At 43.6% G+C, this 72089-nt stretch overlaps 2 protein-coding genes across 3 annotated transcripts; one reads left to right on the top strand and one right to left on the bottom strand.

Moving 5' to 3' along the window:
* The first annotated feature begins 12700 nt into the window (after window positions 1-12700).
* Window positions 12701-35287, top strand: LOC147629776 (serine/arginine-rich splicing factor RSZ21-like). 2 transcript variants are annotated; one of them, XR_015267748.1, is made up of 6 exons: window positions 12701-12879; window positions 33157-33245; window positions 33480-33723; window positions 33886-34047; window positions 34157-34889; window positions 35053-35287. XR_015267748.1 is itself a non-coding variant. In XM_086811284.1 (5 exons), the coding sequence occupies exons 1-5, from the start codon at window positions 12791-12793 to the stop codon at window positions 34203-34205; spliced, it is 633 nt and encodes a 210-aa protein (XP_086667410.1). In that variant the 5' UTR covers window positions 12701-12790; the 3' UTR covers window positions 34206-35287. The 2 variants fall into 2 exon arrangements, 1 of the variants encoding a protein (XP_086667410.1); XM_086811284.1 differs by having other exon boundaries at window positions 34157-35287.
* A 6360-nt stretch (window positions 35288-41647) lies between these two features.
* On the bottom strand, window positions 41648-55880 carry LOC147629775 (NADH dehydrogenase ubiquinone 1 beta subcomplex subunit). Its single transcript, XM_086811283.1, has 4 exons — window positions 55703-55880; window positions 55362-55448; window positions 42016-42111; window positions 41648-41915 (listed from the first exon to the last, which is right to left on the bottom strand). Exons 1-4 carry the CDS (start codon window positions 55817-55819, stop codon window positions 41859-41861), a joined length of 357 nt encoding a protein of 118 aa, XP_086667409.1. The 5' UTR covers window positions 55820-55880; the 3' UTR covers window positions 41648-41858.
* Between the last annotated feature and the right edge of the window lie 16209 nt (window positions 55881-72089).

The following is a 72089-nucleotide window of genomic DNA, read 5'->3' as shown; positions in this document are numbered from 1 at the left end:
TCACATCACATCCTTTCACATATCATTACATCGTATTCACATCTCATCACATTCACATCCACATCCATTTACATCACATCGCATCTCATCCACATCTCATCACATTCACATCCACATCCATTTACATCACATCACATCTCATCCACATCTCATCACATCCACTCACATCTTATCACATCTTATTCACATCTTATTCACATTTAGTATCGTTTTCTACTTTCGATTCCGATAGGACTTTTCTAAGTTCCTGCCAATTGCTTGGCCTAGTTAAAGGTACTTTTTCTCGATGGATATTTTCATATTCTTTCTCAAATTTCTCAAGTGAAATATATTCAATATTCTTCTTTTGAGTAAAAGATTCATGGGATTTACAAAAATCAATTCTACCCATATTTCCCAATAAAATTAATAATGCTCAAAATTTCACTTTTGATAAATACTCATAATTTGAATTATGTCAAAAATTCCTCTTTTACCATTTAATTACTTGGATCTCAAATATCATGGGAATTCACCAAAATTTACTCTTTTCTCATAATCAATTAATTATGCATAATTACAAAAAAAATTCTCATGAATATGATGAAAATCATTCTTTTTGCATAGGATGTCCAATCCTAGAATATGGTAGGAAGTCCTCTTTTAGCATTATGCATAAAAATAAGATATATATTATTCTCTGAAAATTTTGCCATAGCTTTGCTGCTATTAACTGATAATTCTTAATTTTTTTCTAAAGAATAAAAGCTTGTAATGAAAATATGATAGTAGTTTCTCTTTTATGCTTAAAATCAAACTATGAATTTAAATCATAATTTTAACCATAATCATAAACTTAATTATGATTATCTCATTAGATTAAGCTAATTCCATTATTTCTCTTTTTCCAAATTGATAGGATAATCTATTTCTCATTTAGAATCAATCAAAGTAGTTACCATTAAATACCATTTTCTTAATCTCTAGCTTATCAAGCCTAGAGTTTAGCTTTGAATTAAGAGACTGTCATTGAGAAGCATCCTTTTTCAAGGGATTTAGCCATAAAGATGGCTATTCTTTTAGAGAGAGAGATTTACTTAAAGAAAGCATTACAAATAAGCATATAGATTAACTTTCTCTTAATTAAGCATTAAGACTTTAAGGGAAAGCTTGATTTGAATTAAAACAATCATTTAGAAATCTTCTCAAGCTTGGGAGGGGTTGAGAAGAAGAAAGTTATTGAGAAAATTGGAAAAAAACCACAAAATTTAATTTTACCTCCAAGTTTGGCTTGATTCTCTAATTGCAGTGAAGCCCCCGACTAATCAATTGGTCCACCAATAGGAGAAGAGCAACTCGAAGAGTTGTTGTAGAGAGAGAGAGAGCTCCAAGCTCCCAAGAGAGGAATGTAGCAGGCGAGGCACAGCATCCAAAGAGACTTACCAACCAGCATTTGTACCAAATATGATACTAGTCTCATAGAAAGATGTGACGAAGAGCTTGCACATGGGAAAGCCATCGTTTGGATCAATACATGATTTCAAAGGGCTTCCAAAACCTTATATCTAGCATGTCTTCAAAGGTGGACCACTCTATGGCCATGAAAGTATTTGACCATGCCATAAAGATCGAGCTGCTGATGGAAGTTAGGACCTTCATTGAGATTGAAGAGACCATCAACCAGATTGGTGCATGATTTCAAAGGGTTTCCAAATCCCCATGTCTTCAAAAGGTGGACGAATCTGTGGCCATGGAAGAATCTTACCATGCCATAAAGGTCAAGCTGCTATGACGAAAGTTGGGACCACTCACTATTTGGAGAAGGTGAGGACTTGGCAGGGAAGTGAAAGATGGTGAGGGCTCAGTAAAGGAGATGGTGTTTTGGAGGAAAAGTGTTACCATATTATAGTAGTGATGTGTGTGAACACACTTAGGACCGCCGGGGCACTTTTTCCCTCACTAGGAGGTTTTTTCCCCCGTGCATTGTATATACGCCCATTATCTTTTAGGGTTGGTTATCTTTCATTTTTGGCACTCATAATACACTACTGTGTTGTGCTCAAGCTTCCTCATCTTCTTGAAGTTGTGTGTGCATTCCTGCAACCCTAATTCCAACAATTGGTATCAGAGCAGGCTTCCTCCTCCCGGGCAGCATCACCGGCACCTGCCGCTTCATCTCCTCCGATTGCGACGAGGTTTCACGAGCGTCTGCAGGTTAGTATATGCCGTGGGAGAACCCGTAGGGCTCGTTTGTTTCAGAATTTTGATCTGAAGTCATTTCGCCCTCCGTTTTTGCATTCCAAGTACTGCGCAGGCAAAATCGACCTACTGTGCAGATTTTCTGTCAAGATTAAAATCTGCAGGACAGGTGCCCATTCGTCTGTTTTGGGCTGTGCTACATAGCACAGGTCGATTTTATACAGGTTTACCTCTTACAGACAGCATTTACATCTAGTAGTACAGTCATTGGCCATGGCTGACAACAATGATGTATTCCGCATGTTGGCTGCTGAGGATAAGTTGGATGGCACCAACTATCCATTGTGGGCATATATGATGCGACATGTATTGGTAGCAAAGGGGTTATGGAACATTGTGCAGGGTATTGATGCACGTCCTATTGTGGCTGGGAATGCTGCAAACACATCAGAAACAGGTACTGTTGATGATGGTGCAGGCACAAGTGCTGTAGCAGCTGTTCGAGAACCACCACTTTCAGCAGAGCAGATTCGTTGGGATGGTAGAGATGCGCAGGCTCATGCCTTGATTGCGCTGTCTGTCAAACGTACCATTATCCCACATATTCGCTCCTGCAGGACTTCTAAGGATGCTTGGGATGTACTTGCCACATTGTATCAGGCAAGAAATGAGGCTCGTGTTGCTTATCTCCGAAAACAGTTGGAGAGTGAGCATATGAACGAAGGTGATTCTATGGATAGCTTTTTGACAAAGATCAAGGATTTCAAAGAGCAGCTCATTTCTGCAGATGAAATCCTGTCAGACAGTTCACTTGTGCAGACTGTTTTGAATGGTCTACCAGATTCTTATCAGGGTTTTGCTTCCACTCTTCGCTTGATGATGAAAGGCAATCCCAATGCCTTATCATTTGAGGAGTTAGTTTCTGTTTTGCTGCAAGAAGACCAGTCAAGGCAAAACAGGAATATTATGCGTGTCGCAGATCAAGCTTTCGTTGCTAGTCAGAGAAGCGGGAAAGGTAAAGCTGGCTTTTCTTCTAGTAAGCAGAAATCTGCAAATGCTGCGCAACCAAAGAAGGAAGACAAAGATGAGAAGAAGGGTGACAAACAGAAGACATTTTGCAAGTACTGTAAGGGAAATGATCATGTCATCAAAGCGTGTCCTAAGCTGGCTGCGAAAGAGGCTAAGAAGAAAGAGGCTGGTATGGCTGTTGCAGATGCCTCTCCTTCTAACAATGAATCTGCTAATGCTGTGCTAGATACAGAATGGGCATTCAATGCGCAGTGCAGTTATGACCCATCTTTGCATGACACATGTATGTCTGCAGTAGATTCAGATGTATGGTACTTTGACAGTGGTGCCACTAAGCATATCACCTCGCAGCGCAGTTTATTCACTTTCCTTGAGTCTGCTCCCACAGGGAATACTGTCACTTGTGCCAATAACTCCTCTTATCCCGTTGAAGGAGTTGGACAGATTGTGCTGAATGTTGCAAATGGCAACACCTTTACACTTTTTGATGCATTGTATGTGCCAGGGATCAAAAAGAATCTGCTGTCAGTCTCCGCATTTGCCAAAACAGGTTTGGTTGTAAAATTTGTGGATGACAGATGTACTGTTCATGATCTCTCTTGTGGTGACATCATTGTAGCATCTGGTTCACTATGTCGAGGGCTGTATAAGCTCAATATGGATGGCAAATGTGTAGAGGATTCAGCATGTGCTATTATGGATACGCAGGCTATTTCAGATGCAAAACTGTGGCATGCACGTTTTGGTCATCTGAATTTTGCAAGTTTGCTGCGCCTGCAGAAATCTGAAATGGTGTCTTCTTTGCCTAAGCTTGAGGCACCTGTCAAGCATGTTTGTGAGGGCTGCATATTGGGTAAAATGCAGCGTGCTTCCTTTCCCAAAGATGGATCAGTGAGAGCTGAACGCAGATTGCAGCTTGTTCACAGTGATGTTTGTGGTCCCATGCAAACTCCATCATTTGGAAACTACCTTTACTTCGTGACTTTCATTGATGATTTTACCAGGCATGCATGGGTATATCCTTTGAAGGCAAAGTCCGAAGTGTTTTTGTGCTTCAAACAGTTTTTGGTTATGGCTGAAAATGTGTCAAAAAGTAAGATGGGCACCCTCCGTTCAGATCGAGGGGGGGAGTATATGTCTTCAGAATTTAATGCATTTCTGGCTGAGCGTGGGATAAAACACCAATGTACAGTGCCGTATACACCACAGCAAAATGGTGTGGCTGAGAGAAAAAACAGGTCTCTCATGGAAATGGCAAGATGTATGGTTAAGAGTCAAAGTCTACCACATGGTTTTTGACTTGAGGCTGTCATGTGTGCCACTTATGTACTAAACAGGTGTCCCACCAAAGCATTACAGGTTGTCACTCCATATGAGGCTTGGCATAGCCGCAAGCCATCTGTTGGCCATTTACGTGTTTTTGGTTGCCTGGCATATGCATTAGTGCCTGTGCAACATCGCAGAAAATTGGATGACAAAGCTGTCAAATGTATTTTTGTTGGATATAGTGCTGAGAGCAAAGGCTATCGTTTGTATCATCCACAGACAAAGCGCATTTTGGTTAGCCGTGATGTTGTATTTGTGGAAGATGCAGTTCAGCCCTTGGTTTCATGTACTAAGGAGACAGATATCAGCTCACGTGATGTCTATGATACATTATTGCCTCTTTTCAGTGGTGCACAGTCAAGTGCAATACCTCATGAGGCAGTTTTTCAGCCTATGCAGGTTTTAAATGATGGCACAGATCAGCCTATATCTGATGCAGATGTGCATGATGCACTTGAGGATGAGAGACAAGAGATTGAGGGCTCTAGGAATATGCCTAGATGGCTGGTGCAGACTTTGCGTGACAGCAAGTTGGATGCCCCTTTGTCTAGTCGCACTCGTTCTGGCTCTCATGGTGCCTCTTATGCGTCAGATTGTTATGCATTGGCTGTTTCTAGTATGTGCGATGAAAGTGAGCCTGTTTCATTTGATGAGGCACAAAGTTCAGAAAATTGGATGGCTGCTATGCAAGCAGAATACGATGCTATTATGAAGAATGGTACATGGTCTTTATGTGACTTGCCCCCTGGCAAGAAGGCCATTGGCACTAAGTGGGTATACAAATTGAAGCGTAAGCCTGATGGCACAGTGGATCGCCATAAGGCTAGGCTTGTTGCAGAAGGTTATGCTCAAGAGAAGGGCATTGATTTTGATGAGACTTTTGCTCCCACATGTCGTATGACCACTGTTCGTAGCATCTGTGCATTAGCAGCTCATAATGGTTGGAATGTACATCAGCTGGACATAAAGACTGCGTTCTTAAATGGAGATTTGCATGAGGAGGTGTATGTATTGCAGCCTCGTGGTTTTGTTCAAAGAGGGCAGGAAAACAAAGTGTGCAGGTTAAAAAAGGCTTTATATGGTTTAAAGCAAGCTCCACGAGCTTGGTATGAAAAAATACATGCATATTTGACTGCACATGGGTTTCAGAATAGTCCAACAGAAAGCACTTTGTATGTTAAACGTGTGGATGGTGTACATCTAATCATTGCTCTCTATGTCGATGACATGCTGCTCACAGGACCAAATGAGAGTCATATTGCTGATTTTAAGGCTGATTTGAATGCCTCTTTTGAGATGTCAGATTTGGGGCATTTGCATCATTATTTGGGGATACAATTTAAGCAGTGTGATGGAGGTATTGCTTTGTGTCAGACAAAGTATATTGAAACATTGTTGCGGAGATTTGGCCTTAAAGACTGCAAGCCTATTGCTACTCCAATGGAGACAGGTTTGAAGTTGAGTCTTCATGATGCTGGAGATCACTTTGATGTCACACTCTATCAGACAGCTGTTGGTCGCCTCATTTATGTATGCATTACGAGGCCAGACATTCAGTTTGCAGTCTCACAGGTGAGCAGATTTATGCATAGCCCAGGCATTAAGCATTGGCAGGCAGTGAAGCGTATCTTTCGCTATTTGAGTGGTACTCGGCATCTTGGGTTGTTTTATCCCAAGGGGGGATCATTGCCGCCAGATTTACATGCTTTTTCAGATTCTGACTGGGCTGGTTGTTATGACACACGCGTGTCCACGAGTGGTTTTTGCTTCATGCTTGGAAGCTCATGCATATCATGGTTGAGCAAGAAGCAGCCTACTGTGGCCACTTCTAGTTGTGAAGCTGAGTACAGGGCAGCTTTCACAGCTACGGTTGAGTGTGTGTGGCTCAGACGCCTTATGGCTGATTTGGGTGTTGGGCAGCCATCTGCCACCACCATCTTCACTGACAGTCAGAGCGCATTGGCAGTTGCGCGGAACCCAGTGTTCCATGCTCGTACGAAGCACATTGAGGTGCACTACCATTATGTCAAGGAGAGACTCTCTGCAGGAGAGATCAGTTTGGCTTATGTGCCAACACAGGATAACCTTGCAGACCTTTTCACAAAGGCTCTGCCTCGTGAAAAGTTCGAAGCTTTTCGCAAAGCTTTGGGCTTACTCCCTTTTGTGGATTCGTCCACATAGCTAGACACTTCCCTATACATGAGTGCTAGCTCTTGTTCACCGCATCACTCCAGGGGGGATTTGTTACCATATTATAGTAGTGATGTGTGTGAACACACTTAGGACCGCCGGGGCACTTTTTCCCTCACTAGGAGGTTTTTTCCCCCGTGCATTGTATATACGCCCATTATCTTTTAGGGTTGGTTATCTTTCATTTTTGGCACTCATAATACACTACTGTGTTGTGCTCAAGCTTCCTCATCTTCTTGAAGTTGTGTGTGCATTCCTGCAACCCTAATTCCAACAAAAAGCACGGCGAGCGTGTTGTGGGAGGTATAAGGGATTTTGGACAGGATTGTGGAAAAGGTGGTGGTGGGAAAATCTCATCAATGAAGATGTTGTGTTGGAGGAGGTTGAGCTAGAGGGTTCAGTGCTGCACTTTGAGGAGGTAGAGGGTGGTTGGGGAGGGATGGCAAGGTTGGGTAGGTCCGTAGGCTGCATCCATCAGGTTGTCCACCTTCCTTTCAGTTGTTGCAGAGGTGAACTACTCTTGTTCGGGCCTAGCCTTCAACTCTATAAATTATTGTTTGAGTTAAATAAATATCAGGTCCTTTATGTTGATGTTCCTTCGAAAATCCTTGCGGTGGTTAGACATTTAGTTGTGGACCTTAGACGTCTTGTTGTGGACTTCGAACATCTGGTTGTGATGCTCAAACATTTTGTTTTGGACCTCGAACATTTGGTCTGGTTGTGGACAAGTTGCTGCCGGCTGCGTGCCATGTTCTTAGCTCTCCGTAGTATTGCAGTAGTAGCTAGGGTAAGTTCCTCTTTTGTTTGTGCTTTGGTTGTTTTAGCCCTTTTAACTTTGGCCAGGCATGCGCTTGCCATCATGGTCCCCCCATTCAAACATGTACCTAGAGGGTTGGTGTTGACAAGGTTCGTTGCAGGTGCATGTGTATGTACGTGCCGTGAGATGCAAGAAGTGAATCATGTCCTACCATGGACACTCTTCAACTGAAGATTGGGACAAGGTTTACACTGTTATTATCAAAATCACATATATTTGTGCTAGAGGTGGTTAAAATAAAGAATTGACAATGGAACATGCTCGCCTTGAGCTAGAGTTCCCCCAGAAAAAGATTACATAGCTATGTGTGGCCAATCTTAGTTGACATCACGTCTAGTCACATCATATTCTCTTAGTGAAATCTACAGGTGACCTGCATGGGCAATGGGCAGAAGGTGTGCCCATGTGGGTGCACTTCTCCAACTCAACTGCTTTCTTCGACTCTCTTTGCTGCTTTTTTGACCTGCATGGGCAATGGGCAGAAGGTGTGCCCATGTGGGTGCACTTCTCCAACTCAACTGCTTTCTTCGACTCTCTTTGCTGCTTTTTTGACATTTTCTTGATATCCCTTTTCTAAGGGAGTCAAGATTAGTACTTTGTTTGAGGCATGGCAGCGAACTATATGCAAGGCTATGTCCATAGCTATAATGGAGCTGGGCATTGTTGAGAACTTGGGATAGATGCATGGTTGATTGAATGTGGTAAAAGACAAGGCCATGAAAGGTTCATGTTGATTTGGGGAAGATCTAGGCGATGTTTGTATACCATGCTCTATGCCATGGTCCCCCCATTCAGAAATGTACCTCGAGGGTTATCAATGATCAGGTTGGATGTAGGTTCGTGAAAGAATAGTGCCTATGTGTCTAATATATGCAGAGCTCATGTAGATATTGGAAATGGCGTGCATGGGCAAAAGGTGGGCCCCCCATGTAGAAGCTTCTTCCAATGATAACTCACACTCTGCTCTCCTCAACACGTTCCATTTTGCTTTCTTCGACTCTCTTCTCTTATCTCTATTCTTTTCTTAGTGAACCCGTAAAGGATTGGAAATGTAGCAGGCGAGGCCTGGCATCGAAAGAGACTTACCAACCAGCATTTGAACCAAATATGATGCTGGTCTCATAGAAAGATGTGACGAAGAGCTTGCACATGGGAAAGCCATCGTTTGGATCAATACATGATTTCAAAGGGCTTCCAAAACCTTATATCTAGCATGTCTTCAAAGGTGGACCACTCTATGGCCCCATGAAAGTATTTGACCATGCCATAGAGGTCGAGCTGCTGGTGGAAGTTGGGACCTTTATTGAGATTGAAGAGACCATCAACCAGATTGGTGCATGATTTCAAAGGGTTTCCAAATCCCCATGTCTTCAAAAGGTGGACGAATTTGTGGCCATGGAAGAATTTTACCATGCCGTAAAGGTCGAGCTGCTATGACGGAAGTTGGGACCACTCACTATTTGGAGGGAAGGTAAGGACTTGGAAGGGAAGTGAAAGATGGTGAGGGCTCAGTAAAGGAGATGGTGTTTTGGAGGAAAAGCACAGTGAGCGTGTTGTGGGAGGCATAAGGGATTTTGGAGAGGATTGTGGAAAAGGTGGTGGTGGGAAAATCTCATCAATGAAGATGTTGTGTTGGAGGAGGTTGAGCTAGAGGGTTCAGTGCTGCACTTTGAGGAGGTAGAGGGTGGTTGGGGAGGGATGGCGAGGTTGGGTAGGTCCGTAGGCTGCATCCATCAAGTTGTCCACTTCCTTTCAGTTGTTGCAGAGGTGACCTACTCTTGTTCGGGCCTAGCCTTCAGCTCTATAATGTATTGTTTGCGTTAAATAAATATCAGGTCCTTTATGTCGATGTTCCTTCGAAAATCCTTGTGGTGCTTAGACATTTAGTTGTGGACCTTAGACATTTGGTTGTGGACTTCGCACATCTGGTTGTGATGCTCCGACATCTGGTTATGGACCTCGAACATCTGGTTGTGGACAATGTGCTGCCGGTTGCGTGCCATGTTCTTAGCTCTCTAGAGTATTGCAGTAGTAGCTAGGGTAAGTGCCTCTTGTGTTTGTGCTTTGGCTTCTCTAGCCCTTTCAACTTTGGCCAGGAATGAGCTTGACATCATGGTCCCCCCATCCAGAAAAGTACCTACATGGTTGGTGTTGACGAGGTTAGTTGTAGGTGCATGTGTATGTGCGTGCCATGAGATGCAAAAAGTGAATCATGTTCTACCATGGACACTCTTCCACATAAGCTTGGGACAAGGTTTACACTGTTATTATCAAAATCACATATATTTGTGCTAGAGGTGGTTGAAATAGAGAATTGACGATGGAACATGCTCGCCTTGAGTTAGAGTTCCCCTAGAAAAAGATTACCTAGCTATGTGTGGCCAATCTTAGTTGACATCACGTCTAGTCACATCATATTCTCTTAGTGAAATCTACAGGTGACCTGCATGGGCAATGGGCGGAAGTTGTGTCCGTGTGGGTGCACTTCTCCAACTCAACTGCTTTCTTCGACTCTCTTTGCTGCTTTTTTGACATTTTCTTGATATCCCTTTTCTAGGGGAGTCAAGATTAGTACTTTGTTTGAGGCATGGCAGCGGACTATATGCAAGGCTATGCCCAGTTGGCTGGGACCACCAACTCAGGAGGCCCCTAAGAACGCGTGTGCATTTGCGAACATCATGGTCACCAATCGCATTTATTTCTTGCGCAGACAGTAAGCGATTACGGGATTGGTTACCTTCATACACAACATACTTATCTTACAAATTGATAAAGATTAAGATAACAACATGACAGATTTAAGACAAGTATGGAAAATTTACACAGAACATCACAGTAGATTTGATTTATTTGTGCATACAGTTACATCCATATATAGGAATAGTATCCTGTAATCCGAATAGACATATCTTCCTATGACATCCCTTGGAATCCCTAACTGACTATTGTGCATTACAATTTACCCAATGCGGTTACAAGAATGCAGTTGCGGTGTGCGCGGTTAATGCCGCAAACAGGGCACACCTTCTGCCCATTGCCCATGTAGGTCACCAGTAGATTTCACTAAGAGAATATGACGTGACTAGACTTGATGTCAACTAAGATTAGCCACACATAGCTAGGTAATCTTTTTTTGGGGGAACTCTAGCTCAAGGCGAGCATGTTCCATTGTCGATTTTCTATTTCAACCACCTCTAGTAACAATATATGTGATTTTGATAATAACAGTGTAAACCTTATCCCCAAGCTTCTGTGGAAGAGTGTCCATGGTAGAACATGATTCACTTCTTGCATCTCATGACACGTACATACGCATGCACCTGCAACTAACCTCGTCAACACCAATCCTCTAGGTACATCTCTGGATGGGGGGACCATGATGCACATGCCTGGCCCATGGTACAACCCATCGGCTAGAGAACCCTCGACCTTGCATAGGTACCTCCAATGAGCTTTCATATATATCTCCTCGGCTTTGACTCCAATTCATCGCCAATCCAACCTCGGCATGGCCGATGTTTTTGCCCACGAAGCTGCCTTATCTCATGTTGTGAGATTAGGACATACTCTCTTATTATACCATGAAGATCCAAACGGCCATCCACTTATGCAAACCATTACATGGTGGTCTTGGTGCTCATTCTGCCAGTCACACAGTATGGACTGCTTCTACCATAGGGTGTGGACCGCTTGTACCAACTACCTAATGTTGAAGAGTCCATGCCACGTCCACAACCCACGGAGGCTTGGCATGAAGAACCTCTACATTGCCTATCGTTTTCCATTTGACCTTGACAAGCTGCCAGCCTATCAAGGCTCCCCAAAGCTTGACATCTCTTACATTCAGTTATAATTTGTCCCAAACTCTATCATTTAACCTCCCTCATCAACTTTTACGATGTATCTTGGACCATCCACACCTTCCACCCTGGTAATATAGCTTCACCACCGACTTGGGTGTGACATGAGGACACGATCTTACCATTAGGAAGGGGGGTGTGTTGACCACTCCAGTGGTTAACATGGTTTTGCCCGCCTGACCTATTGTACTGCGCTTTGTCATCTTTCCTGCGTGAATGGGCACTTAACTTTTGTAAGATGACGTTGGAACATATGAGGTAGCCTTACCATGCGCTCTATGGACTTTGTTTATATAGTTGCTTAATACTAGTAATAAAGGCCGGACCATTGTTAAGTTTGGTTGGCCTAGTGTGAAAACTAGTCATTTGTATATAATTCATTTTTGTCAATAAGTAAGACAACCATTCCCTTTACGTATGAGCTCTCCTTCTTCCCCCTTCTTGCTTGCTTGCATGCTATTGAATTTGGCTTGCTTATGTTAGGCATTGAGAGCTCTTGTCACCCCTTTGTGGCAAGGAGCATTCCGGTGTGACGATAGAGTGAGGACATGACATGGAAGGGCTAGTGCACCCACAATGGGAAGTCACATTTGCAGCTCGAAGGCAAGACCCAACGACATGTGCTTCGGTAAGGCTAAGGTAAGCTCTTGACTTGAACATGGAGCGTATTTTACTGGTTCTTTTTACACTTAGAGTTTATATGATTAGGGATTATGAAGAAGGAGGTGGAAGAATAGAGAGAGAGAGAGAGAGAGAGAGGTGGGGTGGGAAGGGAACAATAAAGAACTCAAGAACTCAAGTGCTCAACACATTATTCTCCAGTCATTTGATTAGTCAAATATTCAATTAATTCCATTAAATCACTGAAGCAACGACCAAAACCACATAGGAGGAACATAGTATACTAGATCTTAAGTATTAAAATGCAGCTCTAAGTCGTATCTTGTAGCTTAAAAAATGTAATAATAATAAACAACTTGCCAACCCTCTTTTTGCATGAGGGCATATGAATAGTTGAATTTCAAAGAAGGGGCATTATTAACCCTCTTTTTGCCTGAGGCTATATGAATAGTTGAATTTCAAAGAAGGGACAAAATAATGCTTTTATTGTACCAAAATTTTGACCAAAGCTATAAAATGTCGAAAGCATTTTGAAAATCTAAAAATATAATCCAATCAATTTTCCTACACATTTGACAAAAGAAAAAAAAGGCAATGACCAACGGAGTCCGGTCATGAGTTTGCGGATCAAAAAGCAAAACGCAAAGAGGGGGTGTGAAGGCAAAGAGAGGGTGTGAAGGCAAAGAGGGTATGAAACGGCAAGGTTTAGAAGCAGAAGCCGAAGGAGATAAAGTCTGCGAAGAAGCAGAGAGAGGCCTTCGCTATAGCGATGTCGCGCATCTACGTGGGCAACGTGGACCCGCGGGCCACCGAGCGGGACCTCGAGGACGAGTTCAGAATGTATGGCGTGCTGCGCAGGTACGCACGCACCTTCCTCTGCTGTTTTCCCTTTGCTCTTTTAGTTTGTTTTTCTTTGTTTCTGTGTTTCTAGTAGACTGAATTTTAGAAGACAAAGAGGGACCCTAGTGGCAGACCGCCTCCTTCCGCTTCCATCTGCTGGCAGTCTTGCCCTCCTGCTGGTGGGTGGGATCTGTGTGGATCTGGTCCCCAATGAGGGGAAGACAGCTGTATTCGGATTCCACCTTTAGTAGGCAGTTACTGTATTTTAAGTAGCTAAAACTTACTCGAGTTTCTGCGAAATGGCACCAAATGTGCGGCATCTGAGGGAAGGGAAAAAGTCCCCCATGGTTGTCAAAGAGGTGGTTGGGTCTGGGAGGTGACTAACCTTGGTGTGCTGCACGGCTTGTCTTGCAGTGGAGGCTAGACAACTCCAAGGCTCCATGTGCTGAATCCTCTCCTCCCTCCCCCCCTCTCTTGAGTAGATTCCCTTGCCCAAACGCGTTACACAATTATGGCTACCACCAGCCTGGATGCTGTCGGGGAACTTGTGTGGTCACAAACCCGCACGGATACGCCACACACCCATTGGCTTCGAAAATAACTACTTGATTTTCTCTTCCTGGCGACCAGTGCACGCAGAGCACAGCAGCTCCTGTCTATACCCGAATACAATTCACATCAATATGGACACTGCTCTCTCCTGAGTGTTCACTTTGCTGGCCGCCCTGGTTTACTTTCTCTCCCTTCTCTGCTATGCAACCCAGCCTCTTGGTGCCATGCAGGAAGCTGGCATGTTAGCTTTTCTTCACATCACGCCCATCTGCTGCCCACACAAGCAACTGTGTGCAGGCTGCAATCAGCCCTTTGCCACAGTTTTCAGGCCACCAATTGCTCTATCACCTCTTCACATTGTCTACAAGCAACCTATACATGTCAAGACTCAAGAGTAGGGCATTTAAGCATAAACACATACATTCAATGTGCTCGATCAAACGTGAGATCTAAGGTTACTGTTGGTAACTCAAAATAGACAAGATCAATGATTGTATAGGAAAGTAATAAGTAACTACAAGTAGTCACAAATCTGGTCACTAGCACTCGGCTGTGACACAGATTGCAATTGAAGCAAATGCATGAAGAAATTCTTTCGTTGAGGCTTCCTGGTTGGCGTCTATCTATCGAGGACTAACTATGTTATTCTTGGATGCACGAAGTAACTATCGATCATGACACCTCTGTTGGGAAAATAAAATTAGATAATTGCATAGTATACATAGCACTATCCAAGTCATACTTGCATACTGTCTTGGTTCTCACTAAGGAGCTTGAATCACTAGAACCCCACTTTGCAACACATGTAAATTTGGGCATATTTGTTGTCATGCGCGCACCCATGCCATGGCTAATCTCTAGAATGAATAGTCTTAATCTTTGATTAATCATCAGATAGGACAACAATTAGTAGCATCAACATGAGTAGCATCAATATTAGATCCTCATTCTCATGCTCATCCTCATCCTCATCATCATCATCATCAGAACCATCAGCATCATCATCATCAGCATTAGGAGGGCATGGGGCCTTGTCGGCAGCCTATAGATATAGGTTGGCAGGCATCAACAAGTCCCAGGCAGCAGGCGGGAGCAACTAGAATGAGGACCAGCTTGTGTGGCTAACAAGGAAAAAAAGCACAACAAATAAAGGGGATTTTTATGATATTTTGTCCCAGAGAAACCTTCAAACGTGTTATGAATAGCCTGCGTACATGGATTTATTAATAATAACCTTAGTTGCTCGTATTTTCTTGCTTTCTCCTCATCCCAGGGCTCCCTTGATAGAATGTGCAGCGGAAGAAGGGAAAGTGGAAACACAGGGGGGGAGAGAGAGAGAGAGAGAGAGATGGAGAGGAAACACTGGTGAGAACCTGCTCTCAATATCATCACCAAAAGGAATACATGTCCCGAGCAAGAGGGGAGAACCTCGTAAGTGAGGGACTGTAGCTAGACAAGCTAGGCAAGCAATGAAATATGAGGGAGGCATGCCGGCTATATATACCTCTACATGAAGGCAGCCGACTGGTGATAAATATCTCCACGACTGGGAAAAATACCCAGGACCATAAATGGGGAATAAATATGGGTAAAATACATGTGAGGGGTGACCAGCCCCTCAGACTAACATGGTCAGCCCTAGAGGCTAAAATAGGACATCAAAGGAAGCCAGCAAGTAGGGGATGATATCTAACACCCCCTCTCAGCACCGGATGTTGAGCAAACTCCAAGAAGCCAGAGACACCGTCCTTGATCAAAGATGAAAGACTGCAGAAACAGGTACCAAGAAAGCTCCACAAGCAATCTCCTCAGCAACTCAGCTACAAAAGCAACAGAACAAGCTGCCAGGTACACCGCTCCTCTGGAAGAAAACAACCATGTAGGTTGCGACGTGCTGCTCCAAATAATGGTTCCAAACCCAAGTGTAAGAACACTCCCCGAAGTCGAATGTCGTGTATCCAGCCTGGAGAAGGTATGAAAAACCTCATAACCAACCAAGATTAGATCCTGTAGATAATCAATCCTGGGAGTAGCAAATTGCTCCTCACTGGAACCCTTAAAAGAAAGAGTCAATCTAGTTCCAAACCCAAGTGTAAGAACACTCCTCGAAGTCGAATGTCGTGTATCCAGCCTGGAGAAGGTATGAAAAACCTCATAACCAACCAAGATTAGATCCTGTAGATAATCAATCCTGGGAGTAGCAAATTGCTCCTTACTGGAACCCTTAAAAGAAATAGAGTCAATCTGCTCCAACTCTGTACCAAGAGTAGCCAAATGCTGTATAAAAGCATCCTCTGAAAAGGTCGGCATCGCAAGATGGAAAGAATCTGTAGAAAAGATGGGGTCCATCTGCCCAAACTCCATAACATGAGTTGCCCAATGCTGTACATAAGGAGAAGGACAGGTATGCTGTCTAGAAAAACACCCTTGTCAGGCTGCCAAGAAGCTGCAGACTGATGCCCTGAAGAGAGGAAACTGCAGCCCACTGAATGGGTATCAATCAGCCCTTGAAGAAACACAAGCTTCAACGCATGAACACAAAAACGTAGATCTGTCCATGGGCGGGAAAATATGAAGAGGTAGAGGAGGGAGCATCCAACGCTGAAAATCACCGGCGCTCTGATACCATGATAGAATGTGCAGCGGAAGAAGGGAAAGTGGAAACAGAGGAGGGGGGGGGAGAGAGAGAGAGAGAGAGAGAGAGAGAGAGAGAGAGAGAGAGGAAACACAGGTGAGAACCTGCTCTCAATATCATCACCAAAAGGAATACATGTCCCCAGCAAGAGGGGAGAACCTCGTGAGGGACTGCAGCTAGACAAGCTAGGCAAGCAATGAAATATGAGGGAGGCATGCTGGCTATATATACCTCTACATGAAGGCAGCCGACTGGTGATAAATATCTCCACGACTGGGAAAAATACCCATGACCATAAATGGGGAATAAATATGGGTAAAATACATGTGAGGGGTGACCAGCCCCTCAGACTAACATGGTCAACCCTAGAGGCTAAAATAGGACACCAAATAGGAAGCCAGCAAGTAGTGGATGATATCTAACATCCCTTAATCTTGTTGAATTAGGTCACTAATCTTGAGGATTAGCACTAGGTATGTGACATAAATCCATGTGTATAGGCTATTTATAACATGATGGTTATTTATAATAACCTTAGCTACTTGTAATAGCATGCTTCCTCTTAATTCCAAGGCTCTCCTTGTTAAGAAATAGGAGATGAGATTAGCATGCTAGAATGGCTAATCTAAAGATAACGAAGCATAACCAAACTCATCAATGCGAGTGTAGGACCTTGTTTATATAGAGAACCAAGAGGAAAACGTGTGAGCTCCCTAGATTGGCTCCACCATCTCCTAACTATCTCACCAGTCTCACCATAAAGTGGACTCCTATATCAAGGGAACTACCTACCATGCCTACACTAGTAAACCATGGTAATTAGAGACCAAATGACCTTAGGATGTCTATCCCTAAGGTGCTTACAATATCTATCCACTAAGGACTAATGCTAATGGATGCTAGATCACACAAATCTCAACACCCTCTGTTGATCAAGCATCCATACCACACAGGGTGTGCTTGGATCAGATCTATCACTAAGGAAAAAACAATTCACTAAGATATCACTAAGAGAAAATGAATGTCACATAGACTTTTAACAATGTAAGTAGCACAAAGCTTTAGAGAAGGGTATAACTGTGGCCACATTGGCCTCATGATGATTGCTTTCTGATTGCTTGTCTTCTTTCTTCTTGTTCTCCTCGTCTCGCTTCTTTTTGAAACACACTTTGGCTTCATGTCCCTTCTTCTTGTAGTAATAGTAAGTTCAGAGGAACTTCTTCTTCTTCTTCATATCCATGATGAGACCGATTTCACGTGAACTGATGATGTGGACTCCTTGAAAGCCTTTTTTGCTGCCATTTTGGTTTTCTCAAGGATCAAGGACGAAGCTATTGATGCCAGGGTAATGTTGGTTTGGTTGGCTAGAGTAGATACACACTGCTCATATACATCGGGCGTGCTGGCAAGTAAAATAAAAACTGCTTTCTCTTATCAATTGTCACACCAGCTGCACTGAGTTGATCAATCAAGCTCTTGACATTATTCACATGGTTAGCTACAGTTTCTTTGTCATTGGTAAAGTTCATTGCGGAGGAACATTCATGTTGCTGCATTAACCAGGCCAAATATAGATTTGAGACGAGACCATGTCTCATGAGACCTCTTGGAGGAGCTCACTTGATGGATCTGATTATCGGCTAACCCACAGATAATGAAGGATAAAGCTTTTGAATCATTGCTTACCCACTTATCGATACCATGAAAATCTCTGGAAAGTTTTTTTTCTGCGTCATTGACTATAGCGCAGAGTTCCCAATCTACCAATCCCATTTGCATTTTAATACTCTATGTATGGCACTTTGAACCAGCAAACTTCTTAGACTTTTCTAAGAAGTGTCCATAATGATGACTGGATGAACTGGACATGGTGCACACTATCACAACTCACACTGAGTGATAAGAGAATCCTTTATCAATAACAGGATTCTTTTACAAGAATATGTTCTCTCACACAGAGAGGTGCAACAAGATTGAATCAGATTCAATCACACTATAATATCAAAACTGTCCTTTCCCAAATAGATGCATGTGAACACAAATTTTGAAAGGTTGAGGGATTGTGTGAGGTAGTAGTGTGGTGGAGTTCTTTTCTTTTTAATTTTAGGTGAATTTTTTGATGCTTTTAACAGCGCCTTGGTTGGAGTATGGAGATACCTAGGCATGATAATTCTTTCATCTTTAGCGGTGCATTGGCCCTATCAACTACTTATTTACTGTACTAATTCTTTCTATTTGCTACTTCCCTTAGTGCTAGGCTTCATTATGGCTGAGTTTAGCTTGCATCTTTGGAGGTTTGATAGAAACTCAGTACGAAGGGCTTTGTGTGAATATATGCTCTTATGTGTGTGTGTGTGTGAGCATATCTTGATACAGAGTTCTACAGCCACTATTGGGCACTGATGACGTTAGTGGGGATGTCGTAGTATCTAGTCCATACTATGCATAATGGAGTGGATAGTTATATAGTCTTGTGGGTTGACTACAATGAGTATGTAACATGCACATTCCTAAAAGGTGAATTTGGGCATGTTCTTGGATTCATCTAGGTATATGATGTGTTTTCACTCAGAAAAATGGAATATACTCTTTATAATGTGAGAGCATGATACAAAATGGTTATCACAAAGATGTGCAATGCCACTTAGAATGGTGTAATTAGGCTTAATGAAATGTGAAGATGCTCACAAAGAGCCTAGTGTGAATATTCTTTTTACACCTTAAATTTTATGGAACCTTAATCACCAAAAATTATTTTTGAATGTTTGAACTTTCTCTCCTAGAAATGAGGAGGAAAGGTGAGGAAACGGAGGAGCCCAGATTCTCCTTGAATCGTGGTTGATTTACACGGGTTTGTTGCTGGAAGAAGCTGTCGTCGACTGTCCTAGAGGACCTCCTACCAATTTGCAGGCAAGATCACCAAATTAGGGGCTAATTAAAGCACCAATTAGCCTTCATTTGTTGTAGAAGGAGCAACAGACCAGTCTGCAGGAGATATACTCCAAGACACGCACACAGTCGTTGATTTTTAGCTCCTCTGGTACTGAGCGTGATCGCCACAAACAGAATTACTGATTCTTGAAGAGAACCCGCCTTGTATGTTGCAATTTTTGAGGAAATGAAGGCCTCAAACCGTACCTTCTTCTCTGCTTAATAGAGCTTTGGACCCTCTGTCACTTGCTGAGGTCTTGGTGATTGGTGCTGAGCTGAATGGATAGAGATTATGCAGGGTCCTTGTCGCCCTGAATTGGGCTACAGAAGTCCTAATGATCCACTCCACCTTGCACTCCTCTCAAGTGAATAGCTCTCTCTTAAGAGGTTGTTCACACCCACAATGGTGTGGCCCTAGATGTTGAATCCCCCTCTTAATCTTAACAATGCCACCTTGTTAAGCTAGATAATGATGAGATTAAGCTACACAAAGTAATGAACACTACTAGGAGCTTACTCAAGGATTGCTCTACTCTCTGCTACTTAAGCATGCACACTAATGAGGCAACACATGTTGTAATAGAGCAACTAATGCCAAGAACCAGTTTATACTTCGCAACTAATTCAATCAACACATGAGATGTTGAAACTCTCACCACTTTTGCACACAATGACAAGAGACCAACAATGTAGAAGACCCACAACACAGAGATGTGTTCTCTCAACACATGAAAGAGCACACTTCCATAGAAAGGGGCTCTGATATCATGTTAAGAAATAGGAGATGAGATTAGCATGCTAGAATGGCTAATCACAAAGATAATGAAGCATAACCAAACTCATCAATGCACATGAGCAATGTAGATGCACTTAGCATGTGATGGGTTAACAAATGAAGACCATGAATTGAATGATAAACATGAATACCACAAAGATTACCTTAATGCATTGAGAAGATAAGCTTATGTCCACAAAGGTTTCACCAAGTATATTACCAACATATGGTAGCTTGCACAAAGCACTTACAAAGGCTCCTCTCTACACAACCATAGGGTGTAGGACCTTGTTTATATAAAGAACCAAGAGGAAAATGTTTGAGCTCCCTAGATTGGCTCCACCATTCCCTAATTATCTCACCATAAAGTGACTCTTACATCAAGGGAACCACCTACCATGCCTACACTAGTAAACCATGGTAGTTAGAGACCAAATGACCTTAGGATGTCTATCCCTAAGGTGCACACAATATATATTCACTAGGGACTAATTCTAATGGATGCTAGATCACACAAATCTCAACACTCCTAACCGCTAATCCTTGGGATCAATTGCCTAATCTGGTTGGGTTAGGAGAGCCTTGGGATTTAGAGAAAGTAGGCTAATACGTGCAGCTAAGGTTATTATTAATAAATCCATGTGTACTGGCTATTTATAGCAAGATGGTTAGTCCTAAACCAAATCATTAGATAGTAGGCTATAGCTCACCTTCCAATTGCGACGAGCATCCATTCATCTCTCTTGAGCCAAGACTAAAGCTTCTTGCATAATCCCATAGGTATGTGTCTAACTTTGGCATCCCATTCCAGTGAAGCTTGTTTGTAGGCCTTCGACACACTAACCTACGTACTCGCCATGTGCATGGCATGATCATCATAGTCACGAGAAACGAGAAACGGAAACGGAAACGTTTGAGGAATGGAAATGGGGAAACGGGTTTCTGGAGTGGAAACGGTCGTTCTTGTGACAATATCACTTGGGAAACGAGAAATGGCCATGGAAACGGACGGGGTCCTGAAACGGAGAAACACGATTCTAAGGACTGAAACGGCCGTTTCCTGTGACTATGATGAGCATGTTTGCTCTCTTGGTCCAAGCTAGACCATCAAGGGTGCATCTGCACAACTATGTCTCACAATAACCCAAGCTCTTACTTATATAGTGATAACTACGCCATAGATAGCTAACTTGCTATAATAGGCCATTAATCTTGTTTTATTAATCCAGGACCCCTAGTCAAGTATCAATACGCTAATCCCTAGTCTCGGGGTTTCCTAACCCTGTTGGATTAGGGATTCTCCACTGGCTAGCACCTATCTCTTCTAGTATAGTATGAAAGCAAAACAAAAACATATGCTGAATTTGATGTCGATCCTCAGCACAAGAGAGCATTCTTGGCATCAAGCACATGTAGGACAACTATGGACAGCCCATAGCACTCCCACATCAGCTCGGGACAACCCTGCTTCTTCACCTTCCTCCTGGATGGCTCACAGAACAAGTTGACCAGCCTTGAAGGGCTGTTTACAGCAGTCGACCAGCTCTCAATAGCCACAGAAGAAATCGACCAGCAGCACTACACAAGCCTGAAGGTCTCCGATCAGAAGGGAATCCCTTCTCCACAAATCGGCCAGCTTTCTGCCCTTTCTAGTGCCCTGACCAGCAGCTTTTTAGAGCTGTAAGCAGCCGGCCAGCAGTAGGAAAAGCTCCCAGAAGTAGTCGACCAGCTTCCCCCATACACCTAGATGGTTTCTGTCGTGGTAGAAGGTGGTAGAGGGCTGCCAACAGCTGCAAAACTGGTCGACCAGCTCCCATGCACCTAGTAAAGCATGCGCCTACTCCAAATCTGAGTTTTCCTCCAGTAATAGAGCCTCCCTGCTGAAAATAGCTTAATCGTGTGCTTTATTGGTCCAGAAGGGGGCACCTACAAGTGGTTGGTACAAATCAGGTCTAGTGCTCGCCTTATGGCTGCCACATGTATTAAATAAGTTCTGTCTAGCATATACAACTTATAAGTTGTTTGGTCACTCATAAGTGTGTGTGAACCTGCCACCCATAATTATTAGTATGTGAAGCTGTAAATTAGGTTTTTAGGGACACTTTACCACCTGCAAAACACATGTAGTCCACTTGTCAGTCTCAAACATGTGTGCACACACATATGTCCACAGGGTGCCCACTGCCCAGGCATCCCCGGTCCCATGGACAACACACGCAGTAATGTCAGGCATTGTCCAGGCAAACAAGACAAGTCATCCAAATATAAAATCAAAGGCATGCACACACATGAGTGCAGCTAAACTAGAAGAAACACCCATCTGTGTAGTTGTATCAGCTAAAACGTCCAGGGCTCATGATCCTTCCGGAACCTTCCCAAAACATAAATACAGAAGATCTCCAGGATAGCTAGTCCAAGGGAATCACACCATGTTAGGCTCCATGAGCCATACATGTACTTGTTAGTAGTCATCTCCTGTCTGTACATTATCTCACAGAGGGCCTTTGTTGTGGGTGTGCCCGCCCAGGAGCATTGCTCAGTGTTCCTCCATTTTTTCCCTTGTTTAGTGGTCGTGGGGTAGTAGATGCTGGCCGCCTATTTTTCTGGTCTAGCCGACTGTGATGACCTGGCCGACAGCAGTTGGGACTGTTGTCGGCCTGTTTTGGGCTGGCCGACCAGCAGTCCTGGACCATCTATATAGAGGGGCTGCCCCCCACACCTCATTGTGTTGGGTATTGTGTACTGGATCTTGTATATAGTGCAGGGTTCATACAGCTTCACTCTCTCTCGTATGTGTTTGCTCTTCCACACAGTTTAGCGTTTTTCAGGCTGGTGGTTCTCTTGCGTTTGCTCGTCTTCATGTTGGTGTCTTACTACATTGTGCTCTCAACAATTTGTCTCATATCCGCTGCGTATTCCGACATGGTATTAGAGTCCCAAGTGACTTGAAGGTTGGAGACATTGGAGAGCTTGCGGGACTGTTTGTTGAAGACCTTGGAGCTTGCGAGAGATTTGAAGAGCTTGCGGGACTGCTTGTTTTTTGGTGCTGATTGGAGACCTCTTGGGTTGTTCGGGACTTGGAGATTGGGTAGAAGGTGGCTATCACGGCTGGACAGCCACCTTGCATATTAGTTCCAGCCTCTTCTTCAATTTTTTTCCCACCCACCCTCCCTTCACAAGACCAAGGTAACCTCCCCCCCCCCCCCCCCTCTATCGCGCCCGAGATGGCCGACTTGCTTGAGATGGCTAAGAAGCACGTGAAGATCCTTACTCTCCCCATGTTTCTCGTGGATCGACAGTTGGACGGACGGCATATGGAAGGTAATGATGGAGTCTGTATTGGAGTCTTATGACTTGGTTGATTTCATTATTGTTGGTGTTCCACGACCGGCGTTGGAGGACAGGGAGTTGTTACCATCTACTAGGAAAGAACGGGAGGCTCAGGCACAGTTGTGGGATCGTGTCAATGCTCGTGTGTGTTCTTTCATCTTCCTGAGTTAGCCAATTCCATTCCTTTTGTACACCCTTTTCGAATTGAGGAGGAAGGAACTGATCATAGAATTGCTCTTTGAAAGCACTCCATGTACGAGCAGCTGTCCTATCCAAAAGCTTTGCCATCCACCAATCACTTGCAGTCTCTTTAAGATGCATACCCACATGCTTGAGCATGGATTTCTCGGTGAAGTCCTTAGTGCAAAAGGCTATTTCAAACTGCTCTCGAATTTGATGTCCTTGTCCCCTGACTTGAACTCTTTGGCCTTCTTGCTGTGACGAGCATCGTCTACGATGGCGACGATGCTCCCATGCAACACCCTCCACTCTAGATGGAACTTTGGGAGCAAGAACATACCTAGAAGGTGGAGATACCGCCGGCAATGCATGAAGATCTTCTGCATCTCTCAAATGGGCTGAAAACCTCTCATCATCTGCTTGAGCTGCATGTCGATGTACATCATCTCCTCGGGCTGCATGCCCCCTCATATTTGTTAAATGGGGTGCAAGCCCCCTCATACCATCTGTTTGGGTTGCATGCCCACTTACATCACTAGTTCAGGCTGCATGCCCTCTCACATTACTGGTTCGGGCTGCATGCCCTCTCATATCACTAGCTCGGGTTGCATGTCCTCTCATATCACTAGCTCGGGTTGCATGTCCTCTCATAACTTCATCTAAATTCCCTTCAAGGGATAACCTGTGAGGTTGCCCTGTGAAGATCCACTTGTCCTCATCATCGGAAACATCATCGCCATGGCTTTTCAAATAAGTAACAACCAAGTCTTGAGGTTTGTCAATTCTCAATTGCATCAAAAGTGACCACATCAGCCTTGACATGAGACTTTGATTCAATAACCCTCTGTACATCTGGGTCCCTTTGCAAAGCACGGAGCTCTTCAAGCTCATTCATCAAAGCGTCAATATCGTGCTGATCCTCAGCCCTAGCAGCAGACAACGGTGGATCGTTATTTGCCAAAGCCCCAACATGGTCCCTGTCTCTATCCTCTTCGCGCATGCAGCGAATATGGGTGATAAGAGTCCTCCACATAATGATCTGACTGGCTGAACATAATGTATCTACCAGATTTTTAGAAAGAAGAGAATTTCCGTGTCCTGGAATCGCTCTCTACTAGCTTCCCAAGTATGATACTGAATAGACTACAAGGGTGCAACAGTGCCCCTACATAGACAGGAGGGCCACGAAGTCTTTCCACACGCTCACTGCCACTTAAACCAAAAGTAACCTCTTTCGAGGTGTGACAATAAGACGAGGGCTACCTTAGAATCCCAACCTTCTCTCACGGATAATGACTCCTTACAGCCATATCCAACATCATATAAGGCACAAGCGTTGTAGAAAGCCAAGCTTTGATACCAATGTAACGAAAGGGCAACTGTAGCACGGAAATCTTATCAATTATGAAAACAGAAAATACACATAAGCATGCCAAATAAAAGAAAGATGACAACTCTACACAGTATACCACACTAGGGGCCAGAAGAGGGGCTGACCCCCCCCCCCCCCCCCCCCCCCCCCTTTATGGTTAAATTACCAAAAAGGAGTCTGCTTCCAAATACAACTTCACGGGTGGCCAAGGATTCTCCACTGGCTAGCACCTATCTCTTCCAGTACAGCACGAAAGCAAAACAAAAACATATGCTGAATTCGATGTGAATCCTCAGTACAAGAGAGCATTCCCGGCATCAAGCACATGCAGGACAACTATGGACAGCCCATAGCACTCCCACATCAGCCCGGGACAACCCTGCATCTTCACCTTACTCTTGTATGGCTCACAGAACAAGTCGGCCAGCCTTGAAGGGCTGTTTACAACAGTCGACCAGCTCTCAGTATCCGGGATCAAAAGGCATGGTTTACAGGTTACGGAAGACCTTGTATGGTCTTAAACAAGCTCCCAGGGCTTGGAACTAGAAGATTGATCTTTCTTTCTTAGAAAGGGTTTCTAGAGATCAGTTTTGTAGATCTGAACTTGTATCTCTTTCGAGAACGCGGTATGGTCACTTTGATTATCCTCTATGTGGATGATCATATTCTCACTGGCGGTCATGTGGAGTACATATCTGTGATGAAGGTTGCCTTGTCAAAGGAGTTTGAGATGACGGATTTAGGCATACTCCATTTCTTTTTGGGATTGGAGATTTGGCAGACCCGGAGGGGTTTCTTTGTTTCTATGTGAGGGGCACATTTTGGACAAGATGCAAGGAGCATCATTCTCGAAAGATGGATCAGTAAGGGTTGTTCAAAAATTACAACTTATGCATAATGATATATGTGGTCCTATGAGGACACCATCGATTGGGAGATATCTTTAATTTGTGACTTTAATTGATGACTACTTCATGCACGCCTGGGTGTATTCGTTGAAAGCAAAGTCAGAGGTTTTTACATGCTTTAGACACTTTGTTTCTATGGTTGAAAATATGTGCTCGTAAAGTTGGCACTCTTCGCTTAGATCGAGAAGGGGAGTTATGCCAAAGGAATTTCATGCATATATGGGCGAAAGAGGCATACATAAAACATTAATGCACGATGCCTTCCACACCTCAAGAAAATGGTGTGGCTGAGAGGAGGAACATATTCCTCATGGAGATGGCACGTTGCATGGTTAAAGTCTAGGATTTGCCTCATATTGTTGCTTGGAGACCGTTATGTGTGCACATATGTGCTAAACAGATGCCCCACCAAGGCCTTGCAGACCACTATGGCAGGAAGCTCTCTGTGGCTCATTTGCATGTTTTTGGTTGTCTTACTTATGCTCTTGTGCTTGAGTAATAACATAATAAGCTAGATATAAGGCAATAAAATGCATTTTTGTAAAATATAGCTCAAAAAGCAAAGGATCTAGACTCTACTATCCAGCCATAAGGTGGATTTTGGTGAGTAGAGATGTTGTCTTTGTTGAAAGCTTAGTTCAGCCCATGCTTTTATGCATAAACAGCAAAATGTATGTTCACAAGACATCTTTGATACACTCCTACCTTTGTACAATGCTAGACATGTTAGGAAAAGTCAATGTTAAAGGAGATTTGTGTAACGTGTGTGTTATGTGGAAATAACCCCTTGTAAAGGAGATTTGTGTAACGTGTGTGTTATGTGGAAATAACCCCTTGTAAAGATATCTATTGTGTAGGTTCCTTTGTGTGTGGAAACAACCCCTTGAGATTTTATGTGAGCATGTGATACCTATTGAGGACACCTGGCATCACATCCGGACATGTGGCATTTGAAGTGGCATCCATGCTCACACTCTTGTAAAGGGGGGTTTCCTATAAAAGGACTATCATTTTATGTTTAATAATAACAGATTAAGCAAGATGTAGCCTCGCATGCATTCTGGCTCTATTAGATTAGGATTAGTATTAGCAAGCTATTTATGCTTCTTTTTATGGTTTTTGTCCAAACCCGATTGTGAATATTTGGTATGAGAGCGCTCTGGTTTTTGGTTTTTGGTTTCGGCCGTTAATGTGCACGCAGTCGTCCATCTCTGAGTGTTCCCACCATAGCCCATGTCGGGCCAAGCCATCTAGTCACCCACGAGCTCTCTCATCACCACCATGTATCCGCACCTGTGCCCTGCTTGCTCGTTCCTCTGGAGACATTTGTGCTGCTGTCACAACTCGACATCGAGGTCATGAACGTTGGTCGTCCTGCACTGTCAACAACATCCAAGCCCCCTTGGGCCTGCACCCGTGCTCTTTGCCGCGCTTGAGGACTCTCAATGTCTCGTTCTTGGAATCACTTGGCTCTTCGACTCAAGGCCACAACTGACTCTGGTTTGTGCATGTTTTTGGTCCTGACGTTGCCACCGGCCCAACATCGACCGTGGACACTCGTGCTAGGCTTGTGCTCGGATTTGAGTCTCACCCCGACGTTCCCTCTTACACCGGCCTATCCTCCGTTCGACTCGGCACTTCTGAGGTGGTGCTGAAGGCCATCGAGCTCCTGCTTACAAGCCTTTGAAGTAGCTCTTCCTGCCTCCTTGAGGCTCTTGCTCCATGCTACCCTGCCTCCTGCGGGCTCTCGCCTCTGTGCCCTTCCCCTCGTCTCCCCCGGTATCTAGTTTGGTTTGGTCCTCGTTGGCTAAGCTCTGGGAGGCCTTTTCAACGCCTCGCTTCCCATTGGACCCACCACGAGCCCTTCTCAATACCAGATGCTCTATAGCACGTAGCTTTGTACTCGTGCAATCTTGCATAAGCACAGCCTCTCTGCTTCCGTCCTAATCATAATGTCTATCAGGTGGTCTGCAGAGAGGGTACCAAGACTCTAGTTTTCTGCAAAGCTAATTTACGGAGCTACACAGAGCAGTTCCTGGGCCCAGTGGTTCTTTAGCTAGGCTTAGTGGCTCTTGTTTGGCTCCATGGTGGATAGCTCTTGACTTTGCCTCATGCCGCCTCATTGAGGGAGGGATTGTTAGGGAAAGTTAATGTTAAAGGAGATTTGTATAAAGTGTGTGTTGTGGGAACAACACATTGTAAAGATATCTATTGTTTAGGCTCCTTTCTGTGTGGGAACAACCCCTTAAGATATTATGTGAGCATGTGATACCTATTGAGGACACTTGGCATCACATCCGTCATGTGGCATGTGCAATGGCAACCATGCACACACTCTTGTAAAGGGGGGTCTTCTATAAAAGTACTATCATTTTATGTTTAATAGTTTAATAATAACACATTAAGCAAGATGTAGTTGTCGAAATGTGCAACACAAATGAGACTGAAAACTGAGAGCAGAATATTCAGAAGTGTCGGAGAAGAGATGTGCTATGAAACTCTAATATACAAGGGCCCCACGACCAGGCATGGCTTGGTCGACTTGGGCCTAGCCAGCCCACAACCAGAAGCCCCCCACTACACGCCTACAAAACTGGGAAAAATGGAAATAATCGGGGACTCCTCCCGTGGGCGGGCATACCCACATCACAGGCCCTCACTCTCTACGGTATAGTATGGTACAGACATGAGATGAATGCTAACGGTAGCCTCTCGTGCATTCTCGCTCTTATTAGATTAGGATGATTATTAGCAAGTCATTTATGCTTCTTTTTATGGTTATGACCAAACCCTAATGTCAATAGGACAGCCATATGTAGGGCAAATGAATGCTCATACCAGCCGAAATTCAATCCATACAAGCCGAAAATCAGCTTGAATTTCAGCCCACAAATCAGTCTATTGATGAGGCAATTGTGGATGATATAGTGGATGAGAAAAGGGCAGCCATACATGCATCCAAGAGTATGTCAACATGGCTGGTGGAAGCATTGCGAGAGAGCAAATTAGCTACTCCTTTGCCTAGCGGGACTTGTGTAGGTTCTCATCATGTAACTTTTTTTGTGTGGATCATGCTCTTATTGCCAGCATATGCAATGAGGGAAACTTGTTTTTTTTTAAGGAAGCACAAGAGAGTGATCATTGAATGTAGGCCGTGCAGGATGCGCATGACTCAATTCTCAAAAATGGCACTTGGGTATTTGGTAGATTTGCCTTATGGTAGAAGGCCACTGATACGAAGTGAGATTATAAGATTAAGCGCAAAGTTGATGGTAGCGATTAGATGGTAGCGTTGATCGCTACAAGGTAAGGCTTGTTGCAAAGGGTTATACTTAGGAAAAGAGCATAGATTATAATGAGAACGTCTCTACGTCTCGTCTCGTATGACTACAATCGGGTGTATTATTGCATTGACAGCACATCATGGATGGAATGGACATTAGTCGGATATCAAGACTGTCTTCTTCAATGGTGATTTGCATAAGAAGGTTTATGTATCTCAACCTCGTGGTTTTGTTCAGAAGGGACAAGAGTTGCAAATGGTTTTTGCAACAATCCAGAGTACCCTCTATGTAAAGAGGAGTAAAGATTGTTCATTGGTCATCGTTTTATACGTTGATGACATGCCGCTCACAAGCTCCAATGAGGAGAAAGATTTCAATCTTCAATGTTGAATTTACATTTGTCATTGAGATGACAATTTGGTCTCGTTGCATTATGATTTGGGCATAGTGTTTATGCAATGTGATGATGGTATTGTGATGTTGCAGTCAAAGTACATAATAGAGACTATTTACATGGTTTGGGATAGGTGCTAGGATTAGTCTCCAGGATGCATTTCAACCATTTGATGCATCACTTTATCAGTAGGCTGTTGGGTGCCTCATCTATCTATGCTCCTAGTTGAGCAGGTTTATGCATAGTCCCATAAGGAAGCATTGGCAAGCTGTCGAGCAAGTAATCCATACTTATAGGGCACTCAATTTGTTGAACTATTCTATGCTAAGGGGGGTGATATTCAGTTGCATGCTTTTAGTGACATTGGGCTAGATGTTATGACACGCTAGTGTCCACTAGTGGCTTTTGCTTTCATCTTGGTGATTCATGTATATCATGGTAGCTTTTATAGCGACTGTGGAGTGTGTATGGCTTAGATGCCTTTTGGCAGATCTTGGTGTTGGACATCATTCCTCCACCTCCATCTTCACTGACAGCCAGAGTGCATTGGCCGTTGCTATTGAGTAGGAGGGAAGCTAGCCTGCACACACACACACACACACACACACACACACACACACACACACACACAATCTCAAGCATAGAGAAACGTGAGTGCTGGAAAAGATGTACTCAATAATGATATGAAATAAAAGTACAAGTGAGTACTAAAAGGCCTAGGGCAAAGTGCCCAACACACATAAGTGTGTTTACACGGGGAAAAAACTTGTGTCTAGTCACAGGGAAAAAGTGCCCGTGAATAAGCTAGGTTCACACTTGAACTAGTCGGGAGTGGACATGACCAACAAACCCCCCTCAAGTGAATGGTGTGAATGGGTAGCAACAGGGTGATAAAGCTGTGAATGCTGCCACAGTAAGAGTGAACTGCAATGCCAATGGAAAAAGCAAGCACTATATGAGGGGGAAAAGGAGAATCCCCAATGTCATAGTGCTAATGCTAGAGCACAGTAGTATATAAATGCATCACCAGAAATGCATGGCAAAGATCATGTGGACATCAACTGCATCAAATCAAGAGGCATCGCATAATACCTCCCTGAAGGCAAGTACCAAATGCCAAGCTGAACTGCATTTAATTCACATCAATGCTCTGTAACTGCACCAGCGATAAGCATAAGAAGAGGTAGCAGATATACGCATGTGTAAAGGCAACAGGATCAAGAAGTCATGCCTGTGAGACATGCAACGTAAGCTGCAAGAGTGAAACTCATCAATGGAGGATCCGATGAGGGAAAATCAGCAATGGTAGGGCTGATAAAAGTAAAAATTCAGCAATGGGAAAAGCGGAAAATAGGGAGAAAAAGTGGGGGCTCGAGGCGGGCATCAGCCAATGCTATGAGAGGATAGGGTAAACTCTCAGCGATGCCATGATCAGTGGCATGTATGGCAAGTGTAAAGATGCATAATCCCACAATGAACAATATACATGTGACATGTCAAAACCATGAGAGCAAGCCAACACTGGCCAAGTGTGTAAAAGGCACTCCTAGTAAACATCACATGTGAGAAAGTGACAATGTCAACACTATAGAAACAATCCCATTGCAAGGGAAAATAACATAAAAGGCATCTCCAGTAGACTTCACATCAGAGAAAGCGTCTAGCATAGACCGGTATAAGGGTCAACAAGCACAAGTGACTATGAGGCATCACCAGAGCAATCAATGCATGGGCTTGAGCATCCCTAGCATCCCAAGTACGTTGCTGCTGAGTAGGAGGAAGACGAGGAGGTGGACCTTTAGGAGGATGAGCGGGAATCACTTCACCTTCCGCTGGAGCAGGTGCAAGAGGACGCTCCTCAGTGCCATCCACATACAACCATACATTTTTGGCGACCAAAACATGACGCATCATATAAGCCCACATGGGTAGTTGGCCCCATTGAGCTTGTCCTCTTGAGATAGCATTCCAAAGAGGTCATTATTACTGTTGGCCATGATAGCACAACAAATCTGTCACAAGTCACAACACGAGTATGCAATGCCCAACAAAACCGTAAGAATGTGGGAGATAAATACGAGGATAACCAATGGACTGAAAGGGAACTCCTTCACCACGAGAAATACATATGCATGTCCCAAATCTGCAAGCGTACTGCACGATGATGCAAATCTGTCAGAGTGTCCACAATGGCATATATATACTGCAGCAAACCACAAATGTATACATGTGCCATGAAAAACACAGTCAGTTGACACTTGTAAGAGCTGCAAGTGCGCAAATCCTATAAATCTGCTAATGCGATTTTCACCTGTACCAAATGTTGTAATGCCCAAAAATTGGGGGAAATGCCCCAATGCCAACCAAATGTGCCGATAATATCGGGGGAAATGCCCCAATGTCAACCAAATGTGCCTGTAATACCCAAAATTGCCTGCAAATAGTACCGATTTCTGCAAAATAGTGTCAATTTCTGCAAAATCGAGTCAATTTCTGTAAAATTCCCAAATTTCTAGTGCAATTATGCACCAAATCTGTTGAAATCAATGCCAATGTGTGCCAATGTTGCAATTGCAGGCTCAATTGTAAAAAACCTTAAATTTGAACAGGCAATGTCTGCAATTTCAGGTCAAACCTTGCAGATCTGGAATTTGAAGTTGCTTTGGGCAATGCAGAGCAGGTACAGTTTACAAGTGGAGGTACGGTCGTATGGTGGTGCAGGTACGGTCGTATGGCGGTACGGGGCACGGTATAGGGCGGCGCAGGTGGCGGCTGCCCGTGAGGGCGACGGCAGAGGCGGTGGCGCACAGGGTGGAAGGCGCAGGCGGCTACTGTTGCAGGAGGCGCAGGGCGCCCAGATCTGAGGTGCAAGGCGGTGCAGAGGACAGGCAGCGCCAGATCTAGAGCGGCGAAGCAGATCTGGGATGGCTCAGCGGCGCGAAGTAGATCTTGGGTGGCTGAGCGGCGGCGGCGAACAGCTAAGTGCAGATCTGGCGGTGCACAGGGGCGGCGGCGGCGGGAAAAACCCTAACCCTAACCTAATGCAGCAAAACCCTAATCTAGAGCGGCGGCGGCTCAAGCTCTGAAGGGCAGGAAGTAGGAGGGCAAACCCTAATGTTAACCCTAACCTTGCTCTGATACCAATGTTGGGTAGGAGGGAAGCTAGCGTGCACACACACACACACACACACACACACACACACACACACACACACAATCTCAAGTGCAGAGAAACGTGAGTGTGCTAGAAAAGATGTACTCAATAATGATATGAAATAAAAGTACCAAGTGAGTACTAAAAGGCCTAGGGCAAAGTGCCCAACACACATAAGTGTGTTCACACGGGGAAAAAACCTGTGTCCAGTCACAGGGAAAAAGTGCCCATGAGTAAGTTGGGTTCACACCTGAACTAGCCGGGACTGGACATGACCAACAGTTGTGACTAACCCAATGTTTCATGCTCGCATAAAGTACATCGAGGTGCATTATCATTATGTTAGGGAGAGGCTTATTGCAAGAGAGATTAGCTTGACTTATGTCTCTACACAGGACAATATGGCAGATATTTTCACGAAGGCTTCTGCACTAGAGAAGTTAGAAAGTGTTGTGATTCTTTCTCTCTGTGCTTGCTTGTTGCATGTGTGTGTGTGTGTTTGCTACCTTCGTCTCCACTCCAACACTACACGCTCTCCATAGATTTTTTTTGTAGTCATAGATCTTTATATAGCTGCTTTGTTGGAAAGGCAGAGGTATAGGTATCATAAATGATGGTTTATGTGCTATAAAACGGCTAGTGAAAAGAACCATTTAGTTCTTCAACATAAGTTATCTTGTTTTCAAGAGTCTCAAGTCACTAAAGTCACTATTGTGGATTGTTTGATTTACATGCTTGCATTCCAAAATGTGACATCAAAGCATATTATTGGATACACAGTGTGTGGGTGGCACGTAAACCTCCTGGATTCGCCTTTGTGGAGTTTGAGGATCGTAGAGATGCCAATGATGCCATTCGAGGCTTGAATGGTGAGCAATAAGTTATGTTTTGCTACTCTGTAGTGTTAGCATACAGCTTGCTCTTGAGGGTATTGAACACCTGCATACTCACCTACTTGACAATTTTGTGACTTTATCAAAGGGAAGACAGTGAAGGAGGGCTTCTTCACGAACTTTTTTCAAGACGTTTCATCACCTTTTTTCCATATGCACAATGTTTTTTATAATTTGCATACATTGTTGTCTATTTTTGACGGTATGTAGGGAAAAATGGCTGGCGGGTGGAGCTGTCGCGTAGCTCTGGTGGTGGGGGTGGTGGTGCTCCTCGTGGTGGCGGGGGTGGTGGCGGCGGTCGTGGAGGGGATGACATGAAGTGCTATGAATGTGGAGAACCCGGTCATTTTGCCAGGGAATGTCGCTTACGTATAGGGCCTGGAGGCCTTGGCAGTGGGGTTCGGGCTCGAAGTCGCAGTCCTCGTTACAGGCGGAGCCCAAGCTATGGGCGCAGGTGCTGTATAAGTTTTATTGGGTGCTAAAGCTGTATGTTGAATGTGGGCGCCTCTGGTTATTGGGTGCTAAACTATGTGTTATGTGGGTCGTCCTGGGACAGCACAAACTGTGGGGGTGCTAAGCTGTGTATTATGTCATGATGTTCTGGCTGGTTTGACAGTGGTCAAAGTCCACGCCGTAGGAGCCCTAGTGGTTATGGATCTAGGAGGAGCCGCTCTCCGGTCCGAGCAAGGCCAAGCTATTCTCCTCAGAGAGAACGAAGCTTGAGTCAGTCACCTCCCCTGCGACGACCAAGCTACAAAGAATCCTCTCCTGCCAATGGGTATGCCGCTGTACTTGGTGTGCTGTACTTGTGGACTAACTTTTGGATGGACAATCACTAGCACTTCCATTAAAGAAAAAGACTCATTGCTTGTTTGTCTTCTTAGCAGGAGTCCACAGATAAGGGAGCGCCGTTATGAGAGAAGCGTCAGTCCTTGATGGGGGAGCTCTTAAGCTGGATTGCTTTATGTAGAAAGACACTGGTTACATGTTAGTTTTGTCAGGCACACTACCTGCTAGTAAAGCTTTGCTGGCAGTTGACTGTGTTTGGATCCAGTTTTAGCTCTCTCGAGTTCTGGCTACATCAAACTGCTAAGTTTGTCTACATATAGCTTTGGACTGCATCCAGTTTTGACCTCCTTCAGCAGAAGGCAGAATATTGAAGCTTCATCTGCCTGATGATGGATAAGTTTCTGCCCTGTGTCTGGTTTTTGAAACTCAATTAACATAAAGATGTCTCTGCTTTATTATTCTATGGTTTAGACTTTAATATTTTGGTCCTTTACAAGATCAAGCTCACCTAGGATTTTTGTTCTGTGTTTTGAGGTGTGCTTCTGCTATGGATCGGTGCGGCTGGCTTCTGCACTTGCCACTGCCACTGTATTCTTCTGTTGCTTGGAAATTCTGCTTCTAAACTGGTTTTAAACTGCTGCATCGCCATCACCACCACTGAAGTAGAAAGGAACTTCTATTCTGCTACAAAATCTGCTGTCTTCATCCCTGGCAAACTGTTGATAGGTCTCCTGATGCTCTTCCCAGAACTCTCCTGAGGCTGCTCTGCTCCTCCTCCATGCTGAAAAGACAAGATGGAGGAATTTCTGCATTTTTGCGGACGACTTCTTGGTACACAACCCCTCCTTGTTCTTCTTCTGCCCACCGTCTACATGCCTAGGATTCAACTGCAGCATAGTTCTCTCCTTTTCTCATGTTGTTTCTTCCTTGGAAGGAATAGGCGTTCCCTCATCTGTTTCCATAATGGGTCGTGTTGTGGTACTTGCTTCTACAGGATAAGTCATGTACTGTGTGTCACCCCAAGCTGCACCCGACAGGGATCTGTACACCCTGGTTACCATCTCCATGTGTTTGTAAGGCTAGGTTTTGTCAGAAGGGCTCTTGATAGTTGTAAAAACTGAAGGAGGTTGTGTTTTGGCTGTCTTATGTTTTGGTAGACTTCTATATTCTGTGGTGGACCTTTACTTTGTTTGGAGGCAAGGTCTTTCAAGTCTTCCTATTTTGGCCCATTGCTTTTGTTTTATGGTTTCTTTTTTTTCCCCTTTTTAATGTTGTTTATTTTGTCCATGAAGCTTTTTTCTAATGTTTCCACAAATTTTGTTTGTTAACGATGCAGTCCGGCCTTCTTGTTTTTTATTTACTTGCGGCTGCAACACTGAATGTGGTGTCATTTTCACTTCAGGGTTTGGTATTTTATCTGGGAAGGGGTTTGCTATGTTTACTCAGGTGAATGTTAATGATAGTGCTAGCAGCTTTAAAGTCTTTAAACATTGTCATCAAAATTTTGCCCTTTGACAAACTATGTGAATCAGGTTGACTTAGTACTGTCAGTCGTCATTATCCCCGTCAAATATATTTAATCAAAGGGTTTGCTCTTTTATGTCTGGGAAGGGGTCTGTTATGTTTTGTTCAGGTAATGAACGTTACTGAGATCTGGCACATCTATGGCAGCTATTTCAAGGAAACAAGTATATTTCAATATTTGATGATGAGGTGGATGTACCCATCCCTGTTACTACATGGATCGAGAGCGTGCTCTTCATTGGCGCTAGTTTGATTGTGCTCTGTGATGGTTTCTTTGCTCTCTTGAACATTGCTGTTTCATCTTGATTAGTTGTTGATGTGCCATGATCCACTGCTATCTCATTCATTGCCTTCTCGAAAATTTAGTATTTGTTTTGTCAGAGGAGAAACTTGGTATAACATTCCCACTATTTTACATCTTTTTGGTCGGGTTGAAACCCAACCTTGTCAAAATTACAATAGGAGCCTACTGTTGGTAGGAAAAAACTATATTAGAGTTGGGTATAAAAAAATGGATATAGCATGCTATTCCCTGCTCTAGGACTTGTTCTAAAGAAAGGAGAAGTTCAGAAGGAGCCGGTTAAGTTCAAGGTAAACCCTATTTTGTAGGGCCTGCATCTTAGCTCTTCAAGCAGAAAGAATCAATGAGATGCTAGAGATCAGTGTCCTAGGTTTTGATGAGACCATAATAACTAAATTCTTATACAAAAATCTCTCGAAGTCATGTTTCTATTGTGGGGGGTTAGAACACATTGATAAAGATTGTCCACAAAGAAGAATGAAAGCGTGGAGGACCATAAGGCTTGGATGATGAAACATTGGTCTCAAGACAAAAATGTTTTTAATTGTAGTTACCTTCAAGAAGTCAAAGTTTTTGGTATGATAGATAGCACACCATTGCATTAGATTTTAAATAGCTTGGAATTGATATTGTTTAGAAGGGAGCAAACAATTGTCAGGATCAACCCTAAATAGGATGAATCCCACAAATGGCTTTGGGTGCACCCAAACGAGGCTAGATGCTTAGATAGCAACTATGAGAAGATTTATTTCACAATGTAGTAGAATGCCATAATTTGTTTTCTTTACACTTGTATGTTCACAATGCAATCATGGAAAGTTTCCATGCACGGTAAAACAAGCAGTCCAAGTGCGTTAGAGATATACAATGACGAATTCCATGCAATCGATGCTACACCATACCCCTGCTACTAATGCTATCAAAACATATTAAAAAGTACATTCTATGTCCCCAACATGCTTATTTGGAAAAATGGCCCTAGGGCCAATCTCTACCCCTGTATGCCCATTCGGCGGAATGGGCTTATGGCCATTCTATACCTCTTGTGCAATAGGTGAATGTTAGAATTTTCTTAGGGCTATACTCTACTCGTGCATGCATAAATTGTCAAATATATAAATAGATTATCCCCAAAATGGTCTCACAATATGCCAATACTCTTTAGATGCTCCTGTAGGAAATGAAGGATGGCAAATCCACATGCCTAGATGGTTTCACTACTTAATGGTATTAGTTGTTTCATTAGTACAAAGTCAGTGATGCCGTTTTGTAAAAGCCACTACTACCATTCACACAATCAATGCCTATTGTGAAGACTTCTAATTGTATATCTATTTAGCTTGCACTAATAAATTAATCAAAAGGCATTTTGGGTGCCTATTTTAGATCTAGTGGTTATAATATTGATAATATTGTAAGGGTTTAGACCTTAATTTTGTATATTGTAATTTGTATCTATAAGTGGCTACATTAATAGGTATTTGGCTAGGTTGCATTATATAGCCCGTATAATAATTTTATGCAAATAATACATGAATATATTCACAAAATCTTTGAATATCTAGTCATATCAAATAGTATATGCTCTTTTGGATTGATTTGCTTTTGAGAGAGAGAGAGCGCTCAAGTTCAAGTAATCTCTCCTCCCCCTCTCTTTTGTGTGTGTGTGTGTGTGTGTGTGTTGATTGCCCTTTGGTCAGAGACGACGATCACACAAGTAACATGTCATGATTCAAAGTGTCCATGTTGCTTGGCCCACATACGTAACCACCCTCTCTAGTCATGTATGTGGGCCAACATGGGCACTTTGAGTCATGTATTATATGTGTTCTTTGTGACCATATGGGCCAAGTGTGGACACTTTGAATCATGTTTTTAATTTAGTTAGATATTAAATTCAATTTTAATTTATTTACTTATGTATCTATTATATATTAATGGGAGACAACCAAGGCACAAGGAGAGGAGAGAAAAGAGAAATCTTGGATTTCTAGAAAATTAGAGGAAGAAATCCTTTCGATTGACTCTTTGTATTCTGGCTTCCATTCCTACATTTCGCTTCTACATACCGCAGCAACGCACGGGTTGAGTACTAGTTAGATTTATATGTTTATGAATTGGGGCTAGTTGTGAATACTATGGCACCCATGGGACAAGTGTGGACACTTTGAATCATGTTTTTAATTTAGTTAGATGTTATTGAATTCAGTTTTAATTTATTTACTATGCAATAGATTTATATGTGTATGAATTGGGGCTAGTTGTGAATACTATGGCACCGTGATGGAGCAGCAATTGTGAATACTCTAGCTTGGTGTTTCTCTACATTTGTCTTGGGCTACTACGAGGTTCGAACCCAAGATCTCTCGGATAACAGTACCCCTCTGCCGTGGTTGCAACACAGAGACTTAAGACATTGTACTAACGTTCTTTGGGACCAACTGAGCTACTGCTGTGGTTGCTCTTCACTAACATTCTTGAACACACAGGCTTTTTTTAATCAAAACCCACAATGTCTTCTGCTAACGTTTCCGTGTGTTGTTCTTCTGCTATTGGATTGCCGTTGATTCATAATTAATTGCCAATTCAATATGATTCTTTTTTTTTGGTAAGCCTATATATATATATATATATATATATATATATATATATATATATATATATATATATATATATATATATTATGGTTACACTCATCAACAACTCCCAACTGTTTACCCAACAACTAGTGAGTCCAAGAGACAACCCCAACAAGCCCATTGTCCATCTACTCTTTTCAATTGACTCCCTCCAGCACAGCAAAGGCCCATCCCATAGATCACCCAGATGGCAGATCTGTTTATTATTCACCACGCATGCTGACCCATTATAGAGTTACCTATGACTATCTGAGATCCACACCATCAATAAGGTCAAAGACCTTTTTCCAACACGAATAGAAAGCTACAAAAGAAAGCACCTTCACATTTAAGAGGACACCCACCCAATTCCTTAGAAGCACAAATCTTTTTCCATACTAACCATTGAGAAGGTTCAATTGAACCTTTTTCCTAGGCCTTCACAAGACCCCGGAATTTCAGCCAATGTCTTTTCTTGAAGTCCAACATAGGACAAAAGAAGTGCATATGAGAGAGCAGAATATAATTGATCACATTAAGCCTGGCATGGAAGGGCAAAGAATAACAAAGCTCCATTTATGCAGTTTGTTGCTCACTTTTTACATAATCCAATTAACCAATGTCGTATCAGTTGTCCCAACACCAATTAGGCAATCCACGGGTTAAAAAACACAACCCTTATAAATGACCTGACATCCCCACTTAGCTAGATCAAAACTATCCTCCCTAGTCATACAGATATCCTAAATAACACTTGGAGCCTTAAGAAGCATCAACAAAGCACTGCACCATAGCCAAAGCTCTTCTTTCTTCTCATTCTCAACTTGGCGGAAGAGAATAGAGTCATCATCAAGACATTGATTACTAAGGTCTCTATCTCCTTCCAACCTAAGCTCAACTATCTGACCCTCTTCCGCAACCAGCTCCAGAGCCAAGATGAGAGGATGAGTAATCACTAAGAACAACAGAGGGGCAAGAGGACAACCTTGATTAATAAGCTCTCTATCTCCTTCCAACCTAAGCTCAACCAGCTCGAGAGCCAAGATGAGAGAGGATTAGTAATCACTAAGAACAACAGAGGGGCAAGAGGACAACCTTATCTAACTGACCCGTGAAGGGAGACACTCCCAACCAAGGCTCCATTCAGCAGAAGGCTAAATTGGGCATCATAGCATACAACATAAATGACAATGGAATAAGCTTTCCAAACCCCTATTTTTCCAATACCTACTCAAGGACCAATGAACTATCCTATACCTTCTCAAGACCAAGTTGAAGCATTATACACTTTTGACCTATGTTTATTGTCAAGTCCTTTCCAACCAATACAGAGTAGATGTTATTCAAAATGGATCTCTCTTTAATGAAGCCATGTTTCCCTTTGGAGACACAAGCTTGCAACAAGAGAGATCCTAACAGAAATGACTTTAGCCATAATTTTACAAAGCATAGTACTAGCCCTCCAATGAGAATTCTTCTCCACTACATGCATGGGAATTAGCTTAATAGTGCCTTCTTTGACCTTGTTTTCCAATATCCCCAATCTGAAAGCCCTATTGACAATGAAAATAACATGCTTCTTGAAGAACTCAACAATTAGGCTATCTCATTTATGGGACAAGTGACTTATCCTTGTCCATCTAAAAGACAGCCAAGAAACAACCATCCTGCTAAATAAATCTTTCTAGCCAATCAGATTGCTCTGAAGTATACTTTTGGGAATGATGTCAAGAAGCCTTTTTCAAACCTCAATAGACACATCTCCATGCATGAGGGTATCTCTTAAGGAACTTGACCCACTTCATGAGGATTCTTAATAATATTCCATCATCTTCAACAACTTGACCTATAGCTTCATGGGCTTGCTTGTTAGGTTGCTTCTTAGTACAATTATCTTCTTCTAGCCCTATCGAGAAGCACTACGAATATTCACCTAGTCATAGCAACGAGCTTACGCACACACGAGGCACAAGAAACCTTCAAAGCAAGATGGGACTATATTACCATGCAATAAAATAAAATAAAATCAATGTCCTTTGGTGATTTTGAATTATAAACTACTTATCTTTCACATCAATGTCCCATGTTATATATATAAGATTGATGCACCACAAAAAAACATTGAACTTTTTTTTTTTTTTTTTTTTTTTTTTTTGTAGGACATGAATTTAAAGTTTGAATTCTCTCATACCAATAGTACTATACAAACCTATATTTGGGATGGTGTGTCATCAATATGTACGGAGTTATTTCCTCACAATTATAATCTTTCCACGATGTCTTGGTCATGTAAATTGATCCAAGAAGTATTACTCGATGGTTTTGCCTAGAGAAATGATTTTTTCAAACCTAAAAAGGACACTTTTAATGTTATTTAGTGTTACCAAACTAGTGTTCAATAAGTAACCTAGTTGCATACTTATTAATGATCTTAGGCACATGACAGGCGAATCAAGTAGGGGATGTGTGCACTTGATATAAACTTGGGCGTCCTTGGAATGAGATTTAATAAATAAGGTCTTAGACAATAGGAAAGCGGACACACACACAAAAATGTATACTGCCAAGCTAACATCTTTTGTACAAGACCATTGGCTCACATCTACTACACAAATGATGACAAACGCACCCAATAATCCGATAGATGACAAAACATTATAATCAGTTTCATATTTATAAATGAATGTGCAATATATAGTGAATGAAGCATACATTACATCTTAAACAAGGTTTGCCACTACAAATCCTGTATTTTTGACATAAAGAACACTAGGTTGCACATATAGCAGACATGCATGCAAGCATGTGTATATGCAGCACATCCCCCCCCCCCTTTCCTTTCCGCTGTTAAAAAAAAAACCACATGCTTGCATCTGACATCAGTAATATCAGAACTTGCTTTTCTGAGACTCACCATGGTACTTCTGTGACCAGCTCATATTTCCACATTATGGAAGACACGCAGAGAACTACTTCACACAATGACATCTTGATCTTTATAAAAAAGGCGTCCTGGCTCCGCTATTTGCCCCACTTTAGACTTTGTTCACCTGCCCGCTTCCCCTCTATCATTTATCTGCCTGCCCCACACTCCAGAATATATAATAGAAACATCATATGCACTACATGCATGAACAGGGACCCACAAAGACTCAGCACTTTTCTTTACAAATTGAGTTGCAATAGGGAAAACACCAACCATCCCCCCAAAAAATGAAGGCTTATCGGCTAAAAAAAAAACTGTGCGCTCATCCTATCATGAGTTGAAAATTTTTGATACATTTTTATTAATGTGAGTTTTTAAGTACCACCAGATACTTGGATTTGGAAACCTGTGCTGGGCAGACGCTTGATTGATCAGGGCTCTCCTCCAAGCTCAACACGGAGATTGTCGTAGGGGAACTCCTTTGGCGTCTGCAAAACCCACATGGAAGTTTAGGGAAATGAAAAAAAGGCCTATAATCTGAGGAGATATTAAATCAAGTGACAAAAAGACTGGACTGAGGATACGTACATAAGGCATCTTGGAAGGCTTGTCATTCCAAACTGCCAGAAGCCCAACTAGTCCAAAAAAGCCCAATCCGCCACACAACCATGCAAGTGCTTCATACTGGTGTGTGTCAAAACGTTAATTCAGCAAATGACAAGACGAGGGATATATCTCATAGTTTTGTCAAAATGTCCCAACTAAAAATGTTTTTAAAACGAAAAACTTAAAAATCAGATCCAGAAGCCGTGTCAACATGCCAGGTCACAGGGTTAGTTGCGTTTCATAGACAGGCACACAGGTGCCAGCAAAGTCAAGTTGATGAATGCACAAGGTTGCATCCCTGTAACATGAGGAAGGTTAGGCATTTACCTCTTAGTCTTGCAGATAGAACACTTGAATTCAATGCAATAGAGGAGAGACAGAAGATACTGAGCACTACACAGGATAGGTCCCAATAACCCATTGAAGGGCCCCCAACCCAACTGGTGTATTTGCTTTATTCTGCAATCTGCAATGAGTACACTAATTGGGGATGAATCTGTCCTACTTTGGGTCTAGACTGTTTCTGTGTTTTTCCCATAGGGAACACGGTGTTTCCCCTTTTCTTGCAGCCCGAAACATTTCCCGGGTAGGGAAACAGCGGGAACGACGGAGGAAACATTTCCCCAATAACACCTGGTGGTTACCCCTCCAAAACCACCAGTTTCAGAGCCATATCAGCTACTTTCTTGTTGTTTCTCACCAATCTTCAATCATAGTCTCCGGATTTCTTACATTTCAATGTTTTACTTCTCACCCTCGCTTCTATTTCCTCCTTATTTTACATCTCCTTAGATAACATGGCTTTTCAGACACCCTGAAATTGTCGTTTCCTTTTTCTTTTCCGTTTCCATTTTAACCATAACTATGATCCACAGTACCCAAACGTCACGTGCATCACATCACTTGGATGGCACATGAACATACTAGGCCATTGGTCGGATGCCCATCAATTAGGCTGGCCAAATATGTTGCCGCTCGTACGGAGATCAGATCAATCGAGGAGAGGAGGGTGGAGTCCAGGTACCACGCTAGAGCTTCCTTTTGGACCCAGGCCGGAGATAGTCATAGAGGACTTCTTTGAGATTGCAGGCCCCCATAGGCGGGGAGATGGTATTCGCACCCTGTGAGGCCAGGATGGAGCTATTATTTCAACACCCCCCCCCCCCCCCCCCCCCCCCCCCCCGCGGGTTCAATCCCTCCTCAGCGCCCCATTATCCCCACAAGTGATGGACGCATGCGAGAGGGTCCGGCAGCACACGAGAGGTGGTTCCTCCCGCTCTACGATCCTTCTTATTGACTCCCTTCGCAGTAGAGGAGTTGGTGGAGGCATTTACGGCTCTCCCTAGGGGCAAATGTGTTACATGCACTCTGCACTGTAGTGCATGGTGACAAGATGGCTCATCATCATCAGTCCAACATTGTACAGTATTAGTACCCTTAAGGATGATAATTGTCATACGCCATGACCCCATTGTAATCCTCAGTCTAGGATATGTCAGGCACGAGCTACGTAGGTCATTCCTTAGCCTTACACAGTCAGTTAGTCAATCGAAGTCCCTTAACCCACTTGGAGAGAATCATTCATGCAAATAGAAGTCATAGAAGCCTTAGGGTTTGCATCAGTTCATGGTTGCATTTTGCATATCATCCATCCCATAGGCACATAAGGCCACATAGACCATGTCAAAAGCATCAGAATATTATTCAGCATTATTCTAATATTTTTCCTATATTTATTAGTATTTAATTACCATTTTATAGCATTTATCACATTATTCTAGTCGTGTAGAATTCATGATGCAGTCGGCCAGCTCTGTAGCCAGCCAACAGCATCAAAAGCCCATATAAATAGCTCAACATTTGCATCGTTCATTCATCTCATAGATCATGTCAGAAAATGTAGCGGAAATGATAACCAAACTTGGGTTGACAAGAGCAAGTAGAATGCAGAAAATAGTCAGCACAAGAGACACAGAGAAATAGGCGTGTAAACTCTTCTCTATACACAAATCCCGCAGAAAACTGAATAATAAAGTGGTGGGGGGCATGGGGCCTATTTATATGCCCCATGCATGCAGTTGGCCAGCGCTAGTGGCTCTCCACGACTGCATGAAGCAGTCGGCCAGCAGTAAATACCTCCACGACTGCATAAAGCAAGAAAAAACTCCACGCTTGCAGAATAGGTAGTCGGCCAGCCACACGACTGCTGAATGGACAGTCGGCCAGCCACCAGAAGCTCCTGCCAACATTTGGCATCCATCCACACCACCGAAAAATGGGGAAAAAATACGGGGAGTGAAGAAAAATGATAAAACACCTATACAGGGCGGGCACACCCACAACAGAGGCCTTGGTGTATAAAAATAGACAGGAGATGACTTCTAACACCCCCTCTCAACTCCTGGCTGTGAAATCAACCCAAGAGAGCTGGAGTGCCACCTGAGCGTAGCCTGAGGTAGAGACTTCGAGAAGAGGTCCGCCGCATTGTCCTCCGTCGAACAATAAAGTAGCAAGATGTCACCAGCCATGATCTTCTCACGTACAAAGTGATACTGTATCTCTATGTGCTTGGTCCGAGCATGGAAGACCGCGTTCCGAGCAATAGCTATACAACTCTGGTTTTCGCACTGGATGACTGTGGGCTCCTCCTGTGGAAACCCGATCTCGCCTAGCAGCCTCTGCAGCCACACAACCTCACAAGCAGCCCGGTACACTGCCTCTGTCGAAGAGAGGGCAATAGTGTCGAAGAGAGGGCAATAGTTGGCTACCTCTTGCTGCTCCAAGAAACTGCTCCTGAGCCGAGGGTAAAACTGTATCCTGAAGTAGATCTCCTCGTGTCTGGATCTCCTCCCCAATCTGAGTCACTTCAACCTTGGAGCCTGACTCCATCCCCTCCTGTGTAAAAGAATCCTAGATCCTTCGTACTCTGCAGATACCGCAAGATCCGCAATCCTGCGTCCTAATGAGACTTCAATGGCGTCTGCATGAAAGAGCTCAACAGCCCCATGGAGAAGCTCAAGTCCAATCTGGTATTCAGCAACCAGATCAATGAACCAACCAACTTCCGGTACTGCGAGGCATCAACTGGCTCACAAGGATCAGTAACGGTTAACTTTGTGTTCGGGTCCATCGGCGAAGTAATAGGCTTGCAGTTCTCCATCCCAAAGGCCTCAAGCAACTCATGAACATACTGCTGCTGAGAGACGAAAAACCCCCTCTGGGTCTGCCAGATCTCCAATCCCAAAAAGAAGTGGAGCAAGCCTAAGTCGGTCATCTCAAACTCCTTTGACAAGGCAGCCTTCGTCACTCCAATGTGCTCCACATGACCGCCAGTGAGAATGAGATCATCCACATAAAGGATGATAATCGTGACCATGCCGCGTTCCCGAAAGAGATACAGGTTTGGATCTGCAACCGAAATCCAGTCCGAACAAAGAAGGAATCAATCTTCTGATTCCAAGCCCTTGGAGCCTGCTTAAGACCATACAAGGCGTTACGTAACCTGTAAACCATCCCTTCAGATCCTGGAACAATAAAGCTTGGAGGCTGCTCAACATACACCTCGTCCTGCAAGTCACCATTGAGGAACGCAGATTTTACATCCATTTGATACACGGGCCACCTCTGAGAAGAAGCAAGGGCAAGAACGGTCCGAATCATGGACATCCATGCTGTCGGTGAAAAGGTATCCTCGTAGTCGATGCCTGGCCGCTGAGCATAACCTTTAGCCACAAGTCTAGCTTTGTGTTTGTCCACCGACCCATCAGACGCATATTTGGTCTTATAGACCCATTTGACACCAACGACTGATCGTTTCGACGGCCTCGGTACCAACTCTTGTTCTTCTCGATGGCATCAAGTTCCACTTGCATGGCTTTCCTCCAAGTATCCTGTGAAAGGGCTTCTTTGACAGAAGTGGGCTCCTTGTCCCGCATAATACGAGACATCAAAGCATAGTTCACCTGAAGAAGCTCCGCTGTATTGCTTTCATCTCGGACTCTGTGTGATCTTCGAGGGCCGTCCTCTGTGGTCCACTCGGAGGGTAACTCTGTGACACCAGACTCCCGAAGGGTGTCTAACAACCACCTAGGTACTCGAACAGATTGTGGAGCCTCCTGTGGTGGCGGGGGCTCTACTCCAACTGCGGGCTCAACCTCCTGTACTGACTGAGGTTGATCAACTGGAATAATGGTCTGGGAATCATCATCAGACTCCTCTGGATCTCCAAGAAGTGGCGGCTCCTTGACAATGGATATTGGAACATGCTCGTGAAAGACCACATCCCGGCTGACAACAATCTCGTTCCTGTCTGGATCATACAATCTGTATCCCTTGGAAAGAGAATTATACCCCACAAATAGAAGCTTGCGGGACTTGGAGTCAAGCTTTCCCCTCTGCTTCTTCGGAATATGTACATACGCGTCACTCCCAAAAACACGGAAGTGCGAGACAAAGATGGTGTCTGCTGAGGTCCACACAAGTCAGTGTGAATCAACTCCAATGGCTTCGAAGCCCGCCTGGAAGCCTGCTTTGGAAAGGATTCTCTGTGCTGCTTACCACGTATGCAAGAACTGCAACGCCCTTGCCTACTACCAACATCTGGCAAGCCAACCACCATTTGGTCTCGGAAAGCTCGCCGAAGTGCATCCACATTTAAGTGGCCAAAACGAAAGTGCCACAAATCTCCGACCTGAGAACCTGTCAACGAGAAGAGTGCAGAGAGCTTGTAGATACCATTCTCCACACCGCCTTTCCAAACAACCTGGCCAGTCTCACGGTCCCGTAGAGCAACTGAATGCTCCTCAAATTCCACCCGAAAGCCAGTCTTGCATACTTCCTGCACTGACAGAAGATGAAAACCCAGAGCAAGGACATAAAGAACACGGGAAGCATGCTTGCCCCCCTTGCTGTCGGGAATAATCTCCATCCGGCCCTCACTATGTATCGGAATAGTGGAGTTGTCGCCAATAAAGATGTGACCTGACTGCCGTTTCAGATCCAGAAAGAAGTCACGGGATGAAGTCATGTGCCTGGAAGCACCACTGTCAAGAATCCATTCTCGGGTATCCTTCGCGGTGAAGCCAACTGCCTCCTCGCTCGAAGATGATGAAGCGTCAGAGTCCATCATCTCTAAGTGCACAAATGTCGGAGTCTTTGCAGCTGAGGCTGAGGAATCAGCACTCTTCCCTGTTCGCTTAGGACACTTCCTCCAATAGTGGCCTTTCTCGCCACAATCATTGCAGAATCTTTCGGCCTTCAGCTTCTCTCGTTCTGAGTCAAGCTTCTTCTCAGAAGACTTCTCCGGTGAAGCCTTCCCTTTGCCCTTGTTGTTATTCCGGCCTTTCGACCGTTGGCCAGTTAAGGCCTCCGAACCGCCGCTGTGAGGAGGGTTCGTGAAACGTTCCTCCTGGTCCAAGACCATTGGCACAAGCTCCTCCCAGGTAATGGTGCTGAGCCTGCCACTCGTAATCAACGAGGAGTGGAAAGCAAAATACTGAGCAGGCAAGTGGGACAGCAAAGTGATAGCCATGTCTTCAGATGATATCTCCTTCCCAGCTTGTAGGACTTCCTACTGAAGGGCCTGCAGCTTGTTAATGTGTTCCCGCATCGTCGAGGACTTTGCAGGGTTCATAACCTGCATCTGCACTTCCAAGGAGATCCGTTTCATGGGTGATACCCTGTTATAAAGAGAAGCCAAGTGCTCCCATATGCCTCTCGCCAGCGTCATGTGCTTTACATGATTGATCACTTGTGGTGTGCAGTTGAGGAAAATAAATGACCGGACACTTGCGTTGACACGATCCCACATGTGTGCCTGTGCCTCTCGGTCCTTCCTCATCGACAGAAACTCCCCTTCCTCTGCTTCCGGTCGTGGAACCCCGATGATGATGAAATCAACAAGGTCATACGACTCCAACACAGACTCTATCATAACCTTCCAGATGCCGTAATTGGACCTGTCCAACTGACGGTCCACTGGGAACGTGGGGAGAGTCGGGATCTTCACGTGCTTCTCAGCCATCTCTAGTAAATCTGCCATCGCGGGGATTAAACTGAAAAAGGGTGGGTGGGTGGGAAAAAAAATCTCTAAAACTTGCAAGTGGCTGTCCAGCACCTTAGCCTGCCTTTCTCTTGCACCTTCTCTTCCCAAACAATCCAAAACAATCCACCAATCAGCAACCTAACGATCCCCCTCTTGCTCAGAAAACTCCCAAGATCTATCACGAGCCTAGGGCTCTGATACCATGTCAGAATATGCAGCGGAAATGATAACCAAACTTGGGTTGACAAGAGCAAGTAGAATGCAGAAAATAGACAGCACAAGAGACACAGAGAAATAGGCGTGTAAACTCTTCTCTATACACAAGATCCCGTAGAAAACTGAATGATAAAGTGGTGGGGGGCATGGGGCCTATTTATATGCCCCATGCATGCAGTCGGTCAGCGCTAGTGACTCTTCACGACTGCATGAAGCAGTCGGCCAATAGTAAATACCTCCACGACTGCATAAAGCAAGTCGGCCAGTAGAAAAAACTCCACGCTTGCTGAATAGGTAGTCAGCCAGCCACACAACTGCTGAATGGACAGTCGGCCAGCCACCAGAAGCTCCTGCCAACATCTGGCATCCATCCACACCACCGAAAAATGGAAAAAAATAGGGAAAAAATACGGGGAGCGAGGAAAAATGATAAAACACCTATACAGGGCGGGCACACCCACAACAGAGGCCCTAGTGTATAAATATATATAGGAGATGACTTCTAACAGATCAGCCATCAAATGTTGGAGCCTTCAGCACAAGGAGCATAAGCGATTGATCATCCAGCCCTAGATCACATCAGCCCTCAGCGTTTTCAGTCCACAGCACAAGGAGCATCACCGCATGAAGCATTCAGTCATCCATCATCAAAACGCAGCATCTACAGCATTCAGCCCATAGAAGCACTTCAGTACCTTGTGTTTTCAGCACACATACAGTTTTCAGCATACACACATATCATCGTTTTGCTACAGCCCTATCGGTGAAGGTAAAACATATTCATTCATTCATTTTCATCATATACACACACAGCCTAGAACAGTCCCAATCAGCCCCTTCACTCAGCCTCAGATTTGCAGCCTTCCTACATCCATTGGGAAGAGTGCATAGGCTTGAGATCGGTCATCATTGGTGCTTCTACAACCGTGTATAGTTCAGCCTGACTCTTGGTCCTCCGAGATCTTGGGTTTGGCTTATCGTCAATCCAAAGTCATTCTCTTTCAAAGTAATAAAGCAAATACTACTCCAGTAACAAGATAGGGAGCCCTTCAGTGGGTAATTTGGGACCCCATACGGTGTTCAGTTTCTATCTCTCTCTCTCTCTCTAAATGTTTGAAGTCATAAAAGTGGATTGCTAAACTCGCGAAACTCAAGATATAGAAGGCGGTGTGAGACTTGTGTGACAGGATCCTTAATTACAAATACTTCCGCTCCATGTTACAAAATGCCCGGGGCGGACGGGCTTCTAGTTTCTTTCTTTCTTCGCCATTGGGATCTCATGGAAGGCGGCCTTTGAGTAGCCTTCAATGAGATTATGATCACAAGTGCCATGCCATAGAGGCTTTCAAAGGGGCCTACAAGATCTTGGCCAAGGCCATCAGCTGGAGACTTCAGCCTTTCCTCCTTGACTTGATCCTTACACTCAGATAGGATTTGTTCACAATCAGAGTATTCTGGACAACATCTTCACTTTCTACGAGGCAACAACTTCGGCCAAGCTGCGGCAGCAGGACCTATAGTGCTCCTCCTAGACTTTGAGAAAGCTGGTTGTACTAAATAGATATTGGCCTTGGCTGACCAGTTACGAGCTGTGGAGGGGCTAATACTTCACGAGGTGAGGCCAAGCAATGCTGCAACACAAAGCAAGAGCAAGGGTATTCCATGGTGCCTGTGAACCAACACAAAGCAAGGGAAAGAACAACCAGTGTGGTCGTTGAAGCTTCTGCTAAGCCTTGTAGAATAAGGTGGTTGGTGGTGAGAAAGAGGAGCACCACACGGTGACTTGTGAGTCAACACAAGCAAGTGCAAAGGCAAGGTGGCCGGTGATTCTAAGGATCTAGGGACTTGTTGATGAGAAGAAAGACAGGGGGCAAAAGCTTATGGTTGAATCTATAGCAAAAAAAAAGTGGGATGAGGTCCTGTGAGTTCCTCTTAGTTGTATCATGGTACTGATTCTCTTTACCCTTTTGTCATAGACTTGGGAGAAAATTTTATTTCTCTTCCCTAATTTATGGTTTGAGAACAGGGAAAGTGTATGTTCTCGTCTTTCATGCACATGTTGGAAATTTGGTGCAAAGAACCCTCATACTTGTACTAAACAAATACTCCTTGGAATGAAGTTTCTCTTAAAAGAGGGGGGGGGGAGGGGGCGTTCCGGTCCCAATGATGTGTTGAGAGATATTAGCTTTCGTTTGATCATAAATTTCTCATTGGTTTGCAAGTATATTCAAACTAGGATTGGTATTTCTACTTGGGTGCCCATGCCGTTACAACATGCACATGACATCTGCCAAAAGTGCGCGTGAGACATAGGCACAAAGAGAAGGAAAACAAATCTGCATAATGATGAAAAAGCAATGATACAATCAACCCTGTGCAAGGGGTGGTCCCTGTATGTGTGGGCATGATGAACTACTCCCCTAAGGGAGGACCCGGGCCTGGAAGCCCCTGTCAGAGTGAGTACAAATGAGGAGGACGCGAGCCTTATATAGCCCCAAGATAAGCTGGCCGACTTGCTCCAGAAAAGTCTCACGACTGGACAAAAATAAACATGTGATAATGGGTGGCCAACCCTACAACCAAGGGCCTAAACATGAGGAAAACATAAGGTGCTGCCCGGGATAAATCTGGGCACCCCTGATACACAACTTGGGCACACTACCAGGAGATGAATAATGCTAACACCCCCTCTCAGATCCTGGGAGTGAAACCGGTCCAAGGAGCTGGAAAAGGAAACCTCCAAAGCAAGTCGAAAAGTCGATCTGCTCCCGCCTCTGCCACTTGCTCTAAGAAACTGCTCCCGATCCAGAAGGCCAACAAAATCCAAAGAATGAACCACCAGATGTCCATATCTCCAACCCAATCTATATCACACCCGTCACACAATGTGCTCCCTCTTCAGCCCAAGAAAGGATGTCGTCTGACTCTACCTCCAAGAAAAAAAAATCTGCTTCTTAGAGAACACCACCAAACTGTCTCCTTGTTGGCACCCCCTCTAGACACCCTAGAGGCCCACAATGTCTACATCAGCCCTGGTACTCAAGCCTCCAACTCTAAGCTTGTTGAGCACCAATCTCCAAATACAAGGTTTTCGGATCTCCATGTATCCCTTGGTCCAAGAATGCCTCTCTGTCCTGCTAACACTCCAAGTGGAAGAAACATACCTCCAACACTGTAGCTGACAATCCTGCTGGCACCTGACCTTTAAAACCTGTATCCATAACTCGCCGTCGCGTGATGGGACTACTACTCACACACCCCTATGAGTCACCCAATCACATGGCAACACCCCCTGAGCTCTTTGGTGTTTTAACTATGGCAGTGACCTCAAGAAAGCTCTCCTGCCAAAACCTGACACCCCCAGCTGGCAAGCTCCCAACCAACTAGTCACGTGTCCATGTGGAACCAACCATCCACAACTCATCATCCCAAAGCACAATCTGATGTCAATCATCTGCTCCACACTGCTGCTCCACTGGTACCTACCTGCACCCAATGAACTTGTACACCTGCAATGCATCCTGTACCCATCCTGCAACTAAGCAAGTACCTGTGAACCTCGTTAACAGCTTTCGTCACCAAGTGACCTAGCCTGCCTTTGCATAAATGCCGATATCACCCTGTACACCAAATCAATGCTTATCCTAGAGATGAAGACTCCTGTGCCTGTATCCTGTAATCCACAAGGCCATCTGCCTAGGGAATAGGAGTGGCTCACTGCCAAGTAACCACATCCCCCTCTCAAGGTGAACACCCTGAGAACCTAAGGAAACACATGTACTATTACTGGAACATGCTCATCAAAGACCACATCCCGGCTGACAACAATCTCATTCCTCTCTGGATCATACAATCTGTATCCCTTGGAAAGAGAATTATACCCCACAAATATAAGCTTGCCGGATTTGGAGTCAAGCTTCCCCCTCTGCTTCTTCGGAATATGTACATACGCATCACTCCCAAAAACACGGAAGTGGGAGACATCAGGTTTCCTGCCAAAGTATGCCTCAAACGGAGTCATATTAGGTACTGAAGTCGTTGGAGACTAGTTGAGGGTATGGACAGCCGTTGCCTCAGCCTCTCCCCAAAGTGGACAAGGAAGATCACGATGCTCCAGCATGGTCCTCGCCATCTCCACCACAATTCTGTTTTTGCGTTCTACAACTCCATTCTCTGAAGGCGATCCTGTATTGGCCAGTTCCCTCTTGATGCCATGGTCTCCACAAAATCTGAGAAATACATTCGAGGAGAATTCACCCCCTTTGTCAGCCCTGAGAGTCTTTACCTGCAATCCAGACTCTTTTTCCACCAACACGTGCCAATCCTTGAACCGTGCAAAAGCTTGGTCCTTCTGTGAAAGAAAGTAGACCCATGTGAATCTGGTACAGTCATCAACAAGCAGCATGAAATAGAGAGATTCTCCCAATGATGGTGTCTGCCAAGGTCCACACAAGTCAGTGTGAATCAACTCCAATGGTTTTGAAGCCTGCCTGGAAGCTTGCTTCGGAAAGGATTCCCTGTGCTACTTACCACGTATGCAAGAACTGCAACGTCCTTGCCTGCTGCCAACATCTGGCAAGCCAACCACCATCTGGTCCCGGAAAGCTCGCCGCACTGCATCCACATTTAAGTGGCCAAAACGAAAGTGCCACGGATCTTCGACCTGAGAACCTGTCAATGAGGACAGTGCAGAGAGCTTGTAGATACCATTCTCCACACCGCCTTCCCAAACAACCTGGCCAGTCTCACGGTCCCGTAGAGCAACTGAATGCTCCTTAAATTCCACCCGAAAGCCAGTCTTGCATACTTCATGCACTGATAGAAGATGAAAACCAAGAGCAGGGACGTAAAGAACACGGGAGGCATGCTTGCCCCCCTTGCCGTCGGGAATAATCTCCATCCGGCCCTCACTGTGTATCGGAACTTGATAACGATGAAATCAACAAGGTCATATGACTCCAGCACCAACTCCATCATAACCTTCTGGATGCCGTAATTGTTCCCGTCCAACTGACGGTCCACTGGGAACGTGGGGAGTGTTGGGATCTTCACATGCTTCTTAGCCAGCTCTAACAAATCTGCCATTGCGGGGATGTAACTGAAAAAAGGTGGGTGGGTGGGAAAAAAAACCTTTAAACCTACAAGTGGCTGTCCCGCCTTCCTCTTGCTTCTTCTCTTCCCGAACAGTCCCTAACAGTCCACCAATCAGCAACGCAACAATCCCCCTCTTGCTCAGAAAACTCCCAACATCTTTCAAGAGCCTAGGGCTCTGATACCATGTCAAAATACGCAGCGGAGATGATAACCAAATCTGAGACCACAAGAGCAAGTAGAGCGCAGAAAATAGACAGCACAAGAGAAGGAGAGAGATAGGCGTCTAACTCTTCTCTATACACAAGATCCCGAAGATGAAAACAAGATACAATGAAGTGGGGAGCCATGGGGCCATTTTATATGGCCCCATATATGCAGTCGGCCTGCAGTAGGGACAGCCGACAGGACAAAATGTCCACGACCAGTAAATATCACCAGTCGGCCAGCAGGCAGAGAGAATCTGGGACTGCCAGTGACCAGTCGGCCAGCATCTGGTACAGCCGACAAGTCCAATACTGCCTCCCAACCATGAAAAAATAGGAAAAAAATATGGAGAGTGGAAAAAAATGAAAAAACACCTACAAAGGGCGGGCACACCCACAACAGAGGCCCTAGTGTCTGATAAAGACAGGAGATGACTTCTAACACAAGAGTCCTAAACTACTACTCTGTATTATGTACAAGAAAATTGAAATTCAAGTACAAGATGTGGCTGAGAATGAAGACATCAAATCACAACCCTATGACCTATTGTACACTCCTGGCTAGCACTTCGCCTACAAAGAAACACTTTGTGAAGTCCAACACTAAGGAAAGCAGATGAATATGACGATTTGAATACCCACGCATATATATGCACCAATGCTCCTAGTTAGCCTGCGGTAGCTATCGGCCAACTCTACCCAACTGCCACATCATCATTGTCACATCATAATTACCACATCATCATTGCCATGTGTCACCTGCACTGTCCGACCCTGCCCGTCGGCTGCTATCTGATGCCTGGCTCTACCCTACATACTCGTAGGGGTGTCACAAAGGTGGGTCAGAAAGCTCCTAGAGCACCAATGCATGTTTCACACACCTGTTTAGGGTGGGTCACGAGCTTGTCACAGCCAAACCCTCTCCAAGATCCCCTAAATACGCGTTAACCCAAATTACATTCAACGGGCTCAGGCTCACCACCAAACCGTAGATACAATAAACCAGATCACCCCCAAGCATATGGATCAAGGCTCCCATCCATATAGACCATACCAACAAGACCTATGGATGGGTAGAGGACTGGATTAGCACTCATGGCTCAGGTATTGACCATCATAGCACAAGGCTACAACAATACAATAACCCACTCCACTCATATAACCCTCACTATATAGCTTTTTCCAACAAAAGCGATACTTATGGGATTATTCACTTATAACTCACTTATGAATAATTTATAAACCTTGACCCTTACAATCAGCCTGGTGTCCTAATCCCTACGCCCCTAGCCCCCGATTAAGCCGGCTAACCCTATGGTTAGCATCAGGTACATAACAGTAAGTGACCACAAACTCTAATGCACCTTCCCAAACCGTGCAGATTCCTCAAACTCAAATGCAAGGAAAAAAGAACCATGGTACGGCGCACTGTTCCTCAGCCACTAATTCTTGCTTCAGGTGGGCATTGGGAGAGCCACTACGTGGAATGTGCCCTACTATTCCTCAACAAGTATTTTAGCGCTCATGTACAGTGGATAACATGGCTTTCAAAGCCATGTACAGTGGATAACATGGCTTTCAAAGCACCTAAGAAATGTGTACAAAAGCTATATATCTTGGTTTCTAGTGTAGAATTTCAAATGGCATTGAAGGCCTATGTGTAGTTTGAGAACAATATCCTTATCGATACTTGCCCATAAAAGGCATGTTTGCCAAAACCATAAGCTATATATTCAACAAACAGAGGAAATTTGATGGCATGATTTACATACCTTTCCAACCATTGGAGCCACATGATCCAGACAAGGCTCAGGGTAGGCGCTTCCGTCATCCCAAACCAGCTCATCCTCTTCGGGAAGCTACATATTTCAACCGTGAAGAGGTCAAGATATGATTCAATATCCCACATCAATAGTCATGGAAACCCTATGGTGCTAAATTAAATCTACACATATTTTTACCTGTCATAGTTTTGAATCAATTTTTAAAAATCAGCAGGAAATCAACCACGAAACTCTGTTAATTTTCTCCTGATGTTTTTCTTGACGAATCGCGAATTTTCTGTTGATTTTCTAGATAGATTACAGAGTGCGAGCGTTGAGAGGAGACTTACGGGTTCGTTGGGGACGTGCATGGACCCAGCAGGCAGGCCCATGCCCGATCTAAGAGGCATATAAGGCCGGCCAATGACGTTTCGGCGAAATGCAGAAGCCAAACATCTCACTGCCATGGTGTCTCGCGCTCTTCAAAATATTACATGAAATTTACATAAGGCTGGCCTGATACTACGAAGACCAGGCCCTTCTTTTTAAAACGTCCGCAGGCGTTTTCACACTATGCGACTGTCCGTTACATCTCTTTCCTCTTCACAAATATGTGAGGCACCATGAAAATACCCTTTTAATTTTAGGTTCTTATACCAACTAAGGGTTTATACCTTTGGTTTCTTCTCAACACAAAATAAAGGATATACAACAACCTTTAAAATGGGTTTACATGGATTGCTTCCATCTTGTGCTATGGAGATGTGGAGAAGAACGTAGTGTCAATTCTTGGAGATGCTGAGCAAATGCTGCTACTGTAACTGGGGAAGCTTTGACTATAGACAATGGTCTAAAATAATATACTCTCAAAATGCTCTATTATATTGGTGCTAGAGCTGTAGCTGTTGTGTTGCTTCTTATCTACAACTGTTGTACATAAAGCCACCAAAAATATGTGCCCTACTATAAAGGAGATGCCAGTTTTGCTACTATTGGGCAATGTGTGGAGATGTTGGAGATAGTGCAATTGCCTTGGGGTTATAGAGAGGAAGGATTCAAACACCCATTATGCATGACTACTTGAGGAGATGTTGATTATGAGTGTGAGCATTGAGGCTTTCTCTTTGATTTTAAGGATACTTTTTCTCTCTCATTATTAGAGAACGGAGGGAAATGCACTTGCATATTTGGGGCTATTCTCTCTCTCTCTCTCTCTCTCTCTCTCTCTCTCTCTCTCTCTCTCATTTCTAGCTTTAGATACTAATCTAATGCCATTAGTACTAATCCAACTACCCACAAAAAGACCTCTCTCTAGTAAAGGGTAGTAAAGAGGAAGAGACAAAATTCCTAAGTTAAATCCTACGCTCCGATACCATGTTAAGAATCATGTTGGATCAAAGTTTAGGATGCTAAAATTGATTAAGGATACTATTTAAAGAAAAATGAGATTAAGCAAATCAAGCTCAAATTTCATAAAGAGAGTACATCATTTTATAGTTCCCAATGAAACTCTCTAGCTCTCATCCACCTCCTTAGCTTTCCTAAATGAAGCGAGTACATCATTTCATGAAGCGAGTACATCATTTTATGAAGCGAGTACATCATTTCATGAAGCGAGTACATCGTTTTATAGTTTCCAATGAAACTCTCTAGCTCTCATCCACCTCCTTAGCTCTCATCCACCTCCTTAGCTTTCCTAAATGAACCCCTATCCATATGACTCATCTACACCTTTCACACTTTTCTCCTTCCACAAAAAAATCTTTGGCCAAGGCAACCTTTGCAACCATAAACATAAGCTATTATAAAGACAACATTCTCCTCCTCCTCCTCCATCCACAAATGGATTACATCATGATCACAATTTTACACTTCACTAATGGATCCAAAGTCATTCGTTTGATCTCCCTCTTTCTTTAAAGAGCATAAGATGATTTAGAAATGCCTACAACACAAATTGCTATGTTATGCATGCTTAGAAAGAAGACAAGGAGCGAGGGAGGAGGGGTGTTATGTGCACATTATATGTGCATATACTAGGAGGCTAACCCACCCTAGGCATGTGAGCATGGGAACATGCTCTAGTGGGGCAAGGGTTAGGTCTAACCTTGTGTTACAGTTTAGGATCATGCAACCAAGGGTCACGTCTCACTACTTTCGGATATTTGGAGATTGCGTTGGACGGCCGCATCACTTTTCTATTTTTCGCGGGCTACACGAACTTCACAATTATTATCAAGAGCGGGAACTTCTAAAAGTATTTTTGAACTTTTGCTATTTCTTCTTTATTTTTCATCAATTATGGCTAGTTTTCCTGCGTCTTCACCTATTCAAGAGCAACTCACTGCTTTGCAAGCATAATTGGTCAATGAACACACTCATAGAATTGCATTAGAAGACCAATTGAAATCTCGTAAATGGCACAAGCATGGTATAGAAGGCAATAGTGATGAGGATCCTATTCTTCGAACTGTGAAAGCAACTTTAGATGCTTAAACGGCTCAAAAAGAATCTTGTATTAGTCGCAAGGCTTCCTCTTTTCAAAATTTTGATGGAAAGAAGGATGCACACACTATTTTAACTTGGCTTAGCCAATTTGATGACTATTTTTGAGAGAGAAATTTTTCAAGAAAGACAAGGTCAAGTGTGTTGTAAATCATTTGACTCTGAATGCTACTTTATGGTGGAATGCTACCAAGAATGGGCAACATAAACCTCGTTCTTGGGAGGATTTTCAGCATGAAATTAAGAGACACTTTCTACCTCCTCAGTAGAAAGCCAAAGCTTGATAGCATTGGGACACTCTTAAACAGCTGAAAGGCGAGGATGTCCAAACTTACATTGAAAAATTTTAGAATGCTCTCATTCAAATGCAGTCCATTGAAAAAGTGCATGAAAGGAATCTTAAAAGGAAGTTTATTTCAGGGTTGGATCCAAAGATTAGAGCAAAGGTTAACATGTTTCTTCCTCATACTCTTGTCTTTGCTAAATCTCTTGCTTTAAATTGTGAAAAGAAAAATGGTGCACCTAGGTTCCAACAAGAGAACCATACTTCTAAATTCTCCAAAGCTTCAACATCTTCTAGTGTTTTTTACAAGCGTTCTTCATTTAAATGACCTTTAACAGGGATCAAGATCAAAGAAACCAGCAATTCAACAACAATAAAGCAAAGATTGTCAACAACAATAATGGAGCAAGTGGAGAATCAAAGAAGACAGATGTTCCAGATTCAGCGACTCAAGATGAAAAAGCAAAGAATGTCCAATGTTACACTTGCCATCAAAGGGGACACTATGCTAATAAGTGTCCAAATGACTACAACGACAACAACAAGAAGCCAATTGCATGACTTAACAAGGTGGATGGAGATGAAGACACTGGCATTGGAGACGATGAGGATGCTTACGACGGCGATTACGAGCCAGAGTCTGATGATAACGAGTTCAATGGTACTACAACTCCCTCATATAGAGTTTTTCAAAATTCATTTCGGAACACCCTCAAAAATGTGTTGTGAAACAGGGAAAAAATTCTCAGATTTTTTTCCCCGTCTTAAGACAGTGATGGAAAATAGGTTTTAGGACCTCCTCTTCCATCTCGGAAGTTCCTAGTATATGCTTTTTCCAGAAAAATATCTCAGAGATTCACATGCGTATAGCGCCTAAGCTAATTAGGGCAAACGGACACCCGTTGTTTGATCCAACGAAGAGTACGCCAAGCCTTTGGAGGCTGTAAACGGGCTGTGGGAAAGTATTAAAAAAAAAGAAAAAAGAAAAAAAACTGTGATTGCTCATTAAGGAGCATTTAGGCACTCTAACGGTCACAATAGAGGGATTGCGTGCAATTACACAAGGACTAAACCCAATGGGGCTGACATGTTCGAGCCATTGAGATTCATGCCGCCAATTCACCTCCCCATGCCATTGACCATGCCTATAACAAGCGTGTCATTAGGTTTTACACCCCTATGACTTCGATCCCACCAGGCTTTGGTCCTTTGCCTAACATTCCTGCAAATCCTAAAAGTATCAACTCTTTCCTGGATGCCCATACCTTGGACATACTGACTAGTCTAGGAAAGGGGGTGGCCCAAGTACTCTGTGAGTCTCTTCCAACAAGAGCACTCACATACGGCCTCAATGACTTATATTGAAATACGGCCGTACAAATTTCCAAAATCATGGGCAAATACGACGGAACAATAGATACCTTGTTCAATTCATTCAAAAGTTTGAACAGAGATGTGAAGCCTTTGGAAATCCCAACTACCACACTAAGGTACATGCGTTGAACTTATGCTTAGAAGGAAAAGCCAGTCGATGGTTCATCGCATTAATGCCGGCGATCAAGACCAACTTCAAAACCTTAAAATCAGCCTTTATACATGGCTTTTCTAGATAAGGTGATCGGTGGAGTGCAACAACACAACTCTATTCAATTGAGCGTCAACCACATGAATCCATTAGAGATTTTATCCTTTGGATACAACTCTTGGACTCACATTGTGAGTCATGGGAAAAATTAAACGATGTTCAATTGAGGAGATGTTTCTTGATGGGCTTAAAGAATAACAACTTACACAACTTGATCATTGTATCCAATCCATAAACATTCGATCAATGTTGTAAAGAAGCAATACGTTTAGATGACAACATGCTAGAAGATGATCATGCTATGAGATGTTCCTCACCTAAACCAAGTGAAGCAATGGCAAAATAAAGACCGATCTCAGAATTGACATTTCTGAAATTTTATGCAGCCTTGCTTAAAACCTTACAGCCAACATCTGCAAAAGAGAGGATGTAAACCTTCAAAACCGAACATCCTTAATACCTATTAAAGTGATGAGTGAAATGCCTTGTGTTGAATGCAATCACTACGACCATCCCAATCCTCATTGTACATACAAAGCACCTGTTTTTCTATACTGCATGTATTGTAAAACCTTTGATTATGATACTAAGAAATGTCTCGCTTCATTTACAATGGACTCAAAACCTCCATCTCCTGTGCACAAAACAAAAATTGTCCAAAGGGTAGAAACTGCTCAGGAAGCAGTTAATCGGACACTTCAGTGTTTCTATTGTCGTGGACCTCACAAGGTGGAAGACTGCACAGTTTGGAATACTTCCATGCCCATAGTCACTGACACAGTTCACTGACACCTTACGACGACCAATGTGTGAACAGTGTGGCATTGATCACATGTTCCAAGATTGCCCAGGACGAGTTGCTTCAATGCAACTTGTCTCACAAAATACAACTCTTAACATCTTAATTAGCCACGGTGCCATTGAATGTGCTTACACGCTTACAAGCCAAGGCACGACAAACAGTCCAAAAGAGTGTAAAAGACAATACCTCAACATGGGTAGAAGAACATGCTTTAAAATAGAATCCAAAAGAGAAAACAAAACCTTCTAAACCTAAGAAAAACAAAGGACAACAAACTGTTGAAACCAAGGTCGAAGTAAAAGACAGGGAAAAGGAGTCTATACAGGACATAAACCCAAAAGGGGACATAAACAAGAAAGAGCCAAAAGCTATACATGATGCAGAAGCATCCACATCAAATACCACAACACAAACCTCAACACCCATACGTGCGACACAAGATACAAAAATCCAAAAGAAAATTCGATCCCGTCGCATGGGTAAACAAAGTGAAGAATTGACAAACCAAAGGAAGTCAGAAAATGAAACAAGTTCTAGTACGTTACTAAGTGAGGATGAGACAAGTTCTTACTCTTCGCTCAGTGCACCACATAGACCAATCAAGAAACTAGAATCCACCCAGCCACCCCAAATGGATAATAATAATCATATGATATATGCGTAATGCACAAACAAGCTCAAGAGTGCATGCTTAGCATGGTTGAATGTCTTACAGGGTCACCGGTTGAGATTGAGCCTCATAATGCCAAACCTAAACCAATAAAACCTAAACCAATAAAACCAAGATACAAAGCCTAGAGGAGTACCGCTTTCCCTTTCAAGAGGAATGCACAAACAAGCTCAAGAGTGCATGCTTAGCATGGTTGAATGTCTTACAGGGTCACCGGTTGAGATTGAGCCTCATAATGCCAAACCTAAACCAATAAAACCTAAACCAATAAAACCAAGATACAAAGCCTAGAGGAGTACCACTTTCCCTTTCAAGAGGAAGACATACTCTCTACAGAAGAGTCATTTGAGATAGATTGTACGAACTATAGGCTTGAAAAAGCACGTAAGGAATTCAATAATTCCCTTACAAGATTAAAATAATCTCTCAAAACCTCAATTCTCTTCTCTGATGATAAAGTCAAAATCACATCACACTTGCACCTTTAATGGCTCAACCTGAGTTATACAAGGACATAACAAACTACATAAAACAGGATTGTCAAGATTTGCAAGTTTCCAAACAGCCCTCATTAAGAATTGTTAGAGGGCCAAGTGTGCCATTGTACGCATTGGGTACTTTTGAAAAAGTTGAGATCCAAACCGAGGATGAAAGTGAATGGGAATATGAAACAGACACGGGATTTGAAGCTGAAACAATAACCGAAACACCCATGGTTCCTTTGGAAGACTCTATCATGGTATGGTTGGATTTCCCTATAGGCAATGATGTTCAGCACAAGCACGCATCGATTAGCCCTTGAGCAAGTCATGACATCATGACAATAGACACTTGGGTATCATTGGGACAACCTAAACTCTTGCAAAAAAACCAATGAATAAAACATTGAAGTTCCAGGTTACTTTAGATACACTACTCGAACAATCAATGGCGATATGGGATTTACATTTCATGTCACCCTAGATTCCCTTGAGTATGATGTCATCATTGGTGGATCTTGGATAAGTGAATCGTTGTATTCACTAGATGAATCCATGCAAACAGCCACCTTGAACACTCCTGCATGCAAATAGCCACCTTGAACACTCCTGCATGCAAATAGCTACCTTGAACACTCCTGCATGCAAATGCAAATTAAAAATGTAGTAAATTCACATGGATTCTCTCTCTTGGCTGGGGAGGAATAATCCCGGCAAGGGATAATCCGATGTTTCTGTTGTGTATTTCTGGTTTATTGCATTGTTTACATTGCAAGTAAATAAAAATGTCTGCCCGTCCCCAGTGTGTCCCCACCCAGTAGTCCGGTAGGTTTTTCAGGACTTCTCTCCTCGGTTGCGGGCCTTACCCCGGTTGAGTTGGCTGGCCGTAGATGCCAGGCCGTCTCCTGTTCGGAGGGGCGCTCTCTGGGCACGTCTCGTGACCCGCAGGCGCCTTCCACGTCTCGTGACCCTACCCTTGACCTTGGCATGCCCGTAGAGGCTGCCGACCTGGCTGACCCCGCTCCGACCGATGAGCTGGATTGACCACAACTTTGACCAGTACCTTATTGACCCTGCCGACATCCTCACGGAGACGGATCGCTCTAGTGGGATGTTTAGATATTTTAACGTAATTGACGACCTTACAGAGGGTCCAGGATGACGTTGTCACGATGCTGCAGGGCATCTCCACATGCCTAGACGTGTTGTTCGCTATTTTGACATCTTCTGCTCTTCCTCGTGATAGACGCTCGCTTGCGACACGCGTCAGCGCAGCCTCACCCATGGTCCCGAGAGGACAGGCCGCAGTGCCTGCGAGGTCACCCGTAGAGGCAGCCTCGGCGTTACTTAAAGATTTTAAGTTGCCTAGTTTTGGCGGCGAGGAACGAGAGCGTAACAAGGATTCTGTTAATATATTCTTAGCGAAATGGTAGGACATTCATGAGCTCCGTAAGCAGCCTAGTCATGTGCAGCCCGTAGAGGCTAGTTTCTTATTGTCTGGCAAGGCATACAAGTGGTGGATGAGTCTTACCACTCGCCCTACCACTTGGGCAGCTTTCGAAACAATGTTTCGAAAGGAGTTTTTGCTAGGCAATGAAGAAGAGAGAAGTTGGGATGCATGGGACAAGTGTTCGATAGAACACAAGACCCTCTGACTACAGAGAGCTCATACTCAAGTTGAAGGGAATCGATGCATTCCAAACATTGAGGGGCTTCAAACGAGGCCTAACAAATGATTATCTTGAGTATGTAGAGCCCTTGCAGCCTAAGGACCTCTCTCAGGCCATCAAGTATGCGCAAATCTACGATGACATCAAGCGCCGTGGTGCGCGAGATGGGGAAGGGAGATCAGTGGATAAAGAAAAAAAAGGAGTCAGGGGGTCATTGGTCTAAAAAAAGGGTTTCCGTAGTGAAAAATCAGGGGAGAGGATGGAGGGGAGTCAGGGGGTTGTTGGTCTAAAAAACCAAGACCCTTCAAGAAAAAACAAAGTTCTGAAACCCACAAAAAGGAGCAGTACTTGCAAGCACAAAAGGAAAATCGTTGCTTCAACTGCAATGAAGTGGGACATAACAAGGCTGATTGCCCAAAGTTAAAAGCAAGCACGAGTGGCAAGGCGCCTAAGAGCGATGGTAAATCCTCTAGGCAGTTGCACACGGTCCAGACGCTACCTCTCAGTGCCGGAGAGTTCAGAGAGGTTACGGTGAGTCATTGGTGACGAGCGTCACGCTTGTTCAGTGACACCAGCTATGTGGCAGCCTAGTGTTGGTCCGCATGACATGGTGCGCATGTATGGCACCATAGGTGGCCGTAGAGTCACTGTCTTTATAGACGATGGGGCTAGCCATAACTTTTTGAACTATTCATTGGTCAAGAAGTTGAAATTAAAAGAGACCGCAAGTGATCATGAGTATACCGTTGGTTTGGCCAATGGTTATGATAAAAAGGTATGGAATACCGTGGTCTTGGGAGTCCCTTTGATCATGCAGGACTATGAGGCCGTGCTTGACTTCCAGGTCATGCATTTGGCTAGAGCAGATGATTATTTAGGCAGGGAGTGGCTGTATAGCCTCGGTCCTAGCCTAGTTCGGAGTTATTTACACAACACATTACAGTTTAAGTCTGGGGGTAATATCATCACCCTACAGGGAGACCGTAGTGTCCCCTTTTCACCACTTATATCATCGCTCGAGTTATGCCACGCGGTCCACAGAGCAGCGGCCAGGTAGCACAAGTATACGCTTGTTACCCTCTTGTAAATTTTGTTTCCGTAGCTGAAACTGGAAGTAATGTTTGCGTAGACAAACATGGAAAACAAAGCCTTGGAAGAGACCCACTGTTTTCTGAAAACCCTGTTTGGCATGCATGTGATGATGAAACAACAAAGTCCAAGGCAAAAGAGACTCTAAAAACAAAGTACGTAGATGCTTTGAAAACTTTATTGCAGGAATTTCAAGATGTCTTTCCTATAGAGCTTCCAGATGGTTTACCACCATCAAGGGAAGTAGACCATGGCATCGAAGTTATGCCTCGGTCCAAACCAATAAGCAAACCTGCTTATAGATTAAGCCACTCCGAGGCACATGAGATAGAAAAACAATTAACGGAATATTTGAACAAAGGCTTCATTCGTCCTAGTTCAAGTCCGTGGGCATCGCCTATTCTTCTGGTAAAGAAGAAAGATGGATCTATGCGGATATGCATAGACTATAGGGTTCTTAAATCAGATAACGATTAAGAACAAGTATCCAATGCCATGCATGGATGAGTTGTTTGATCAACTCTATGGATCGAGATACTTTACAAAAATAGACCTGAGATCTGGGTATCGTCAGGTTAGAATAAAAGCAGAAGATAATGCAAAGACAGCATTTAGGACCCGTTTCGGGCATTTTGAGTTTTTGGTTATGCCATTTGGGCTAACCAATGCTCCAGCGACGTTTATGATGATGCTGATGGACAGCATTTTACGTCCATATCTAGAAAAATTCGTAGTAGTTTTCCTAGATGATATTCTTGTGTACAGTAAGACACAGAAAGAACACATAGAGCATTTGCGTCTAGTGTTCGAGTTGTTGCGAAAGCACAAACTATTTGCAAAGAAGAGCAAATGTGAATTTTTTGAAACAGAAATTCACTACCTTGGCCATATTATATCCGCCGATGGTACGTGGATGGAGCCAGAAAAAGTAGAGACTATTCTTAAATGGCCAGCGCCGAAGAATCTCGAGGAACTGCAGATTTCTCTTGGCATGTCGGGGTTCTACCGACAGTATGTAAAGGACTACGTGAAGATTGCAGTCCCGTTGATGACTGACCAGTTACGGTCAAAAACTAAAAACATTAGTTGGGGGGACGCCCAACAGAAAAGCTTTGATAAGCTCAAGGTGACCATAGTAGTTGCACCTGTTTTGACTATTGTGGATCCAAATGAGCCGTTTGTTTTGGAAACAGACGCTAGTAATGAAGCCATTGGGACTATACTTATGCAAAGGGGACGCCCAATTGCATTTGAGAATAAAAAGTTAGATCGTGCACAGCGTAACTACTCGGCTTACGAGCGAGAGTTACTAGCAATAGTTCATGCACTGAAAAAGTGGAGACACTATTTATATGGTGCTACTTTTGAGGTCCGGACGGACCATGAAAGTCTGAAATGGCTTTCAAGTCAAAATGAACTGAAGGGTAGAAAAGCTTGGTGGGTGGAGATTCTACAAGAGTTTGACCTTCAGATACGTTACCAAAAAGGTAAGTATAACGTGGTGGCAGATGCACCTAGTCGCATGCCACAGATTAATGAACTTAGTTTCACAGTCTTCAAGAATGATTTCTTGGAGTCACTACGTGGTTTATGTGAGCACGATCCATCTTTTACAGAGGTCTGGCGCGCTGTACGCATACGCACTTCTTCACAGACGCGACCACATCCCTCGTTGGCACATGTTGCTAGTCCGGAGAGACTGGCCGAAGGTGCAATGGGAAAAGAAGCGAGAGTTAGTCCGGAGAGACTAGCTGTGTCTTCTGGGTATAGTTTGGAGCTGGAGAGCTCGGACGTAGGCCCTTCATCACCTTTGACTGCCACGACTTCAAAGGGGAGTGATAAACTTCGTCGGGGGGAGAAATATGCTAATTACTCCATTGACGACGGGTATTTACTCTACAAGGGTAGAGTATCTGTACCAACTATTGGTGACTTTCGGGCCCAAATTCTTAAAGAAAGTCATGATAGTCTAAGTGCGGGTCATCCTGGGATTCAGAAGACCTATGCACTAGTAAAAAGACAGTTTTATTGGCCTAGTTTGTTTAAAGAAGTCCAGACTTATGTGCTGAAATGCAGTAAGTGCCAGGTTAATAAACATGAACATCTTAAGGTTGGAGGACTACTCCATCCGCTGGAGATTCCTCAAGGGAAATGGGAAAGCATTTCCATGGATTCCATTACCAGTTTACCCAAGACGAGTCGAGGGAATGACTTGGTGTGTGGGTGGTAGTGGACAGGTTAACTAAAATGGCAAAGTTTATCGTCACGAAGAAAACTATTAAAACGCCAAAGTTGGCAAAACTCTTTGTTGAACATCTCTACAAGCTATATGGCCTGCCTGCAGATATAGTGTCAGATAGAGATAGAAAGTTCAACAGTCATTTTTGGAGGGAAGTCTTCAAAAAAGTTGGATACTACTCTGAGTATGAGTACGGTAGATCATCCGGAGTCTGATGGTCGAACCGAAAGAGTTAACCAAATTCTAGAGGATATGTTGCGTTCTTATGTTAGTAAGAAGCAATCTAATTGGGAAGAGTACTTGCCCTTATTGGAGTTTACCTATAAAACAGCTCCAAACACTCAGCGACTGGATTTACACCATTCATGTTAATGTATGGATTCTAGCCGAGATCTCCTATGGCTGTAGGCCTAGAAAAGGAGAAAATTCAATCTGTCAAGGATTTCCTTGAAGATATGAATGATATGCTCAGAGCCGCACGTGAGAGCATTCGTAGCGCTCAGGGTCGCGCTAAAACTTATGCGGATAAAGGACGTAGAAAGGTGACCTTTGCAGAAGGTGACTTTGTATTCCTCAAGGTTCCTGCGCAGTCAGAAACCATGAAAATGAGAAAGTGTGATAAACTTTCTCCGAGATATTGTGGTCCTTTTAAAATCCTTAAGAAGATTGGGGATGTAGCATTTAAACTTGAGTTACTAGAGAGTTCTCAAGTCCATCCTATCTTCCATGTCAGTAAACTGAAGAAATCAGTTCACGCGTTAGAGAACGCAGTTTCTCCAGAGATTTTGGTGGACTTGATAGAGCCACCAAAGATACCACATGAACCTGAAAAGATTCTACAGTATCATGACAGACAAACCCGACATAAAGTATACCAGGAGGTACTTATTAAAATGGACAGATAGGGATGAGGAGGTAGCTACCTGGGAACGCCGTAGTGCAATTTCCAAAAGGTTTCCCCAGTTTGTTTTCGAGGACGAAAACTCTTCTTAAGGGGGGGTAATGTCACGTAGGCTGTAACGCCGGTAGACCGGATGGCCATGTCTGGGGTTCAGTGGGAGAGGACACCCATGTGGAGTCATGGGCGGCCAGGCTAGTGTGGAGGGCAGGCCACACACTATATAGCCTGGGGGATGAGGGGCAATCCTCATTCTTCCTCTATGGCTGGGTGGTGAGCCAGAGGCCGTCCCCTCTCATGGTAACGCCTGTAGTGGCGTTACGGGTATCTAACAATGCCCATGAGTCTCAAACTTGTAGCCTCAGCGCCAAACCAAAGTCAAGGAGGGCCCCAAACCTTCCACATCACCCCAAAAGAAAACTCCACCACAACAACCACAATCAAGATATCTTAATAGTATCAAAATGTGGGTGGAAAAGTAGCTACTTGTTGTAGCTCAACGCTATTATGAAGGTGCCAATCAAATTTGGGTGCCTCGACAGTCAAAACCTCTTCCTCAACACAACACTCGAAAAGCAAAGTAAGAACAAGAGTACTCCACAACACCGTCCACCACAAAAGCCTGTGCGAGTTCCTCAAAGAACTCCACCAATGCAACAAGTGTGGGTACCAAAAACATTGCTGCAAGCACAAGGGTAATACCAAATAAATACCAAAGCTTGGGTCCCTAAGCGCATCACAAAGTCCCCTAAGCTCGCACAAAGAAGGAAACCTCAACACCGAGCACATCGGCCAACCAAATTACAGTGTTCATCAAAGATGGGTGCCTATGCATGTACTTCAACAACAAGGATACTATGATGGTAAGTCCATCATATGGTTGCAAAAATCGAACAATGTGAAGAAAACCTCACCACTGACTTCAACCCCAACAACTTCACCTATAGTTCGACAAGAATGGAGGCCCAAGAAACAACAAGCAAATCCCTCAACCACTCTCGTGCATCCAACACCAACACAAGAGCTTGTCTATTTAAGCAAACAATCAACAATCTTCCCTACTACTTCGACATCATTTCAGCAAACAAACTCAAGATCAAATACGAAGACTTAAGAGCACATCAAGAACAAAATAACAATGCTCTTGTCACCCCTCTGGAAATGATAAATGATCCATCCTAAGCAAGTGCAAACACCATTGTAAAGTCACAGCCCATGTCAGTCTCTGCACTTTCACATCATGACTTTCACATCTGCTATTTCACATCATGAATTTCACGTCTGCATCTTCACGTCTGGTCTTTCACGCCTCAGTCTTTCACGTATGCACCTTTACGTCATGACTTTCATGTCTTAGTAGTTCAAGGAGTCCATCTCAAGGCTTAAGAACCTGCACTTTCACGATTTAAGTCTCATCATGGATTAAGCCATATCACACAATAGCCACTATATATTTGTTAAGCTTATTGCTTACTATTCTTTTGGCTAAATTAATATAGCAACTACTCCATGAGTACGAATCCATACTCATGCACTGGAGAACATTTGCACAAATGCCTCACCATCAATAAGTTCCAGGTACATCTCTGGATGGGGGGCATGGTGAGCGAAAGCCTGGTCAATGGTACAAACCATCGCCTGGAATTTTCCTTCAAATTATAAACCTCTCCAAACAATGCCACCATCTTCACAAATCAATGATCTTCAATCCTTAGTGAAGTATCCATATTAGTCTCGCAAGTCGACGTAATTCCTTCAATTCTCACCAACAAGTGGCTACTTCAACACAAAGCAGTTCAATACGAGTCTATATGACTCAATTCTTGTACTTCATGAAAATTTGCTTCTAACACTACAAGAGCTTGAGGACATACCGACGTTAAAATACCGACGTAAATGTCGAACGTCGGTATGTCCGTCGTCATGTTGGAGGAGACAAGCATGGCGGGGTTTTTTTAAATTTTTGTGTCCCGTCGCGTATACCGACGCCTATACCGACGCTTATTCCGACGTCTATACCGACTCTTATTCCGTAGTATATACCGATGTATATTCCGACGCATATTCCGTAGCATATACCGGCGCTCGTAAGTTTTTCACAGCCGAGAGCCTATTTTCTGGTTTTTTTCGCACAGGAAGCGCAAGTACAAGCGAAGAAGGTGCTTTCTCTCCCTCATCTCTTTCTCTCTCTCTCTCCTCTTTTTTCCTCTCTCCTCTTTTCTCCTTCTTTCTTCTCTTCTCCTCTTCTCCTTCTCCTAACATGTTATTGCAATTGCTTTTAGTTTTTAATTTAAGAATTAGGACGTTTAGGGTTTTGTGTTTTTTTGGCTCTCTATGCATGTTGAGAGCTCTCTATGTATGCATAGATCTCCTAATGCATGCATAGAGATTTTAGGGTTTTGTATTAGTTCTTTTTCTTGTGTTTAATTTACTAATTAGTTTGTTTAATATTTTGTTTTGCAGCTGTTTCACCTCACCAATCTTTCACCAATCCTCTCCTTCAGCTTTGCAAAAAAGAGGTAGATCCTCTTTCGATTTTTCTTGTTTATGCTATTTTCTATGAATTTTTGCATCCCTGTTTTATGATTTAGGATTAGTTTTGGGTTCTTGTAAGCTTACACATAGGATTAATTTAATATCTATGCATAAAACCTATAATAAGCTTGCAATCTCTATTATCCATGTACGTAAAACAAGATCATGTTTATTACACCATTGGGTGATGGGATTAAGGGTTAGCATAGTGCATAAGGCATATAGCATAGAGCTTATGCATAGAGCTTATGCATAAGTCTTGCATAGAGCGTATGCAAGAGACTTATGCATAGAGCGTATGCATAAGACTTATGCATAGAGTTTATGCATATGGCTTATGCATAGAGCGTACGCATAAGACTTATGCATATGGCTTATGCATAGAGCTTATGCATAAGGCTTATGCATAGAGCGTGTGCATAAGGCTTATGCATAGAGCGTAATTGCATAGAGCGTAATTGCATAGAGCGTGTGCATAAGGCTTATGTGAAAGGGATTAAGGGTTAGCATAATAGTGCATAAGGCATATAGCATAGAGCTTATGCATAGAGCTTATGCATAAGTCTTGCATAGAGCGTATGCATAAGACTTATGCATAGAGCGTATGCATAAGACTTATGCATATGACTTATGCATATGGCTTATGCATAGAGCGTACGCAGGTAGACTTATGCATATGGCTTATGCATAGAGCTTATGCATAAGGCTTATGCATAGAGCATGTGCATAAGGCTTATGCATAGAGCGTAATTGCATAGAGCGTAATTGCATAGAGCGTGTGCATAAGGCTTATGTGAAAGGGATTGTTGAAATGCAATTGCAAATGCCTTGATTGTGGTTAACAAATGCTTATGCAAATGCCATGGTGAGGGCATTGTGAATTGTTGGTTTGTGTTGGAGCTTTTGGATGATGGATTGAGGCATGAGTCCATGCTTTATTGATGAGTTCTAAATTGTAAAAGGGCATGAGTCATGCTCAATACTTGTAAGCCAACAAACTTGTTCTATCATTTGATATTATACACATCATTTTGTACCTACACTCTTAAAGCCTTATTATGCAAGCTTATACTTATAATATGCATTTAGATTATTGCATAAGGCCTTTATAAACAGCTATTTATGAATAGAGATAGCTTCTCTCTCCATCCTTGTTCAAATTCTATTTAATTTTGTATGGAGAGGAGATAAGCTGATTTGTGTTTAATGAGCTGCATATACATGTTATCCTGCTAGATGGAGCCTCTCAATCTTAAAGAGAGAATAGCGTGTCCATGCACGCGATGTAAGTACCAAATCTTTCGAAAACGAAGGATTTGCAACGAGCATGTTCATGACGCTGGCATATTTCCAATGTAGCGCTTGCAAAATTTACGGTTTCAATCGTACAACCAAGCAAGTGTGCAGCCGCATCTTGATAACATTGCGCCTGTGAATTCTCGTCCCCAACAAAGGATGAGGATATCGCAGGAGGGAGTGACAGATGGAGCTCAATTAACAGCACCCGAGGGAATGGAAGAAGGTCCAATGGAAGAAATGTTGGATGCCTTCATCGAGCAACAAGAAGCTCTCTTCGAGGAGCATGAACATGAAGATCATCAACCACGACATTCTCAACGGTCAAATTATGAACCAGAGGAAGTGGCCATGCGTAAACTTGCACGGCTTCCATTATACAATGGTGCCAACATATCTGTATTGCGTGCATCTCTTACGATGCTAAATTTGCAGTCAGTTTTTGGATGGTCTAATACAAGTGTCACTGAACTATTCAAGTAAGGTCTTTTTTTGGAGATTACACCTACTGTTGAAATGTTAAATTATCAACTTGTATTTGAGAAAATCTTAATAGTAACGATCAGATATTGCCATACTTGCAGGCTTTTGAAAGATCAAATATTGCCCCCTGGCAACGAGATGCCTCCATCTCGTGCAGATGCGAAGAAGTTATTGAAATCCATAGGCATGGATTACAATAATAT

This window comes from Cibotium barometz, chromosome 17 (genome assembly GCF_041138505.1).
Source record: "Cibotium barometz isolate CiBa-2024 chromosome 17, ASM4113850v1, whole genome shotgun sequence".
Lineage (NCBI taxonomy): Eukaryota > Viridiplantae > Streptophyta > Polypodiopsida > Cyatheales > Cibotiaceae > Cibotium > Cibotium barometz.
Note: the sequence above shows the minus strand (reverse complement) of the source record. Positions and strands in the feature narration are given on the sequence as shown.

What these genes read in the sequence shown, in the direction of transcription:
- LOC147629776 (XM_086811284.1), top strand. Translation starts at nt 12,791, where the DNA reads ATGTCGCGCATCTACGTGGGCAACGTGGACCCGCGGGCCACCGAGCGG. An exon ending in ATGTATGGCGTGCTGCGCAG is followed by an intron (nt 12,880 to 33,156) that starts GTACGCACGCAC and finishes TTGGATACACAG; the next exon opens with TGTGTGGGTGGCACGTAAAC. An exon ending in GAATCCTCTCCTGCCAATGG is followed by an intron (nt 34,048 to 34,156) that starts GTATGCCGCTGT and finishes TCTTCTTAGCAG; the next exon opens with GAGTCCACAGATAAGGGAGC.
- LOC147629775 (XM_086811283.1), bottom strand. Translation starts at nt 55,819, where the DNA reads ATGGCAGTGAGATGTTTGGCTTCTGCATTTCGCCGAAACGTCATTGGC. An exon ending in TGCACGTCCCCAACGAACCC is followed by an intron (nt 55,449 to 55,702) that starts GTAAGTCTCCTC and finishes TGAAATATGTAG; the next exon opens with CTTCCCGAAGAGGATGAGCT. An exon ending in AGCCTTCCAAGATGCCTTAT is followed by an intron (nt 41,916 to 42,015) that starts GTACGTATCCTC and finishes TGGGTTTTGCAG; the next exon opens with ACGCCAAAGGAGTTCCCCTA.